General features: G+C 46.7%; 2 protein-coding genes across 3 annotated transcripts in view; both read right to left on the bottom strand.

Moving 5' to 3' along the window:
• Positions 1-4576: 4576 nt before the first annotated feature.
• On the bottom strand, positions 4577-30335 carry FBXO32 (F-box protein 32). 2 transcript variants are annotated; one of them, XM_059815371.1, is made up of 9 exons: positions 30220-30335; positions 26897-27009; positions 25153-25202; positions 24394-24486; positions 16713-16806; positions 15630-15814; positions 11818-12000; positions 10502-10645; positions 4577-9795 (listed from the first exon to the last, which is right to left on the bottom strand). In XM_059815371.1, exons 1-9 carry the CDS (start codon positions 30333-30335, stop codon positions 9706-9708), a joined length of 1068 nt encoding a protein of 355 aa, XP_059671354.1. In that variant the 3' UTR covers positions 4577-9705. The 2 variants fall into 2 exon arrangements, with proteins under 2 accessions (XP_059671354.1, XP_059671355.1); XM_059815372.1 differs by lacking the exons at positions 15630-15814; positions 16713-16806.
• Positions 30336-60265: 29930 nt separating this feature from the next.
• The window catches only part of KLHL38 (kelch like family member 38), a 6697-nt gene continuing 3096 nt past the window's right edge, over positions 60266-63866 (bottom strand). The window contains exons 3-4 of the mRNA XM_009817914.2: positions 63339-63444; positions 60266-61349 (exon numbers count right to left, since the gene is read on the bottom strand). Of these exons, the coding sequence (XP_009816216.2) occupies positions 61063-61349; positions 63339-63444 (393 nt within the window). The 3' untranslated portion in view covers positions 60266-61062. The remainder of the gene's footprint in view (positions 61350-63338; positions 63445-63866) is intronic.

The following is a 63866-nucleotide window of genomic DNA, read 5'->3' as shown; positions in this document are numbered from 1 at the left end:
ATCCCGCCATCCCGTACCCCCTTGGAAACATTAAAGATATTATTTTTTACTGATATAAGCTGTGCCAAAGCTTGGTTCCTTTAGGAAGACAAACTGGCAGTGGAAACATTGACAACTATACAGGCAAATACTGTATTGCTTAAAAAACTTTATTTAGATTGCTCTATTGTGGGGGAAGTTGGTTGTTTGTTGGTTTGTTGGTTTTTTGTTTTTTTTTTTCCTTCTTTTTGGATGGTGCTGAAGATGCCATAAAATTAGCTACAGCATTATTCCAGTGATTTGTACACTTCATATTCATGCGCCTTCAAAATTAAAAGCAACCATGATAAAATGAAGCAAATAAACAGTCCTGAGGAGGACCTAATCCCTTTCCTCCACGCTCCCAGCAGCCACCAAAGCCAGCGTGGGTCCCAGGAGGGCAGGAGCAGCAGAGCCCAGGCTAAGAGGCGCGGAGGATCCTTGGGAAGGCTTTGTTGCTTTGCCATGGGGATATTAATGTTTCTGGCCAGCAGACAGCTTGTGCAGTGAGTGTAAACATTTGGCTCCAGCAAAGGGTTGCAGACGAGGGAGGCAAGTTGTGCACAAGATAAACAGGGTCCTTGCGATAGCGCCCAGCTGGGCAAGGGCTGTCTCCAGCGGATGCGTGCGAGATCAGGGATCAGGCGCGAAGGCCTGCAGCACCTTCGGGGAGAAGGGGGCACGGGCAGAGGGAGATGCAGCCATCGGTGGGAGGATGGTGGCTTTGCAGCAGAGCAGGGCACTTGCCTGGTGCCTCTGCAGCCTGCTGGGGCTCCCGGCTGCTGGCTTGGCCCTGGGGCCATGGGGGGCAGTCGAGAAAGGCTTGAAAATACACCATTGGGGGCACATTAGGGGTCTGAGGAAAGAGCTCGGAAGCAGTATTGTAGGTGCTTGCAGTACCACTTTTGATTGTGGTGTGTTTTGCATCTAAAGAGCAGCCATTTTGCAGGGGGCTGGGGGGCATAAGTGGATAAAGAGAACCCAGGCCTCCGCTTTCCAGCTCTTTCTGAGCAGACCAGCTGTCCACACTAGTTCAGGCTTAATTTGTGCTCTGGGTTCATTGCAACAGTCTTTTAAAACTCGGGTCTTACCTGTGTATGTATGTTGGCGGACAGAGCGGCATGACTGTGCTGCTGCCTGGGGTCAGCGAGCCTTTGGGCTCTTACTTTCCTGAATGGCCAAGTGAGGGAATTCTGCTTTTTTGCAGTCTCTAATTCAAATGAAGACTAAATAACTTCGTAAATATTAAATAAAGACCTCGAGGCCTTAGGCAGCCTGAGGAGAAGGGGTGTAAGGTGCTGTTACACCCAGGGGTGTTACAAACCTGCTCTGCCTGCCTCCATGTGCCGGAGGACGGGAGGCGCGTGGTGGCTCCCCCCTTGCAGCTATCGCGCATGCGTGTGTGTGAAACCGGTTAACTTGGCCTTTTTTTTTTTCCTTCTGAATGTTCAGAAGAAGCAGGGAATAATAAAATGCAAATTTTCCACAGAGAGCAGAGGAAACGAATTACTGCCTGGGTGTAGCTGAGGGCAGAGTCTGGCTCATTATTTTCTGTGAAATAATTCCCACGAGACCTTGTGGAAACCCAGCTTCCCCCCCCCATTTTTCTACTTCCTTCAACTTTCCAAAATACTGTGCTTTAACATATTTTCCCCAGTCACATGTGTTAGTGAGGAGAGAAAAGGTTAAATTCTCCTTTCATACTATAATGTAATTCATTTCCTGTTTTTCACAACTGTCTAGACACAGACCTAACGAGCATTAACCCTGAATCCCACCATTGGGTTAAAAATAGAGGCTTTAAATATAAAAGTGTGAGGTAAGAGAAAGAGTGTAGGTTTCTACCTACCACCGGGAGCCAGCTCTTTTAAAGGAGAACCATTCAATTGTCTATAAGGAAGAAAAAAACAAATAAAATTACTTCAGTTTCTGAGGTTTAAAAAGGAGCCTGGTTGCTTTATATACACCAGCAGCAGCACAAGCGCTGCTGAGCCATGGCATGGATAGGTTGATCCCCCTTCAGGAGTTATATTTGTCTAGATTTACACCTCCAGCTATATCCAAAAAAGAAAGAATAAATTCCACTTTGTCAAGAGAGCTATAAAAAGACGAGGAGAAAGTCATTTAAGAGGTAACCCATGTTGAAAACCCTGGTCAGGTTCTGATGGGAGACCCGTGGACAAAATGTCCCCCAGGCCCAGCTGAGGAGGGTGCCCCAAACCCCAAGGAGAAAAGTGATCACTGTGGTACCAAGAGGTGGGTAGCTTGTGTTGGGAAGGCAAGGGTGAAAGCCACAGTGCATTGGGTCCCACCCTACCAAGGCATTTGAACGCTTGTTCAGTCATGAACAGACCTAACGGGACTCTCATCAGCTTAAGCTGGATCTTGGGCTGAACGTTGGCCCTAGGTTAAACCTGGCAATTGCCCCACGGACACGTAGCCTCCTCCGACACGCTTCCCGCAGGCTGGGCTGCCACATTAGAGTGGGAGGAGGGAGAGAAAGAGATTTCTGGCCTGTGACATGAGAGAAACCCCTCACAAAAGTGTGAGTTTTGCCTGTGGAGGAAAAGCAAGGAGATAACAAAACTGCTGCTGACCCCAGCCCGGCACTGGGTGCAGGCAGGGAGCAGGCTGCTTCTAGGCCGTCGCTGACAGTTTGTCACACACACCATTCCCATCAAAGATTACCCATAGAGACATCATTTTTTATGTACTTCACAAATAAGCTTATTCTTACAGGCATATATTTTTAACTCAATGTTCAAAAGTCCTGTTAAAATAAGTCAAAATTCATGGTGTGCCGTGGAGAGAAGGCCCTCACGTTTCCTGTGCTGACTGCATTTCTCTGTCTCTAAATGCAAACCCCGCAGGGTTGTATGTATGTTTATCCTGTGAAGTTGGGAGTGGGCGTCTTTCCTGTCCCACCACCCGTTTTCAGCAGTCACATGAAAGCAGCAGCACCCTCGGGAGGGTGGGTGGGGAGGGTGGGGGATGTGGGTGCTGCCTCCCATGTTCAAGGCCTGTTCTGACCAGGACTGAAACGATCCAAAGAAAACATATTAAAAAGACACTAGTTTTGTTTGGTTTGTATTAAAAAGCACAGTGTACTACGCATCAAGAATGGCGAGGGGTGAGCTGGCATCTTTCCAGCTTAGGGAAGGCCTTTGAACCCACACAAGTTATTTATAGAGCCTTTTAGAAAACAGCTCTCTCTCGTTTATGAAATTCTGATGATAGGAGCAGCTCAGGTTTTGTCACAAATAAAGCAACCCCCTGCGTGACTGACTGGGGTTCACCCCACATCCCTTGTAAAGCAGAGAAGCAGAACTGAGGATAGGGAAAGTTGGGGCAAAGCTGAGTCATAATCTTAGTACTTGTTGTGCAAGCAGTTTTCAAAATGCTTTTTGCCTAAATTCTACTTCTGTATTAGGCTCTAAGACAGCCAGTGAGGGCACTTCAAAGAATTATAGAGGGTGACTTGTTATCATTGATCAAGGCAGGACCTCATCCATGCTTCAGGCTGCCTCAACATCCATCCCTGAGCACTCTCAAAAGCATGGAGGTGTTAGTGGCAGTACCATGAAAATGGGAAGGATTATAGACAGACCTCGCTGACCCACCCAACACATTCCTAAAGAGATCAAGTACTTCCCTGAAACAATTTAGTCTATTAAAATAAGTAGAATTGAGTACTTTCAAGAAAGTTTGAGTAAGAAATATATCTTGACAACAGCTTTCTTATCCCCTTCTTGAAATGGCTCTGGTGATCTTGTAGACTGTCCCATGTTTCCAGAGACTTGTGTCTGGTGGTCCAACCATCTAACTATACTCCTGAGGCACAGCATAACTACAAAAAGACTTACGAAACAACTTGAACATACCTTACTTGACAGTGCAAATGAAATTAAAAACAAAGCGTCTACATTTTATGCTTATTTTCATAGCTGGCATAGCTTTCTTGAGGCAAGTCATCCTGTTTTAGCAAGATAGCTTCTCCTGTCCCAGCCTGAGACTCGTTTCATTTTCATTTGTGTCTTCAACTGCTTTTCCCCAATTTACTGGGAGTCCCTTCAGTAGGCTTCTACTCGCATTCCATCTGAGCAGAAGCCCAGGTCAGACTGTTGCAGTCCTGACTCTAACCAGATGCAATTGTAATGGAAAAAAGATAAAAATCAGAGTCAATTGGGTAACACATCCAGAAAAAAACATTTCTGTAAGCCACAAGTTGGAGTTGAAGCTATCGGACCAGCGTGAGCACTAGTGATCTCTTTTGGGGCAAAAATCACCACTGTACTTTGGGAAGAATACAGATCCATGAGCATGAGCTGCACATAAGCACTGTTTTTGCTGGAAGCAAGGGCTCCATTCACCTCATTTTCCTTTGAGGTACAATGAAGCAACAGCTCTATCCTGGGTATTCTCCATGTACCTACTACCACAACAACTCAAGTTCTGGATATTCCTGCAGAAGACTCTCTGCTTAGAGTCACCAGAAGCTCAAGGCTGATAAGGTCACCAACGTGGAAGCAATGAGACAACCAACTCCGTGGTTCACATTGTTTGAACATTTATTGCAATTCAGTGTCAAAAATGTTTTACAAAAATACATTACTGTCTGCACAGAACAGCTGTAAAAATCAGAGTTGAACATGCAAGGGAAGAAGAAAAAAGTGTGCAAATTTATAATGGAAGGATTTTAACCACACAATAATATTAAACAGAAGTCTTATTATACAAGGGATGCCTTTTGCTTCATATCATCTCTAGTTACAACTTTAAGGAAAAAAAAAAACAGAACACATGCTTTCTTCCCTATATAAGTAGGTATTTATAATTACTGCAGATTAGTTCCTGAAGATGAGTGTATTTGCTGTGTCAAATTAAAATGTTCTCTTCGTAGGAGACCTGTTAGCATTCTGTGCAGCACATGATGGCTGAAGAAATGCAAGTTCCACTTGCAGTTGCTCTCCCAGGAGGAGAGGCCACAATGCTTGGTCAATGGAGGGGGAATCTCTCTGGTGTTCAAGGTATTAATATACTAGAGACCACATGTATCAAGGACAAGATGGATTTGTTCTCCCTAGGGCCAGATCCTGCAAAGCTGATTTCTTACCAATGAAATCACTGGAGGAAGATGTAGGATAGAAATTGGGCACGGGTAAAGACACTCACGCAGCCCGGCAGCCACATGCTGAGAGCTGTGTGGATGGCTGGCCATGTCTTCAGAGCCTTTACCAAACATCATTATAAGCAATGAGTTGAGAAAAGCAACACAAGCAGAACACCAGAGTCCCAAGCCTTGTAACAGGGAGTCTTTATTAACCTGATCAGCCATCAGCTCCACAGGGTCTGTGTTTTTGCAAAACAGGCCAGCTATGAAGAGTGGCATTTTAAATTAAAGCTTTGTCTTTTTAGCAAGGTGCTTATCTATGGGGAAGCTGTGCAATGGGTTTGTAAGGACAAGCCCAGAGGACAACGCTGGTTTGCTTTACCAAGCAGGAGATAAGCATGAAACAGCACATCTGATTTATTAGCTACATAACAGAACTTGAAATGTTGCTGCTCTAAATCAGATTTTAGCTACTAAGGGCCAAGGAATTTTCTGGGCAGGAAAAGCTGGTTTAGTACCTGCATATATTCTAGAAGATGATAGCTTTGCAAGAGTAATTGAAGTCAAACAGAAATGGGAACACAAATAGTTCAAAACCTGGGGACAAAGAAAAATAATAAAGATATTCCCATATACAGAAAGTGGCAGGGTGCAACTAAATGTTTACATAGAAAGCAAGGTCTTCAGAGCAATACACAAGTTTTCATAATCACTTTACAAAATAAAAGGATCTAGAAACTCCCACGATTAAAAGAAGGAAACCCAAACAATGTAAGAGGAGGTGCACACATTTTTATGATCAAACTTTACCATACCATAGTTAGTACAAATGGCTTAAGGTATGTACAGCTGAAATTGTGCCTCTTGAAGTGGCTATCACATTAAAACAAACTCCAAATACCTGCCTTTTCTAGAAAGCTGAAACAAACATCTCCGGCATCTCTCCCTTCCTCAGCCTCCTCCCTTGCACAGATCTATTTTTCCTCTTCACAGCACCACGTTCTACACTGTTGCACTGTTTAACACATCCTCTGAAGATAATGAGATTTCTCTGGATACTTTGGCAGGAGAAAACCCCAAAGAGAGCAAAACCTCCTCCTTTCCTAGTGTAAGAACTGATGCATGTCTAATGGGAATGCATCAACTAACTGGAAGGTGAAATGCTGTTTGAAAAGAACGTTTTATTTCCAAAATACAAGTAAAAGCCTGTTTTCCCTTCACAACAGCTTTGCCACAATTGTACTAAAATAAAGAGGTCCTTTTTGCGTGAGAGGAGCCTTACACCATCCTGCCTGGAAGCCCCTGTTATCACTGTCAGTTTTGTTACTCTGCCATCCTCAGCCAAGAAGATGCCTCTGCACTGCTAAAATACTGATCTCTTTGTTTAGAAGTGGTTAGTCTAAGGTATTTGAATGCAACAGTATTTAATCTTAAATACAATACAGGAGTATTTAATTCACCATAATACCTCCCTGTACCAACCACTTGAGAAAGAATGAGTCTCCCAAAGAGATCAAGGTCTTATGACAGTTGCTGTAGCAGGAGGGTAATGACTGAGGCAAAAACTGAATGAGGCTTATTTTGTTTCTTTTTGTTTAGTCCATTTTGTTCTCCAGTACAGTAGCTGCTTGGTTTGCTGCTGCTTTGGACACTGACAGCAGTATCCCAGGACCCTGCCTGAGCAACACACAAGCATCTGTATGTATTAAATGATCTTAAGCACTTTGACCCTTTAAGATCCACACAGTGCTAAGAAATCAAAAAACACTAATTGAAGTAAGTTTTGTAAATAGGAGCCTCAGATGCACATGAAGTTTGTTATCAGCATGACCCATGCTCTCTGGGCAGACGACACAGGATACACTCTTTGCTCAAGACCAGTGAAGGGCTGATAGAGGCAATGGCTAGAGCTGAGACATTCCCAAATGTCAGCTGAACAGTGGGATTTTCTGTCTTGGTGTGCAGGGAATGCAGTAGGCCAGATTCAAACCTGAGCTTAAAATTCACCCACTGTCACAATCTCACAGTGGGTAAGTGTCATCTGCTAAGCACAGACTCAGACCAGGCAGAACCCCCCAGCATTTCATACCGAAATACCATTGCCTCCCCATCACAACAGGTTGGCTCACTATGGGTGGCAGAGGCAAGACTACGAAACAAACCAACTGCAAGTCAGAGCTGGAAACAGAAGATGCCAAGGGGCACGGGTCCTCTCGCTGCTAGAAAAAGGAACTACAATCTCTAAATACAGCAGCAATGCTTCACTCACTTCACTTGCAGGTTTCTGTCCTTAATTTTCCTCATTCACCAAGCTAGATTTCGGCCTCATCTACCCTCTGACGTTAATGTTGGAATGAAAACAGAAAACTGGCCTCCCTCACTCACAAACATCCCCCCAAACAAGCACAAGTTCATTTTTCCAAGGTAACAGCTTTTAAATCACTTTCAGTTGACATGAATACAACCCCAGCAGGCTTATGCTTTCCACCAGCAGTCAAACTGATAGATGGGGCATCAACACCAAGATAAAGCTCCCTATCCTGCACATGTTTTCTCCTCATCTCTGTAGAGTGCCAAGCTCTGGGCCATGGCTAAGGGTGGCACAGACTCAGAGCTCTCTGGAAGAGCAAAAGCTTGGGCTCCCTGTTGGAAGACAGAAGGGCAGTTCTTGTCAGCATTTTCCTGGTTTTCTCCTTCCCAGGCTTCCTCCCTTCTTCCTCACTGCTTCATCTACAGACAGCTTTTTTCCCTTCTTACATCTCTTACAAGAGTATGCAAAGTGATTTTGTTTGCAAAAATGCAAATACGGTCATTTTAAAAAAAATATAAACAGCTGCAGAGAAGTGTTGAAAGTCAGTTATAAAAATGTAAAAAAAGGAACAGAATATTTAAGAATAATTAACTCAAGTAGTTCTTCCTGAATTGTCCTGAGTACTCCTCTTCCTCACAATTCTTTGTACATAGTCACACACAACCCACTAAATATTTACCCTCCGAGGCATCCTACTTGTATCATGCACAGAGAAAGTGCTATAGGGAAATCTATTGGCAAATAGCAAAAACTTTCCACTGCAGGTTTTCAAATTGTTATATATGAGCTGGATTCTTCTAGCTCCACCATAGGGAAAAGTGAAGCATTGTATGCAGTAGAAGAGACTGTGAGCCAGATCATGGCCACAGTGAAGTTAGGGGTTTAGCTACATACTCCATAGGACTGAAAATTTAGCTCTAGGCTAGTGTTAGAAGGTCATTACTGGAAGCTGAAGGGACTAGGCTGGGTCTTTGCCATTTCCTTGGCACAGCAAAATAACCAAAGGTGTCAAGCACCATGTTGGAAATCCCTTGCTTATGCCAGTCCTGACTGCTGTTTTTAGGAAAATGCTGACTGATCTCTTCATGCTGTGTCGCTCATCACCCTAAACTCCAGTAGTCTGAAATTAAACATGCTGCTGCCGGTCTTCCAGTCAAAACCGCATCATTTCACTATGGTCAACAGCCCGGTTCTCCCTACATTTTACCAGCTCCAAGATGACTGAATTCACTTGACAGCAGTGGGAATACAGAGCAGTGTATATGTTGGAAAATTAGGAAAACAAGGGCTTGAAGAACCAGATTCTAACCTCACTAGTTATTTCAACCAGTGCAATTAACCTAGTGGCGTTGATACAAATTTACATTGCAAGATTAAATCCAGTCCTTTGTTTCTCTATAATAGAACTTCCTCCCTTTTAGATAATCTTCATCCTTGTGGCTTCTCTTTTCCCTTTTGCTTAGTCTTTCATAAAACCAACAAATTAAAAGAGGATGGAGTAAAGTCTTAGGTATTTATATTGTGCCTATCATCTAGGCATTCAAGCACTGAGTAGACCAAGGAAACTAATGTAAAGAGGTAAGCATTAATACAAGAAAAGATGCTTACTATCACAAACATTTCCCTTTAAATCATTGTACAAAATACAAAAGTTCACATTGTACACTGGATTTTTGTTTGAAAGGTACTCAATCTATTAGAGGTAGAAAGTGGTATGGTGCGATTCTCTTTTGCAAGTAGGCTAGAGTTCTATCCTAAGTATTTCAGAATGTGTCCTTTCTCAAAACATAAAAGTATTATTAAACTTGTCACAGGGATAGTTTTCATAAATATTTTTAAAACATCATATTTATAAATATGTATGCTAAATAAAACCAGATGGAGAAAGAGTTCAACAGTCCTAGCCTCATATTGCTTTCTCTCTATTAGAAACAAACCAGAAGAGTTCTCAAATGGTTGTGGGGCAAATTCATTTTAAACTTCTAAAAACAAAAGATGAAGTTTTTTGCCCTGTATCTTGTACTCTGATCATAAAAAAGGGACTCTGTACAACATGCTGTATTTATACACCAGTCCTACGGAAGTCTGTATGCCTTGAGTGCTGCATGTCAGTGAGCAATTTCACCTTTCATCTCTGAGATCCTCTTGTTCCTTGACTCAGGAGCTTCGAACAAACATGAATATTTACACTATTTACAAATGGAGTGTCCAAGCTCAGTGGCATAAAGTGTCCTGTAAGAATTGCGTAAGCTGCGGTGACCCAAATTCAGAACCTGAACAAGTTGATAAAGTCTTGCGGCGAAAGAGAAGTGGAGCAAGTCTCCGGATTGTTGGCTGTGCAAGGGTGATCCGTACCCTGGGAAAGGAGAAAACAACTCCATTTAGAGACACTGCAGAAAGGGCGCCAGAGCATCAGCCAGCTTAACACTGCCCCTCTGCCAGACATCCCACTTGCAAATAGATTGAGCGGAGCCCAGAATAATATTTCTACTATCGCCAAAGCAGACAGCTCAGAACTGGGCTTCAGATTTTAGGGGCTACTGGCAACTCAAGGGAAATAAAACCAGCAAAGACCCAATTCATTCTTTTTCCCTCTTCTGAGGGAAGAGAGGCTAGAGCTTACCATCAGCTAAGGGAGTTGAACTCTAGAGACATGCCTTGGATATCAACACAGTGGCCAGCGGATTTTTGTTCTGGGCTGTTTTGTAGCCATCAGCTCTCACTCCAGCTAATCCTGCTGCCAAGACCTCCACCTCCATGTACGAGGCAGCAGGAGTTGCTGGCAGCGCTAAGATGATCTACTGCAGGCAGCCCTACAGCATGCCCATCTCCCTCCACTCTGGCCTTGACAGCCACTACTCCTGTTCAATGTAGAGAAAATGGGACCTTTGAAGCACAGAGGAGAAAGGGTGTTAATAGTTGAGGGAGGAATAAGATATAGGAAAACACTAGGTTATGCAGGCAAAGGAACTGCAGCACCCTAAGCCAGCTGCAATCAGAGGAAGCACCAAGTGCCCTGTGGCTCACACCCCAATTGAGTTTGTCCCACCAACACCTCATACCTTCCAGGAGAGGATGTGGCAGTGCCTGCACAGCTGCAGCGTGTCACCATACTGCTCCTTCCGTGGGTAACACCTTATGAGCTTGAAGTACATCTTTTTCCAATCTAGCTGTCCCTTGTCAGATAAGATTAGCCTTTTGCGAATCTGAAAGAAAAAAAATCAAAATTGCAGCAGGTCAAATAATGGGATTTTTATCTCTTCAACTCATGTTGTTCTCTCCCTTGCATAAGAGTCATCCTTGCTGGTCCCGTAACAGTTCCCCTGTAACACCAAGAAAGCTCCTGCTCTGAATATCCAGCTATAACCAGTTTCCTGATGGCAACAGCCTCAACCAATACCATTATCAGCATCTATCCCCATTTCATAAACATTACTGTATGAAAGCCTGAAATCCTGGGAGCTATTTTGTACTACTCTAGCCACTGTTTCTGGCTGGCAGGACAATAAATATAGTTGCATTTAATAGTTTCAGAAATTAAAAGTATTTTGCTTTTTCATTGACTCTAAGAGTCAGTGACTTGTCACATTAGCTTGGGAGACACCCATCTTTCTTTTAGGGTTGATTAGCTGCAGAAACTGGATTTGAATTTACTTGTTAATAGAAATAACTTCCCAAAGTCACTTCCAGACTCAGATGCAGAGTGAGCAAATAAAGCCAAGTCAGCAGAGAAATCTGGCACGAGGTCCCTGAAGCGCAGAGGTCTAGTATAAACACCCCAGACATTCACCTATAAACAGAGAGAGGGATTTTTGTTTGTTTTTAAGCTTGAAGACCCCAAATGATGACCAGCCTGCAAAAGGCCAAAGATGTTTACGCAGGTACAATGTGGGTAGTAGCAGGGCTGTTTTCCTCATACCATCCTGTCACTTAGGAAACGGCTCAGAGGGGATTTCTTGCTCTAAAGGACAAGAGAGTACAACTCATCACTCATGGACCACATCCACAGAGATTCTCTCTGCAAAGGTGTTAGTCCCTGGGACATCGGGGTGATTGCTGGAGCTTGCCTGCACATTTTCCTTGCACATGTGGCATGAGGAACAACTGCATGACTTGCAGTTGTAACCACCTGGATTGAGGTTGAAGTTCACTGTATGACTAATTCCTCAGGCTCCTATTTCAGTAATCATTGCTGTGGCATGCAAAACCCTCTACATAAATCATCTTCACAGCCATTCTCATGTCAGCCTGTGTTATCAGCTTGCGGCACAGCCCTTAGATCCAAGGGATAGTCAAGTAAGAGTGTCCTACCCTTGTGTGTTCACTTTCCAGTGGGTTACAACAAACTACTGATAACAGTTTGCATGCCTCCTTGTACCTGTCTGTCCGTGAAGTGATACTGGCAGAGTTTCTTCCACAGCAGCCGGTCTTCGCTGAGCACTTGCAGGTCAGGAGCCACCTGACCGAGGCTAACCAGGTCTCTCCCATCACTCAGTCGCTGCATGATGTTCAATTGTAAACACAACGGCAGGTCTGTGAAAGTGGTTCCTTTAAAGGCAGGCTGGAAGAGACAGACAAAATTGAGCTCACAAGCAGCTGAAAACAGAGGCAATTCGAGCTTGCAGTAGAGTTACTGCTTTTTAAGCATTGCTCTTCACATAGAGAATAAGCAGCAGTTCCCTCTTCTGAATAAGGAGACATTTTACACAGAGACATTTGACCTTCTGCCCCAGAACAGTGTGAGATATCCTCAAGGAAGGGGACATGTATTTGTATTACAGTAGTTAGAAGCAGAATTGCAGTCCAAGGCTCCTTCTCCCCTTCTCATCCATCCCACGTCCATACTCATGAGACTATGCTCCCAGAAGCATCACCACCAGCTTCCACTACAGCAAGACATTGGCTACATCATGGCACAAGCTATTATCCATCCAGGTCTCTCCATCACGATGGACGCTGGCATTACTTCAAGTTCAGCCTCCTGTTACACACATTGCTGGGAATCTCATGCTTTTCTGACATGTGTTTTAGGTTATATCGTCACAGGATCCTGCTATAACCACAGCAGTAGCTAATGAGTAGCCACAGCAGGATTCTCCCTGCACGGCTTCCCAGGTCACTGCTGACAGGTCTAGTGTTTCCTCTGTGAACACTTGAAGGACCTGCCCCTTTCCCATCATCTGCAGCCATGGTTTTCCAGGTTGTTCAGCCACACCAAAGCACAGCCTAGCCAAAAGAGCCAAAAGCCACCTTCACCCCCCATACACCTTTATTTGGTCTACATGGGGTCCAAGACTGTTTTGCAAGTCCACATGGCAGCACAGCTCCAGGACAAGTTGACCACAATGGATCAGTGGGTCCTGCATTTGGGGGCAATCCAAAGCACATGCAGGAGCAAAGCTTCAGCAAGAACCACAACCCAGGCTCCAGCTGCTCCAAAACCAGCCCCATCCTTATTAAGGCAAACAGCAGCTTTTAGGATTGGGCCCCAATGAAGAAACAATGTTAGACAGATGTGCCAAGTTTATCATTTACCCTGCACAGAAATGCTGCTATTTTAAGTCGCAGAGTCACAGCACCCGTCTCACAATTGGCAGAGCTATTAACCATTTCAAACAAGAAGCACATGGACCATCATCAACAGGAGAACACTGTATGAGGCTGCTTTTAATCACACAGTCCCATCTTCAGCCATCCCATTACATGGGAAATTCCACAGGCACAAGTATGCCTGTACACAAACAGCTCCCACCTTCCCTTCAGTGCCCCAGCCTGTCCAGACCATGCAGCACTACCTGGCACCTGCAAGGACCACAGCTTTTCAACCAATGCATCATTTTTGGCCATCTCCACCAGCAAGACAGGCCTGAAACAACCCCTTCAGGAGTGAACTGTCTCTGCCATCTCCAGAGGGTATTTCTTCCCATGACAGCTTTAACACTGCATGCAAGTGTTAAGCCGCAAGCACACTGCCTGGTTACATGTAGATGCTTCCTAAGTACAATCCACAAGTCCAGACTCAGCATCCCTGCCCCATCAGTGCAAACTGAGGTCATATTTTTGGGGTAGGAAGAATGGAGCCTTGGATCACCTCCTGTTGATCTCCCTTGCCAACCTGTCTTTTGCACTCTCCCTATATATAAGCTTTGCTAGGGCACAACAGGCAGGACTAAGTTTAGAGGCTCTTGGGTCAAAAAACCCCAAAGCTTATGCTTCTGTCTTATTTCTGAAGAAACCAGTGTGACTCAAGCAAATCCTTACAGGTTTTCTATGTCAGGGCCAACAACTTATCTGCTACTTCTTTTCTCTCAGTACTCCTTTCCAGGACTTTTCAAACATTACTTTTTTTGGAGAAAGAACACAGATTAGATCAGAGCAGATCAGTACACCATCACTTTCTGGGCAGAAATTTTTAAAGCAGCTCTAGCACATACTCAATACTTAGCAATTCTTTTTTTAAAAAAGGTTTAGGTCTTAGCTATTGCAAGACATTCCCCCCCCTCCAGAAATATCAGAAGCACTCAGTGCACTGTAAGCAACTGGGTGCACACAGAGCTGCACTTGTTCTTCCTTCCTCTAAACTCAGCTGGTTTTGTTCTAGCTTGACCTGAAGTCATCTTCAGTGGTGTGAATTTTTTTTGCAAGCTTGACATTGATTTTATTTATTTTAGAAAAGTGTCTGTAATACTACATGTAAGTAAGCATACATAAAAGGCAGTTCTGTTTACAAGCAATATTTTGAGGCACTTCTGGCTGGATAGGCAGAGTTCTTTGAAATGCTTATCAGGGTTTTATGAGTGCCTGAAGTATAGGGGAAAAAGCCACATTGAAATACTCAGTTGAGTAGCAGGAGGTAGGTCCTGACTGTGGTGCACTCAGGGCAGGAGATGCATGGGTGGAGCAGCACTGGCATTGCCCAGGCACAGGGCAGCTCCCCAGCTTGCAGACCTGCTGTTCCCCAGCAGCCACCCTACAGTAAGGCTAGTGCTTCCCCTGCAGGGCAAATGGAGATGCAGCCCATCCCAAGAGCTGCACAGGAGGGACAGAAACCACCATGAGATAAGGCACTGCTGCTTTTGCAGCTCTTCAAGCTCCCTGGGACCTCCCAGAGTTCATCTTTTCCTGTGTCCTATTGCCTGCATTACTCTAGCTGAAGGACTGGAAATTGTTTCCTGGTGTTCCCAGAGAACACAGCCATGTACAATGATGGAAGCAGGCCCTTTGCTTAATCCTTTGCAAATGCCTCTCTGGTTGACCCATCAGGGGAAAAGTGCTTTTTATATTCCCTTAGGCCATGCCATGGTCTGCCCAAGTGGGAATTTCACAGTCCAGTTCACTGCAGGGAAGTCCTACAAGGGACTCACCAACACAGAAGTCAGCACTGGGGAAGAACTTCAGCCTTTCTGTGGAACAAGTATCCATTTGGGGTGGAGAAATGTTTAGACATGGTTCTGGGCAACTGGTCGTAGGTGTCCCTGCTTCAGAAGGGGCACTGGACCAGATGACCTCCAGAGGTCCCTTCCAACCTCAACCCTTCTGTGCTTCTGAAGTGGAGCAAGTTCAGATTTGATTCCCATGCAAAGCCAGGTTAGAAATTTATCAACTAATACATCTTTCCCATCCCCACAGACGCTGTTGAAAACAGATATTGTGAAACCAGGACTCGTCCATCTGGAACAGGCAGCTCCAGACTACTGGAAGAATCATTGATATTTTCAGCCAGGAAGCATGAAGTTATGCAGCTATTTGGAAATTTGCATTTAATTTAGATTAAACAAATCTAAAAACCTCAACTATCTGATAAACAAGTTTTGAAGGCAATTGCTCAGTTTGAGAAAGGCTGTGTTGACTTTTCATACTGAGGCCTAATCTCTGAAGACTCTCAAGAGGGGGAGATGGTTTCCTGCTCAGCTCTGTTCACTCAGCACTTCATAGCCATTAAGGAGTCAAGCCATGGTCTGTGAGCAGTAACAGTGAGCATGATCCTAGGTTGTGTACACTCAGTTTGAGTTAAGGGACACAAGTAATGGCAGGAATGCATCCACTTATTTTGGCAAGTCCAGGTCCTTTCCCAGCACTGTGCTTGCATTAGGAGTACAGTAGGATGCAGTCACCCAAATGGGAACTGCTACATGAGAAAGTTTCACAAAGGAGCCACATTATTTTTTAGCTTTCAGGATTTGTGCTTACCCTGGTGATCTGAATGTTGTTCAGTTGCTGCTGCCAGTGGAGAATACTCTCCATCCTGTGCACCCACATGTTGATGTTTCCAACCAGGACAGACTTGCCGACCCGTTGAACTAATGTGCAGAGGGATGTGTAGAGGGTCTGCAGCAACTCCCGTATGAGCCTGATGTTCTGCTGATCTTCGAGGACTTGGAACAAACAGGACAGGTTAAAAATGGGAACTGCCCAAATCCTTTTCTGAATTTATGTTTCTCAGGCAAGTCAAGTTATCTGCTATAACCTCACAGGCCAAGAGAGCCAGCCTGTCCTTTTCTTTTTAAAGGAAAGCACTTAAACATTAGCCAGACACAGCAGGATTGACAGCAGATGGAAAGAGATCCTCCCAGGATAAGCAGATGAGGTATCTGCCCTTTCCACAGCACTTCCCATTTCCAGCCACTGGCAACCAGCCAGCTTTCCCCTCTGATACATGCAAGAGGTTATCTATGTACACCTCTGCCCCATTACCCGAGCTGATGTGCAGGGGGACAGCTCAGGGTCTCCTTTCTCATTATGTATACACACACACTAACAGGGTGCTCTCAATTCCTAGGCTTCAGCCAGAGCTAAAGCACCAGGGAGGGGAGTGGCACATCTCAACCACAATTCAGCCCCCCCAGCAGGTGAAGACAGCCCTCGAGCTTTCCTTTCCTCCAGAGCAGTGGGAGCACTTGATGATACAGCAAACTGGTGACAAGGCAGCAGCAGAGACTGCAGTTGTGCCAGGCTGGGGGCAGGAGCAGCCATCGCTTTTGCAGTCAAAAATAGGACTCAGTAGGATGCAGAAGGGGTGGTAGCAAGGAAAGTTGGAGAAAGAAGAATTGCCTCAGATACCTACCAAAACACAGGCATTTCTTCCACATCCCCCCTCCCACCATAGTCCTTCACACTGAGGGAAAAGAAAGAGGAACTCCACTACAGAAATAAGCAGTGGTGCCGCTCCTCACCCGTCTAGCATTGCTTGACTATTCTTGAGGATGTGGTTCACACAGTACACCAGATTAAATCAGACTCCTCCTCCTCCCCCTCACTGTTTCCATTTCTTACCTTTCTGCACCACTTTTTCCAAAATGTTCATATAGTTTTTCTGGGCAATGCCACTCAGTGACGTCAGCTGAGACTTTGCTATCAGCTCCAACAGCTGTGGATAAAAATAGAAGTTGCAAGCCTTAGAGCACAGAGATACCTTTCTAATCTTGACTCCTGGTCACATGACACAGCAAAACAGTCCAGAGACTTGTTTGCTGCTTGAAAATAAAAGAGAGACAGGACAACAGAGCAAACTAATGCAAAGGCAGATGACAGCAGAGGCCAAATAATTAAACCCACATCTAAAGGGGTGGGGAAAAAAGGCATTCTGATGATCTTCAGGGGAAAAAACCAAAACTTGATTTCATGGTTCAGAGATGCAGAGAAACCACAGAGCAGTGCTCAGACTGACAGCCTCTATTCACACTGAGGGAACAACAAACAGCCAACGTCACCATCCTTCACTGGGGCACAAACAAGCAGTGTTATTAGGGAACACGAGCAAAAGCCTGTTTGGATGTGGATATTATTGATGGGGCATTAATGAGAATCAGACTCCACAATTTACGTCAAACTCCTGGGTTGCATGGGTTTTGTCAGAGTGCTGTCACCACAACAGAAAGGTTAAGCACTATATTAAAAACCCTCCCCCCAACAAACCTCTATTCCTCTAAGCTTTCCTCCCCTGTTCAGCTCTTACAGCTGCAACACCAAACCACCTTTCCCCATTTGTCCTGTTAACTTGTTAACCTCCCCTAGTGGAAATTGTGCTTTTACTTTCAATTAGTATTTGCTTCCCATCATTGATCTCCTGGCTTGCGTACAAGCTGAACACTGAACTTGGGCTGCAGCTGCTAAAGGAAGCATTTCCCACAGGGAAGATGCCCTCTCCTCCCTGGCTCTCTACCACCACAAGAACAGCTGTGGAAGTTTCCTATGGATCATGCTCTGCAGAACATGTGGCCCATGATCTTCCAAGCCTTCCTCCCTTCCCCCAGCATTATATAAATACACTGACTGTCCACGTGTCAGTCCATTTGTTTTGGATGTACACAGCCTTCTGTTTTAATTTAGAAAGGAAAGGAAAAACCTTTTATGCTACAAATCAATCAACATGTTACCACATGACTAGCTTATTAATCCTTTATCATCTGCAGCTACAGTATCCCATTGCTGGCACCACACAGAGTCCAGAGAAGGTGCAACTACTTGTGTCAAGTAACTAAGATGGCTTTTGACAAGACTTAATAAGTCATGAGTTGAACCGTCTGCTCCACTATAAGAATGACAGGAATCTATCCAAAAAGTCACCGGCAGCTTGCCATGAAGCAGGGAGTTCACGGAGAAGATTACTGCAGTCAGTCGCCCGCTCTGCTTGTCTTGGGCACTGGCATGTGACTGCCAGTTAGGAGTAGTGAACTCGCCTAGAGTGACCGATCTTTTCTTCCGTTTAATTTCCAGGCCAACACCACCATCAGATGGCTTCGAGTTTACATTCTATTAATATCTTGAACCTCGCATGACCGAAAGAAAACAAGATGAAAAAAGACCTGCACTAACTCCTGTGAAGGGCAGGCTGCCTGTTTTCTTGGCTCATCTCGGGGAAACAAGATACACAGGACAGTTGGGTAGTATTTGGTGCACAGGCATCAGTGGATCTTCTTGCTATATCAGGTAAACTGAGACAAGGACTAGATACTCTTGAAAAACAATGCAGTTTGCAAGATGTTTGGGAAGTTTTAAAACAGGTCTTTTCTCAATTTCATGAAATACTGAAGGCAGAAGAAAAAACAGTCTCCCAAAGTAGCATGTAATACTCTGCTTACACTAAACTATTTAGCCTTCAGACCTTGAGTATAGCAATCAACTTGCCAGACTCCATCTGTACATTAGCCACACATGCACCCAGATCAGCTCTTCTGTGCATAAACAACTGCTGTCTCCAGATTGCACTGTTCTGGAACTGGCACAGAGTCAGCTTCCTCCAGGCTGGGTGTTAGCAATGTTGTGCCTGTTACTGAAAATGCCAAAATGCACCCAGTGATAAGCATCACATAATGCAATACTGTAAGAGCTAGATGCCAAGGCCATTCTTTAAGAGGAACAAGGATAAAAATCTCAGTTCCTTGAAGAATGCTAAATTGGTACAAAACTAATTTAGCCAAAGGAATAGATTCAAACTTGCCTTGTCTGTGTTTATCAAGGTTCAATTTATGTTCAGTGAACAAGCTCAGGTATCATGTGTCACCTCTTCCCCTACAGTAATAAACAGAGGATGAAATTCTATATGAAAACTATGTTGTGAATACTTCTAGGGCTACTCTGTTCCCCAGGGACTGCTGGCTGAAGCAATTGGCTAGCCCTCCAAATCAAAAAACATTTTTTATTCTTCTGTGCTGATATAATACACAAAAACCAGGTAAGCAATACAATTCATCCATGCCCCACATGCTCCAGTGCACTAAGGGTCTTTTAGTGTTGGCACAGACCCAGCAGAGTAGGGTCTCAGTTAATAGACAGCCAAATTGGGGTCTACAGCATTATAAAAAAATAAATCAGTGTTGCCACTTGCATAATACAGAGTAAAAGCAGACTGATGAATTCAGATTAATGCTGAGTAGGGTAAAAAAGCTGGAGAGCTGTGTTATGATACAGTTGCATTAAGTCCAGCCCATGCTCAACTGAGAGGAACAGATGGTAGGAGAGAGTGCACAGGGAAAGGTTAAGAGCAATTTTAAAAGGCCTGCTTTTCAAAAACACTAAGTGATTGCATTCCAGACAATTTTAACTGGACCTGGGAAGTCTGCATCACCTCTAAAACAGGGCATTATATCCCAATTCACTCTTTCAACTCCTCAGAAGTTGGAGAAAGGTGACCTGGTAGCTTCCCCAAAAAATCCTTCCTACTGCCTTGCCCCTATTTTGTTTGCTCTCAGGGGTCTGCAAGAGCTATGGAGAAAAGGCAAGAGATGCAGTGGGCTATTTCAGAGCCTCTGCAAAGCTAGCAGGAGGCAGCATCTTCCACAGCAGGGCAATAACCTGCTCACTTCCCCACAAGTGTGATGGGCTCCTGCTCAAACCCCACTAGCAGTTGGTCTGAAGTAGTTGGTGCAATGAGCCACTTAGCTCTGGGAGCAGAGCAGGTCCTCTTCCCATAACCACAAGAGAAAAACAGCAGACAAAACAGTTCCATGTGGCAGGGAACAAGGGCCCTGTCTCAGGGCCATGAAAACATGCTTACTCTGCACCCATGACTACTGGTGTGCAGCATTACTTAGACCTGCTACAGCCAGAAGGCACTTCTGCCACTGTCTTGGTTTAACACCAATGTGTGGGGGCAATCCATACCCCAAATAACCCACAGCTAGGGACTTATAGCACACAGAGCCAAAACATCACCATCAGGCCTGCTGCACCGAGCAGGAGGGTGTAACCTTGCCCCCAAAAGGGAAATGCTTTGTAATGATTAAAATCACTAGTCTCAAACTACCAAAGTGTAAATCCCCCTTTAAATACCCCAAACCAGCTATAGGGAAGCTAGACAGCACCCTGTGGGGATCCATAAGCTCCTCCTGGTTGGGGATGTGGCTCCTCAGATCTGGACTGCTTAGAGAAACATATTGCAATGAAAAATTCCTCCTCGAGCCCCCCCTTGCTTTCACAGCCCTTCACTTTCTGTGGCTGAAATGTCACATTGGCTTTCGGCTGGGAGGTAGAGCAAGAGCAAGGCGAGTTATAATGATTTACAGCACAGGTGCTGACAGATCTCCGTAAGACAGCATCAAGCTGATATTCTTTCAGCACAACATAAATCCAGGACTCCCACAGCTAACTGCTATAAAACTTAAGAAACAAATTTAAGAGACTAATTTAACAGGATGTACACTATCTAGATCATGTTATTCCCAAAGAGCTGTGCTCTATGCAGCTTAACCTGACCTAAGCTTTTATGATCAGAAACAGCACCTTCCCTTTTGACATTACTACACAACCATCATATGACAAATCCTTCCGAAAGAAGCAGCCTGCAAAACCTCACTGTCATCTGACCAGAGTGTTCCCGAAAGAGAACCAACAACCTCTGGGCTGCAGGCACATTTGTCTCTGCTCGTATTACTTATGCTTACAGAATGCTTCCAGTCTTTTCATTAGATCTGTAACACCAGAGAAACCAGGACTGCTTCAAGACCAAAAACAGTTTAGGTCCTCTGGGTCAATCACACACTTCCTTACTAGCTCTAAAAAGGGAACATTGTCCTGTAACATGCAGGCAGATGCTATAGTTTAAAAGATCAGCAAGGACCAAATCACAGCACCACTACCTATACGTAGCACTTCCAGCACTACATCAGACTGTCAAGACAAGATTGACATAGGAGGAAAATTTCTTCCACTTCAGTTACATGAACTCACTGGCTACAGCTGATGGCATCTGCCCATGAGAAATACCTGCCAAGCTTCTTGCAGCTTCCACCTCACTTGGAGGCGCCCATTTTATCAGTGCACCATTAGGAACTCCAAGAACTTAGTCTGGATATATCTTAAGCAGACACTTCTGTATGACAGAAAATCAACACTGAAAACACTGTAGCACTTAAGTTCAGAGAAATTCAGAAAGGAATGCTTTGAGGAAGGCAAGTTGATGTTCAACCTGAAAGCCCATTTTGCTATCAGCAGTGATGTAGCTTATTTCTTTATAGGACAAGTGTGGGTGTAGCCAGCAGAATCCCAAGCCTGCAGCTGTTTCTCTCCTTTCTTCCCCTACAGACATCCTCATATTCTCCCCCAGCCTTCAACTCTAAACTTCCCTCTGTGGAAAGCACTTGTTTGATGAATTAAGTAGTGTGACATTAATCAGACACCCTGAGCAACGGGTGGAACTAGAGAGAACAAGGAGAGGGAGGGAAGGGAAAAGTGTTTTGCCTGCCAATGTTCAAGGCATTTTCCATGTGACAGATTGCTCATCTGTGTGCTCTAGGAGGCCTGCGATTTGCAAAGGACCGTAAACAAGATCCACATCTAGGCAGAGCTTTTCATGAGTAAGTCTGGCACATAAGACATTTTATGAGCTACTATCCACCGGAGACTTGGCTGATACAAGCCTTTCATTTTAAGAAGTCAGTTTTATATTTGATCCATGGTACAGGTTTAATATCTTCTTTAATCTGCCAAACCACAAGTCAGCCTCAATTAGAAAGCTTTATACTTCTCAGTAGAGCTGTATCCTTAGAATTACTGGGGGGAGAACTACTCTTAAAAGCTCAAAAGAGGTAATCTGTAGAAACAAGGACACATGCTGACTTCCATACAGAACACTGCTATTTTGGATACACAGCAGATTTGGGATGCTTTTATGAAGTCCTCATGGGGAAAAAAGGGGAAGAAGGTCAGCCTGAGCCTCCCCACCAGACCATACCAACTTCAGTGAAACTGGAGTTTGCTCTTTAAATTGTTTAATGGGACTTCTGCTCAATTATTGCAGTCCCATGCAAGACACCCATCGCACTGGGCTGTGCCACAGAAGTCCATGTGGCACAGCATGACCTGAGGCCATGCTTAGTAAAGGTCTTTGGGGTTCTTCGTTGTCGTAAGACAGAAAGTCTGCCAAAGGGATCTCTGGAGCACCAAATACAAGTTTTAATTTTTCTCCTTTATATTTGACTAAAGGGTTATAGCCTTGGCATAAACTGTTCCTTCCACAACAATCTCCCTAAAGATGACATGGCTGTGTGTATATATATGCTATCAGAAAACACTGAGTACCTCAGCACTGGTGATCACCTTCTCTGTACAAGTAGGAAAACAAGTTGTCCCAGGACCAGCAGAGATAGGACATCCTGAGTTTCCATGGACTTGTATCCTGCTTTGCCTCCCCCAGAATCCCCACTCCCTGCTACCACCCCTGCAATGGGACATCCAAGTGATTGCCAGTGCCCTTCCTGCACAGTAGGTGAGTAATTACCCCCAGTGCCTGCACCCTTCCCAGGGTGACAGAGGTTTTCAGAGGCTCCTTGTCACCTAGACAACAGGTGAACAAACCAAGGTGAACTTGCTCAGATCATTTCTTCCTTAGACACTTTTCATGACATTTGACTTGGCAAAGGGAAAGCAATACCAATGCTGCTTGCTCAAGAACCTAAAACCTGAACAGCTGGTGCCTCACCAGTGATCAACTGCTGATGAGATGTGAAAGGGAGCTGTTTATAAACAGCCTCAAGTTAATAACAGATTTTTAAGCTTATTGAATGCCAAACTTTGATAAGCATTCTGAAATTCAAGATCAATTTGCAGATCACATGTGCATAAACATACAGCCCTTGGGACAGTAGCTCCCCAACCAGCACCACCCCCCTTGGCCACCCAGATCCAAAACAGATCATTAAGCAAAGCCAGAACATGGGCAACCCAGGGCTGATTCCTCTTTCCAACCAACTGATGGTGTCAGAGCTAACCAAATAGTTCAAGTGCAAGGTCCTGCACATGGGTCAGGGCAATCCCAAGCACAAATGCAGGCTCGGGGGAAAACGGATTGAGAGCAGCCCTGAGAAGGACTTGGGGGTGTTGGCTGATGAGAATCTCAACATGAGCCGGCAACGTGCACTTGAAGCCCAGAAAACCAACCTTATCCTGGGCATGGACCTATTGGAGCAAGTCCAGAGGAGGGCCACAAAGATAATCAGAGGGCTGGAGCACCTCTCCTATGAGGACAGGCTGAAAGAGTTGGCGTTGTTCAGCCTGGAGAAGTGAAGGCTCCGGGGAGACCTTAGAGCAGCCTTCCAGTACCCGAAAGGGGCCTACAGGAAAGCTGGAGAGGGACTTTTTGCAAGGGCATGTAGTGACAGGACAAGGGGTAATGGCTTTAAAACTGAAGGAGGGTGGATTCAGATCAGATATAAGGAAGAAATTCTTCACCATGTGGGTGGTGAGGCACTGGAACAGGTTGCCCAGAGAAGCTGTGGACGCCCCAACCCTGGAAGCGTTCAAGGCCAGGCTGTATGGGGCTTTGAGCAACCTGGTCTAGTGGAAGGTGTCCCTGCCCATGGAAGATGGTTGGAACTGGATGATCTTTAAGGTCCCTTCCAACCCAAACCATTCTATGAAATACTTCACCCACTGAAACCACTGGCAGTCACAGAGGATTAAGAACAACCATGATCCTTAACAGACAAGTTAAGATCAGTGCCTCCAAGAGGTTCAACCCATCCTCTCATTACCAAAATGCTTATCTCCCCACAATTTCCTCTGTATCACTTCAAAGGAGGCAAAGCTCCACAGCCCTGCGGAGCTGGAGCCTCCTGTGCAAAGAGGTCACCATTGCTCTATAGCCTCTGCAGAGAGCCCATGCTCCTTTTAGGGCTACAGGAATCATGTTTAGAAGCTGAACTGAGAACTCAAGAATTAGAAGCTAAGTTTTCTGGGTTTCAGAAGTGAATTTCACAACTGAAAAGTAGTAGGAATGCTAGGCTAAGGACAGCCCTTCTACATTACCACCAAGTCCCTCTCCATTTTAAAAGATCAAAGAGGAGGTTTTGGGCATCTATCCACAAAACTTCCATCAATTACTTCATGCAGCAAAGCCCAACACCCCCACTTCCATGCTTGGACCTCTCTTTACCAGTACTTCCCATCACCCAGCTGGTGCTCAGTTCAAAGCCTCCACCACCATCACAGCAAAATAAACCCTGGCCTTTTAACTCACCCTCACAACATAGTTGAATCGCCTGGAGTCCAGGATAGCACTGGAGAAGTCAAGTCTGTTGAAGGCTTCTCCCAAGGTGCAGTAACCATGGCGCTGAGAAGAAAAAACAGTCTGCGTCATGTTTTGGCAGACATGAATCCAGACAGCACCAGGAAGACATGACCCAGGGCAACTCAATTTAGCAAGCTAACGGGTACAAACCATGGGACCAGCTCATGGCTAGAGGCAGGCCTGTCTCCCACAGAGCCACACTATTGACGTCAAGAGTGGGCATGGCCCAACATAGATTATGGTAGTTTCCCAAGAGTGACCTGAGCTCTGCTCATGACCCATGAATTTATGGGTAAGTATGAGCCACACATTCCTGGGGTTCAATATATAGTGCAAGTTCAGAGCAGTCTCATACAGCTGCTTCTCTCCATGAGCACAAGCAAGACATTGTGATGAATTCCAATGATTTTCCATGTTAGGACTGTACTGGGTGAAAGCCAAGAACAGTATTATGGCTTGGTCTGCAAATGGCTGGGTTTTTTTAACTGAGGGAAGCAAACAAGTCATATTTTAAACACATGTACAGAGCCTTGTACAGCAAGCCCTGGCTCCCTGATTGGGACTTAAAATCATTACTGAAATTCCAACTGCAAGCCAGATCTTCCACTTATCTCTTAAGAGCTTCTGCTGATTTATATCAGCACAGGATCTTCCACCACTTGGAAAAAACAGTAGAAAAGGGAAGAAAGAACCTATGGAGGCACTCACCTCTTTTGTGCTCCCCTTGTGAACATAGATCCACTTCTCCTGGTGGAAATCTGTTTGGACAAAGACATTTTGCTCAGTTAATCTTCCACTGCAGAGGGTTGGATCTATTCTCTCACAACACTTACTGCCCTTTTAGTGCAAATGAAGTTATTTTGTGTTTACACCACCACACTTGAAATCAAAACTAGCAACTTGCTGAACTGCTTTGTTTCCATATTGCTTCATTTGAGACCACAGCCCTGAGACTTAGGAAAGGCTTCTGTTTCAGCTCAAGACTGTAAATGTTTAATCTGCCAGCCACAGATATACCATAGCACCTCCTCTTCTTTGGTCCCAGACAGTAAGTGTGGCTGACAGCCAGATTTTGTTGTTATTGATTTTATTAACTATTCATTACCTTGGTTACAGGCTTGGGATTGAATGTCAAATTTGAAGTTGAGCAAAAATGTCATGAGACACCAGGCATGTGGGAGAGCTTTTAGCAGTGAGGTCAGGCTCAGAGGAACATGCTTGTGCTTGCAGCTAACATGCTAAAAAAGAAAAACCTATTTGGGACCAAAATTTTCCTATTTCTAATTGCCCCTCCCTTTCCTCAGAAATGGGAGTTGTCCCATCCACTCCCCAAAATAGGTTCCCTGTACTCACCACATGCTGCTAACTCAGTTTGCAGAAGAGTCCTTACTGGAACAGCAGTTACGCTGCTCAGTCCTCCCACCCCATTCTCACATTTTGACCCTTCTTCCACCACACACTGACAATTCAGCAGCTAGTGTGAGTAAGAAAAATTCTCCTCCCTATCCTGCTAGATCCGTTCCTTAAAGGAACTACTGTGTTCCTGGAGTCTGTTTACACCTGAGGATGCAGTGATGTACTCCTGCCTGGTACTGTGAGCCCAATGACAAACCCAGTCTTAGTTACAGGCATGCAGACCCAGCATCAGGCCCTTTTAAATAGCAGGTCACAGCAGAACCCAGCCAAAAACTGTCATGGTAACATTTGTTTGTTCAGAGAACCAAATGCACAGAGGGGCCAGTTTTTGGCATGAGTTTCAAAATCCTGGGGGATGCACAATGAGCTAATAGTAGTGTGGGAATTGTAACTCATTTCCTCTGTGCATGTTTACATTTGTAGCCTTCACATCTAACTCCAGTACCTATCTTGCAATCAGACCAACACAGACCTTGCTGTCCCTGCAGGCTCCCCTGAGTCCTCCCACAGTGCACCATCTGAGACCCTGGCTGCTCACTGCATGTACAGAAAGATTTCAAACCTCCCATTGTTTTAAACAAGCTGAAATCTTATTTCTTTTTTTCATGCACTCCACACAGAGATAGGATCAAAGCTCACATTCAGGCTTGTAGCCTCCAGTAATGTAGATTAGTACTCAACATGCATATGGAAGGAAGAATAAATTTAGCCTGTTGTGCACAAGGAAGTCTACAGGGGGAAAAAACTGGAACTGGTTCATTTGAATGTACCATAGGAAAAAATTACCCTCCTTCTGACAAACACAAGTGACAAAATCTAACACAACAAGCACAACTCCTCAGAGCAGGGATTACTAACAGGGGCATAAATCTTCACATTAAGCTGTATCTAAGTTCTTACTTAAGTCAAATATGGGCACAAAGCCCTTTGAGACACTCTGGAAGACTCCTCATGCACTGTGCAAAAACTAGATATGAAGCATTTTCCATTCTCCTGCAGCAACTTTTATTTAAAAACGCCCAAATAGACATCTTACATTGAATCTTGGCTTTGTTATTCAGCAGGTCTTTTTTTCTCTTCTTGGCAGCAACATCATAGTTCAGGCTGTTGAAGAGATTCTCTTTGTTGTGATCATCCTTTTTACAAAAGCTGTGAATGACACAAAGCAAGGATTCTGTTTATTTCTGCAGTCTGCTGAACACTATGTTTCCTGCAAGGAGAGAAAATACATGGTTTTCATTGTGAGCTCCAAAGCTGCCTCCTTACAGGCTGCTCAAAGAAGTCTGCATGCAGTTTTTGCATCCAGTAATGGTATTTTTAAATGAGCCTCTGGTGCCTCATTTCTGTGCTAGCTAAGACAAGACAGGAGCAGGTAATACAGATTGCACAGTTAGTAATGGGACACTGCTGGGCAGTATTCTTTTCCTCCCTTTAACCTGTTTCTATTTTTAGTAACACCATATCCTCCTACTGTAGGTGGTAGACTCCTCTGAGCCAGTCAAACTTCTACAGAAGGACATATTTAGGCATCTGAGGACATATATATGCACTCAAAATATTTATTAACAAAAGAGTCCCTACAAAACATTCTTTCAAGCTTACAGGAAAAGCTCAGCTGAGGTTCAGACTTTGCTGGTGGTTTTCCAAATCCCACATAGTAGTGACTGTACAAATTTAACAGCTAGGATCTCTTGTCCAAGACTGCCCATCTTCTGCATTTGCTGGAGCTCTGCTGTAACTACATTAGTGAAGGGAGCTATAACCCCTTATTTTCTTCGAGAGCAATGAAAGACTATCTATAAAGAGGCTGTGCATCAACATCTCCACATTCTGCAGATCTGCAAATCAGCAGATCCAAGCAGCAGTGAGAAGCCCCTGGGCAGCCACAGCACTGCAGATCCCTGGGGTGGCAGGGGAAGGCACCCACCAGGAGCTCTCAGCAGAGGCCCACCTGCACACAGCATGCTGCCCAGAGCTGCAGGGATGCCTCACAGGTGCTGAGGAGAAGACAGGCAATGCATCCAGGAGAATGAAAGAAAGCCACCCCCGCTGCTCTTGCAGCTCACAAGGGATGGAGATGGCTATCTGTAGGTTGAAATTCAAAGAAGGGTCCAGGCACCTCACTGCACCTCTCAGCTGCTGTGGCAGCGCTGATCTGGGACACACCCGCAACTCTGGCAGGCACTGAAACATGCTGCTGCTCGCAGCACTGGGCAAGCTTCCTCTGTGACAGCCACGAGGACCCTTACACAGCCAGGCTGCTTCCTCTACAGACCTCGTGTTTACACTGTTTAGCCTCAAAAAAATAATACAAGCACCATACCCACTCACACCTCCAACAGCTATTCAGCTCAGGCTCCTGCAAAGGAATGAAACCTGCAGGACAAGTCTCCTTGTTTCACCCTCCTGGTAAACAGGATCACCAGCCCAGGCCCACAGCCCGAAGAGGGAGGTTTGCTGTCTGTCAGCACAGCCACACCACCAGCGTGCGCCGAAGTCAAGTGACCAAGTCAGAGCTTCAGCACCATGAGGGTCCCAGACCTCTTCCAGCAGGGTCCAAATGGGTGTTCTGGTTTGGCATCTGCACATAACCCCAGAGGTGGAAGAAACCTCTCCCAGCTTTAGAACACCATGAGCCTCCACTCCCCCTTCCTGCTCCACATTACCCCTCACAGGGCATCGCAGCTGCAGGGAAGGCACCACTCCTGCAAGCTCCATCAGAACACTGCAGAGGGGGAACAGCAGCAGCAATGCAGGTGGACAGTATTCACAGCAAAAACAGCTCAGGGAACCAGACACTTCTAGCAGCTGGAGCTGGCTCAGAACCTAAACCTGAGAGCAGAACATCTCAGCTGCACATTTTCCCTGTCCACATGGCTTTCTGCTGGGGGGGCCCAAAACCCAAGAACAGAGTATGGCAGTAAGGAAGAAGAGGTTTTGAGATGTTCAAGCTCATATTTTATCAGGGTTGCACAAAATCAATAATGGGCCAGGTTAACATGCCCCATGCAGTGACAATCCAAGCACAAGACAGATCTGCTTTAAATCTTACATGTCAACAGCAGACCCTGACTGTTGACTTCCTACTGAATGACTCTGTAATCTGAAACCTTCATAACAACAGCAATGGACAAATTCCAGTATGGGAGGCAGATTATTCCCCTGTTTATGTACTGCCAGGTTTCCACACACTTCTCCAAGGCATTTTGACAGGCTGAACAGTTGGGCACCAGGACCTGGCACTGCAAGGACCTCAGTCCAGGGCCAGTATGTCACCTCCTCGCTTTTTAATGGGAAAAGTGATGTATAAACCTGTGCCAAACTCAGTATTCCCAACACAATCATACTACCACCAGCCAGACATTTTTCTACCTATTTAACAAATCAGATGCTTTGGATTCTAAACTTGATTTTTATTTACAGCTTGCATAAAAGAGGGCAAAAGATAGAGACCTACTACATAAACTTCCTTGCACAGTAACACCTCAGCAGTGGTTCAGAGCAAATCCCCGTTTGCTCCAAGTCCCTTTGTCATGGACATTCCTGAACCATCTCGCAGCCCCGGTCGGTCACAGCAAACCCAAACCTGACTGCACACAGCTGAAAACAAGATGCAGCTCTGCAAGAAAAGTTTGGTTTTGACAGGAGCGATCTGGCCAGAGACCATTACACCCACACTGCTGCACAGGCTTCCTGCCCGCAGCAACGCAGCTCCACGGTGCTTCACCATCTTGGGGGTTTTGTTGTTGTTTTGGAGACAGATTAGTCAAGCAGCACGCAAGGTACATTACTCATGGTCTGAAGACTGATGGCTTCAGAGACGCCATCCTTCTCCAGCCCGAGAGCCGGGAAGCCCGAGGAAGGGTTGTTTGGGGGGGACACCTCCAGGGCCCCCCAGGAGACGCTCAGCGATGCTCCCCGAGGGCACATCGCCCAGGCCGTGGGGCAGCAACTGTTTTTCGCCTCTTCCACCCCATCCCGCAGCCGTAGGGAGGGAGAGCCGCCTCGGTGCCCCGCCGGGGCTGAGGAAGACCCCTTTTGGTGTACAGCAGGCCTGGGGGAAAGCCGCCGAGCCCCTCCACCGACAGGCCCTGCCGCCTCAGCGACGCCAAGGCCCGGGGTTGCCCGCAGGCCCGCGTAGCGGCCTCCCCCGCCAGCGACACCGGCCCACGGAGCTCGGCGGCCCCTCCGCCTGCGGCTCAGGCCGCCCCCGGCCAAGGGACGGGGCGCGGCGCCGCCGTCCATCTTACCACCCCTCACCCCCCCGGCCCACCCCGCAGCGCGCAACCGCGCCGCGGCTCCCCCTGGCGGCGCCGCCAGGGGAGGGGGCCGGGAGCGGGACCGAGCCGCCACCAGTACCTGCTGATGTCGCCGACGTAGCCGCCGCTCTTCTCGTCGAGGAAGCGCGTCCAGCCGTCGGCCGTCTTCACCCAGCTCTGCCCAGGGGAGCGCCAGTCCTGCCCCAGGAACGGCATGGCGGCGGGACGGAGCGGGACCAAAATCAGGGCCGAGAGCAGGAGCGGCGGCACCCAGGCCGGGCGCGGGGCAGGGCACAGCGATGCGGCGGGTACCGGGGCGGCGGGGCTGCAGGCACCGCGCCGCTCCGCGCTATTTATGCGGCGGCGGGGCGGCGTGTTGCCGGAAGCACGGACTGGCCCCGCCCCCGCCCCGCCGCACGTGGCGGTGTTTATCGACACCGTCCCCGCCCTCCGCGGCAGGCGCGGGGCGGGGGCGGGGCCGGGGGCGGGGCCGGGGGCGGGGCCGGGGCGGTGGGGCGGGGCCAGCGAGCTGTTTGTGCGAGCAGCCGGAGAACCTGTGCCCGCGCTGTCTGCGTGTGGCCTTCTGCGTGTGCGCAAACACAAATAGCATAGATATACATGTAGTGAATTTATATACTGTGCATAGAAACGTTTTCATATGTTTATGTTGTGTGTATAAAACATTAAACATAGAATACAAATATATAGAAAAATTAATATTTTATGCATATTTCAACTCCATATATAACTCCTATATTCAATTTATTGATACAAATAATATAAATATGTACACAGGCATGTTTTTTGTGCTTATAAATGTGGTTTAGATATCTATGTATCAAAATTACGTCCTATTTATAGAAACATACAGAATCTAAACATACATTTAGAAGATTGTGAAAACCTACAGAATATATATATAATGCTATATATGATTCTATATATGGAACATTATATATAGACTATGTTTCATATGTATCTATTTTATATATGTAATGTTTTATGTATGTATATCATGTTTTATATATGCCTGTGATTTTATATGCATAATGTTCTTATATATAATGCTATTTTTTAATATTTTATAGATAAATATGCATGGCAGATATTTAAATATATAGAAAACAGTATTATGTATGAAAATAAACATAATCCATAAATGTAGCTTATTAGGTGCATGCACTGGTAGGTGTTAGAGGAGGTCTTATGTACTGAACATTAAAAACATGGGGTTTTTGCATTCAAGCCCGGGCTGAGGGGGTACATTCACAGCCAGGAATGCACTATAGCTCATTCATAAATATAGGACATTTTGTATTAGGATTACAACATATTTGCCCTCTGCTGTGGTGCATGTATCTCAATACACTGATTTTCGTATTGCCGAGTTGTCGTTACTTGGAGGCACAGCATGTGGGGTGTCCTTGGGTGGCTGGGAGCCGCTCCAGTCCAGCGGGAAGGGGCGGGTGGCTGTCAGGCTGTCGGGACAGGGTGGGTGCTCAGGGCCGAGGGCCGAAGAGAAGCGACATGGTGAGCGGCTGGCTGTGGGGCCTGGGGGATAAGCTGCCCTAATCCGGGTCACGTTGCCAGCCGTTCCCGGGCTGTGCTACCTGCCACCGTGGGGCATTCGGCAACATCTGGCACTTGCGAGCGACGGTGTTATGTAGTCACCCTCAAAAAACAAAAAAATCCTAACAAAAACAAGCACTTGAGGCGTGGGGAATGTGGTGCGTGCAGACAGTGGCGACATGATGCAGTGCTGCCGGGGCTGGAGGCAGCAGGAGCTCTGCAGGCGGGAGGGCTGTGGGGTGGGTGTCTGCTGATGCTGGAAGCCCCGCACAGGGAGTGTTGGCCACCCCAGCCACCCCATCTCCGTCTCCTGCTGTGGCTTGCCTGGGTGGGTGTTACACGGGGTCGGTGGGAGGAAGAGTGAAAATCCACCAGCTAAAAGCTGCCATGTCTGAGGGGTACCCCCAGCCCCTGGGGACAGAAAGCACTTGAGAGTGGTGGTCAGCCGCAGCACATGCAAAAATTAAAATCCAAATATAAGGACACCGGGGCCGAGGTCTCCTCCCTCTGCCTGCCTGATCCATCCCTTCAGGGCAGCGGTCCCACCTTCCCTTACAGGTAGTGCCAGCTATTTTTTGAGTGGCAGGGAATATTGTTTAAGCTGCAAGAGCACTTCGAGCTGCAAAATCATCTTTGGTGGGTTTCTTCTGCAGTTTAAGTGCCCTGTGCCTTTGACAAGCGAGCATCTTCCAACAGCATCACTGCAGGTGATAGCACCTTCCACGCATCAGGAGACCCTGGAGGGGATCAGGTCTGCAGCGATGGAGCTGCTTGGGGTGAGGCCACCTCCTAACAGCGTCATTGAGCTCGCTGTGTCCCCAAAAGGCTGCGGCTGCCTGTCACCCCCATCCTGCCCTGCTGAGTGGGTTAAGCTGGGCAGATCTATGGCACTGAAAATATCTTCATCCTTTTAATGAGGATCACTCAGCAACTCTGAAGTGCATGTCGGGTTCTGTCTGCAAGAAGGGATGGAGAGAGAAATGAGTGCTACAGAAGGCAGACACAGGGATTGATTTGTTCCGTCTCTTTTAAAAGCCATCGTGATCTGGGGCAATAACCCACAAGCACTGTCAAACGTTCGTGAGCAGCCAGGGAGCCGCAGGCAGTCTGCAGCAGGCTGATTGAAAGCACTGTGTCAGTCCATGAGCTGGCAAAAGCCGTGGATACCACCGAGCAGGGGGGGTGTTGAAACCTTTGGAGATTTTAACATGGTGTGTCAGGAGAGCTGCTGCCATCAGCACTGTAGGATAACTTGAACCCAGCGTAAAAAATTTTACGATTGAAAAAACAAAAAAGTGAGAGTGAAGCTCGCTGCATGGACACGCAGGTGCAGAGCAGGGTTAGCTGGGCTGGACCTGCCGCAGGCACTGACATTTTAGAAACAGTGGCGCAGACAGAAATCAGAGCTGCTGCTCTGGAGCACGGACTCTTTCTGTGGAGACCAAACTAGATCTGCTCATGGCTGAGCTACTCCGCTTCCACTGGCTGGGTGTAGTGGCAACGGTCTGCATGGAGAGGGTTGCGGAGTGGCGGCGTTCTTGAGAGCTGCTCTTCCAAGCGCATTTCCACGCTGGAATGTTGCAGGTCAGCAGCCTCCATGCACAGCCTTTCTTTACTTAAGCCTTTACTTAACAGGTACCACAGGCACTCAAACTCTGCCTTCAGTCCTCTGCAGGCCGTTGGTGTGCAGGGGTTAAAGAAGCAGGGACAAACCCATGCACATGCCTGGGAAGGTGCAGAGATTTGCAAACGAGCCCAGAGGAGGCATCAGTTTTGTCCAAAGCTGGTACATTTGTAATCAATTGTGGCTCCATGTTTATGGATCTGGGAATTGGCAGCAGAGGGATTAAAAGTGGCATGTTTGGCTGTGAAAGGAGGATATCCTCTCCCTACATCAGTGCAGTGGCTTTTGCAGGGGCCTCGCTGCAGCGCGTCCATTACAGCTGGTGTTACCAGCTCTGTAGACACTTGATTGCACACAGCTGGCCCGGTGTGCATATGCACGTGCACATTGCACAGATATCAAAGCAGCCTCTTATGCCTGCTCCTGGAGCTCCTGCACACAACCCCACTCCCCAAACCTTGAACCCCTCCACGGCTGTGCTCCCTACGCCAAGCAATGCGTTTTATCTCAGGGCACGCACAAACCAGGCAGGGTGGCTCTGCTATTGCCCACAGCAGGCTGAAGCCACGAGGAATCAGATGTGGCATAGTTTCAAAGGGAAAAAACTGAATTTTGGGGATGAGTGACCTTGCCGAGCAGCCATGGGGTGCAGCTGGGGGTGGGCACAGTCCTTGGGCAGCGGTGCAGCCGCTCTGCATGAGGGGCAATGAGGGCTTTATTCCAATGGTATCTCAACTTTGACCTATGTAGTTTTATGCCGTATAGATACCACAGGGCAAAGCAAATGCTGGAAATCACCTCTGGCAGTGAAAATGGGTGCCAAAGCTGCGCGTGAAGGGTGCTGCCCTGGGCAGTGCATAACAAAACCCATCAGCATTGGTTTACAGAAAGGCAAGAGGCGCTTGACCGTTGGTTGTGACCCACTTGGGTTTCCACAGGTAAATGGACTTTGGGAGAATTATCGATGTAGTCATTGTATCTGCATTAAAGGATGCATTTCCCGCATGAGGATAAAGCCAGGAATTCTCTTTCAAAGCAAACTCTGGGCAACAAACCCTCATTTGGCACGTCCTACAGGATCCTGCCCATGCCACAGGCTCAGGCCATCCCAGACGTGCTCCCACCATCTGATGGGGAGAGGCGAGGAGCCCATGTTTGGCTTCGGCAGCCTGTGCTCTCAAACCTCAGAAGCAAACATGCCCCTCTTACCTGAAAAATGATCCAGCTGATGGATATTTCCTTAGGGGGACAGGCCTGGTAGCCTCTGTGCCACCACCACACCCAGCTGGGCATGCCAGCAGCTGAGTCGGTGTGCCGTGGCTCATGCCGCTGCAGGAGGGTTTGCCATCTGGCAAAGCCATGCGGTGACGATGAAGGATACCTAACTTCGGGAATGGTGAGTCATGGTGTGGCCCAAGCTTTATTTTCCTACACCTCTGTTCCCCGAAAGCAACGACTCACCGAGCGAGAGCAAATGCCGGGAATGAGCTTGGCTTGCTGGCGTGCACGTTACAGGGATGATTTAGGGGAGCTGGTTTTCTCCTGGACTCTCTATTTCTCCTGTCTGGATGCTCACAGGTGTCCTGTGGAGCCTTATCTTCCCAAAAATTCAATAGCTCTACCCTGGATCAGGTCTCCCTTTGGCCCCGGGCATGGGAGGGGACTCTCCTACTCCTGCCCGGTGGTCTCCCGGTGGCTACTTGGTGGAGATGAGTCCCTCAATGTACCCGAGAGCAAATCCCTTTGGGATCCTCCTGGGAGAGGGATGTCACACAAACGCCGGTGACATAAATGCCTCTCACCACAGACCCCTGCCTATGCATTGCCAGATCCTGGTCACAGGCAGGCAGAGCACAGGTCTAACAACAATAACAGTGGCACCCAGCAATGTACGCTGTTCTTCTCATCTTCAAAGCATTAGCTGGTAGGAATTAATCCTCATACCAGGCAGGCGAGTCTCATGACCCTTGCTCCACAGAGAGACAGAGTAAATGATGTGATGAAGGGTGAATCAGGTCACGGCTGCGATGAAATCATGGCAGTTCCTGCCTGCCCGTCCCATGACCATTAGACCTTACGTACTCATCTCAAGGAGGTAGCTGGCATCCAAGGAGGTGCAGGAACCAGCCTCTCCTCTGGCGGCAGGTCACACAGCCCGTGGGGAGGTGCTGGGCCATGACTCACCTTTGGAAGCAGGTTCCAGTGCTGGATGTGGCCGGGGAGTGGCAGGGTGCATCCTCCAACGACTCGCTCCCGGGGTCTGGCAGTACGAGACTACCCAGTAAGGATGCTGAAAGGCCGAGGGAAACAGCTCCTGGCAGGATCGGGGTGCCAAACTTTTTTTTTGCTGCCTTTGAAAGTCTGACCCCTCTGGACGGGGTCTTGGCTGCTGATGTTGGGGTGAGAGGGCCGTTTGTGTAAATTTCTAGTGGGGACTCAAGCCAGGAGACTGTCCCCAAGGGCGGATTTGGTCTTGCCAGCTGCTGCTTGACCTTGGGTGAGTTACTTGATCTCCCCGGGGAGAAGCCCGCTCCGCACTGAAACAGGAGCAGTGAAGAGCAGCAGCTCCTTGGGAACCAGAGGGAGAGAAGCAACATAGTTTCCTGGGCAAATACCTGCAAGCGGGTTTGGTGTGAAAATAGAAAATATTTAGGAAAAGTAAAATGATGCCCTGGCTTTACCTCGGTTAACAGAAACGTACCCATAAACATAGGGTGATGTTGTTAGGACAGATAATAGAGAGGAGAAAGCCGCAATAGTACTGGCAGTTCCCCATGCATAAAAGGCAAACAGCGGGGTGTTGTCTATGGGCCAACTTCCACGTACATTGCACGCGATGGGCCAGCCCATCCTCCTTCCCCATAGGTAGCTCTAAAGGAGGAAAGGGGCTGGCAGCAAATTAATATCAGCAAGCTGGTTGAAAAGAGGAGCAGTGTCTTGTCAAATTGGAAATATATCCAGGAAATAGTTCTTGCTTATAGTAAATGGTGCACAATGTAGCTGACAGCAGGCTTAGGGATTTGTTTTCATAGAGAATATATATTTTGCATGTCAAAGGGTGTCTCCGCCTCCCGCCTGCTGGGTTAAGCCCAGGGTTTTGCAGCCAGGAGTTGTTAATACTTGACATTCAGTTCCACAACGGAGAAGAGTGGGAATTCAGAGCTACGGTGAGCAAGTGGCCAGCGGTGCCTGAGCCAGCCGCAGTGACAGTCCTGCAGGACGCAGGTTTCTCTGTGGGACAGCAACACATCAAGCCAAGAGCTGGATCAGCTTCAGGGTGGTCCACGGCAGTGTATGCGCTGCACCGCCAGTGCTGGGGAAAGCAAAAGGCATCGAAAGGCACTAAGCTCTGAGGGTATCGCACCTGTGAAGATCAAGTCAGCAGTGGGGTTGGCTTGGCATGGCTTTGTAGTGCAGGTCATGGCTGATCTCGTAGAAAAATCAGTGAGCTCCTGTAATTACCCCAGGGACATAACATAGTGGCCATGCCTTTTATCTCTTCCATCCTTCTTGTGGCAGATCATGGCTGTGGCTCTTACTATGGGTCTGAAGTTTGTTACTGGCGCTGCAGTGTTTTCTGTGGCTTTTGTGGCCCCCTGTGCAACAAGTATCGCTGGCTGGTTGCCCGCATTCTCAGGGGACCCAGTTTGGTGACACAGATTCTCCCTTTTTTTGCCCACTGCTCTTGTTCTCTGGATGCCTGTTACAAGGAGGTACTTAGCGCTAGGTATTCCCTTTTTGCAGCCTCCTTGCATCTTAATTTTCCTGTCCTCTAAAGGGATTTGGAGCCTTCAGAAGTGGAAGGATGGTGCAGTCCAAGGGCAGAGCCTGCTGCAGAGGACGGATGTCCCTGGAAGGGAAGGTAGGAACACAGATGGAGGGAACAGAGTGTGAAATTTCCGCCCTTCTGTCCCTCCAGCAGCCTGCAGAAAGCAGCTGTTTCCATCGCGTGAAAAGCCGTCCCTGGGCAGGGCAGTTTCCGAAGGTGAGAGGTGGCCCCAGGCGAGGTCTGGGAAGGTGCCAGGGGGTTACCGCCCTGCCCGTCCGGCATGCTGCCCGCTCCAGGCCTCCGTTCAACACCATGGGGGAGAAAATCTGAAGGTAACCCCTTGCTGTTGGACCACACAGCCTATCTACCCTCTCTCAAAGGCCCTGAAAGGAGTTGCTTTTCTCACTGGCCGTTAAGCAAATGCAGATACCATGGTTATGCTATAGAAACCAGGGCAGGGGAGGCAGCCCAGGAGGTTGTTCATGGCTGGATTTGAAGGTGCCCCTTAGCTGACCCTCTTGTCCCTTACATGTTTCTAACCAAGAACTACCTGTTTTACAGGACAGCTCAGTTTTCCATATGCGAGGAAGCCCTCTCCTGCACCAGCAGCTGCTTTCCACGAAAGCCAGAGCTTTGACCACTTGGTCTCAGTGAAGCGCCCACAGGAGTTTCTTGGGATGCTCGCCTCCGTGTCTGCGGCAGGCTCCAACCCGGGTTCTCTACATTTTGCTTACCTCAGCACCACTGCGGCAGTGTCTGTGGGATGCAGCGAGCACTCCTGCCTGACGGGGTGGGCTGTACAAAGCTGCTCCCGGGTGGCTGGGTCTCATGGGTGGCCAGCACCCAGCACAGCCATGGGAGCAGGCTGCAAAGGGCACTGGGGCAATTTGCCTGTAAAAAACCCCTGCAGAGGGAGGAGCGTGGTTATTAGAGAGTTCCGATCCTCCTTGCTGTTGGTAGGATACACAACTTTTCCTAAACACAGCCCGTCCAGCTGCATTCCTGAAGCACGCATTCCTTGCCAGCGTAGCTCACCCAGAGTGTGGTCAGGAATAGTGCTGCGGCTTCGTGTGGGACCTCTCCCAAATATATCTTTAATTGACCAGGGCCACTTGGCCCGCATGCTTGAACTCAGTCCAAGAGAGAAGTATTGTAATTACCCGTCTTTTTGCCATTTTCTACCCATCACCATCTATTCTTTATCCCTCACATCTATGACTTAAAAGCACCACCACTCTTTCAGCTTTGTTTTTTGTTTCCTGAGCATCTGATGGATGCTGTGCATGTACCATTGCCCTTCATTGGGCTGTGCATTGGGCCAACATGGGTGCTGCTGAGCAGGGACACCAGTGGAGCCGCCTTCTTGAGTTAATATAGTTAAGGCTTGTTGCCATGCAGCTGGAGGTGCTGATTTCTGTCTCTAAAACCACATAGCTGAGATTCAGCTGGCTACTCGTAGCCACAAAGAAAGCTTTGCTGGAAGCGCAGTTGCCGGCTTTCTGATTTATAAGTCTTGTGATAGCTGGCTTTCTTTTGACAGCACCAATATCTGGAGCATAGTTTTGGGCTGAGCAGCTCAGCTTTCAGTTTAAAGCCAGGATGCACATTTGCAGCCCTGACAGTTGCAGAGCGAAGCTGCAAAGTGACTTCCGAGCATGCTCCTGTGGCTCAAAAAATGCAAAATACCCCTTTGTGTTTTGGTTAAGAAGACAATCAAAAAGGAATATTATGCTTTTTAAGGCTAAGTTGTGGTCCTTGAGTACTTGGCACTGGCAATCTCAGGGAAAGATGCCAGTATACCAGGCCTTTTTGTTATACAAAAGCTACCCATAATTTTGAGATCCAGGACTGCAGGGATTTAGGTGTCCTGGAATAGGTGAAAAATTCTTCCCTTCACTCCTAGGAAATGCTGAGAAGGGCACAGCTGCAGTGGTGAGCTCAGTGGGCCGCCTTTCATGCCCAGGACCTTTTAGAGGAGCAGGTAGGAGGCATGAGACCAGGTTGGCTCCTTTCCCTTGCCTTGCCTATCACTGCCCACAGGCAACCTTAATGCCAGCACTCTTAATCTAAATACATACAAGTAAGATATTTTTATAACCCTTTTCTTTTTTTAGGAACAGTTGTGTGAAAGAGGAACATTTTCTGATCAGGTCTTCTGCTGAAGACCACTGAACATATGAGCTTTTCCTTTCCGGTAGGCAATACGAAGCCATATGTTAGGGGCTTTGGCTCCATCTCTCTCAGGCTTGGAACTGCTCCAGTAGAAGCAAAGACTTTGTGGCTCGGCAACCACAGTTTTTAATCCGCTTTTTTGTGCTTCCCTGTGCTGTGTGCAGACATAATCACAGTGGTCAGTCCTTGCTTTCAACTTCCCCCTTGCTGCCTTGTGATGTTTACACGGTATGCAGTGTTCGGCAAGCTTCAGATAAACAGAAATAAAAATCAGTGTTGGTTTGCTTTATAAGAGTAACCCCTGGAGTCAACAGCCATTCACTGGTTGTAACCTTTAACTCTCACACCAAGAAGTGACTTTACAGAAGAAAGAAATAGACTTAGGGTTCCCATGTGTCACACTGTTTTCACATGAAAGCATTAACAAACTAAACACAGCATGGGGATGAAGCAATAAAGCATCTGGACTTTCTTGGCCAGGCATGGCGTAAAGCGTGCCTGATTTTTCCAGGAAGCAAGTGGATTTGCAGAGAAAGTGCCAAGGAGACATAGCAGAATCACTGTTATTAGAAGGAGGGGATTTTCAGCACACACTGTGCTGGAATGATGATGGGCAGCTACTACATCTTTAGGATCTTTTAGCCTTTCTGCAGGCAATGGGAGCCCAACTCCTAGAAGATGCTGGAAAAGGGGAGGCAGCCCAGAGATAGCCCAAGAACGATACTCCCCAAGGTGTTTTCCATCACTCCAGAGACAGTAGCTGCAAGGAAAGGGCACAACACTGGCACCTGCAATAGGAGGAATGAAATCAGAGTTTAAGTCCATTTTTCTTTGGCTGTAGTTACCTCTTTTCCAAGTTTTAGCTGGGAAGAGGCAGTCGTCTTCTTGTAAAACAGAAGGGAGATTTAAGTAATACCAGATCTATCTTTATATATATATTTTGAGTGGCTTGATTTTTAAATTTTAAAACATATTTAAATATTTATTTAACTACTATTTAATTTGTTTTAAAGAGGGCTTACACTGCAATTACATAGCCTTGTGCTGAGTTGCTCGTCTCAACACCCGGCTGATGGGCAGAAGAATTCTTTTGAGAGTATCACAGGTTCCTTTCCCAAAGGTTGAGGTATGAGCTGTGACAATCCCTCAAAGTCACAAAATGGCTCCTTTATACATTGGCAGGGGTTCAAGTCTTTGGGGCTGATGGAAAAAATAATTCATCCCTGACATAGTAAAATTGGGATACGGGGCTGCAGGACTCTGAGTAACTCAGCAAGCCCAGCGGGCTCGTAATTCAGAAGAAGCTCAAGCAGGCCACCTGCATGGCTGGAACATCGATTTTGTGGGTTTTATTGGCAAGAGCTGGTGCGCATTAAGAGCCTCTGAGCTCTGCAGAAGCAGTTAGGTGCTCTACCCAGCCACTGCAAATCAATCCTAAAGGGAAAAAAAGTTACCTGTCCTTCCTTGGCTCATGGTAACATATGTGAGCTGCCACATTACAGTTATAGGCCAGTTCAGGAGAAAATTTCGTCCCTCGGATCCAAAATGCATCACCTGGCCCAGGACAGTACCTTTCTTCTGTTTTTTGGCAGCCGAGATACACCGTCGCCTGGGTTAACAAGTCCTGGTGCAGGAGGAGAGCTGCAGGGATGCCATGGCTCCGTGCTCTTCGCCTGCACCAGCTGCAGGGTGATGCAATCTGCCCCCCCATTCGTTAAACAAGGTCAGGTTACCTTGCGTTTTGCTGGGGTCAGAAGTGTGCGCGAGAACTGTTACCGTGGCTCAGCTCACAGGCAGGAAACTGTTAAACTTCAGTAATTAAGTGCAAGAACGAGTCTGTCAGCTGAGTCTGTCCCAGCCTGTTCTTTAGGTGGCAGGTCCCCGGGAGCAGGAGTTGCTTTTTTTCAGAGCTATCTTCTCTAATGTGATTTCCCACTCATCTTGCATCAAAAAAAGATGAGTCCTCCTAAGTTTGCATTTAATTTTAAGGTTCTTCTACTCTAACTCACCAAGGGTTGGCCCAGGCTAGGTGGGACACAGTAGCTGTATCAATCTGAGAGTGCAAAATAGTCCCCTTTGCTGCTGCCAGAATAGCTAATTTGGCCTCTGCAGCTGCTGTTGGTGACTTTCCCACTGATATTAGTGAAGCAGGTTTTGTTCTTAAATTTGCAGTCCTTGTCCCTAAGGAATACTCTAGCTTGAAACTCTGTGGTGGGGCTTTTTGCCGACGGCTGCAGCGGACCAGTAGTCCTCTTCATCCAGCCCTGTTGTCTGGAAGCAGAGATGGTGGCCAAGAAAAAACATTTGACAGCAGATACCGTGCTATTTATTGGAAGGTGTTGAGATGACTTTTAAAGTGTGACCACTGTAAGTACACCAGCTGGAGCACAAGGAAGGAAAGCGCTTCTATACCCAAGTTTAGTGATCAGCTATTCCATTGAGCATGAAATGTGTAAGAGCTTACAGCATTCATCTTTCTGTTGAACATGCAACAACTACTGCAGCAAGATTAACTCCAGATAATACAATTGAGGTTAACTTAATGGAGAAAAAACTTGGAAAGCTTTCTTGGAAGGGGATGTGTTGTGTATATCTATATATCTACATCCATTATGGGAAGAACGTTAGCTCTGGTGTGGAGGGTAATGACACATGGGGCTTAATGGAGGTCTTGTCATGTGTCTGTGGAAAATACATATCGTCTAAGGCAGTGTGCATAGCACAGGAGAAACCTTGAACAGGTGACAGCTGATTAAACAGCTGAATTTTTAGGTCTCTCAGCTATTTGAAATGCAGAGATACATCATAAGACAGCTACCTACCTTAAACTGCCTGAACCCAGTCTTTTCCTCCTGTTCCCAGGCACTGCAGCTTACCTTGTACAAAGCAGTTATTGTTTAGCCTGTGCAGAAACAGCCTCTGTCATCATGTTGGAGTCTAACTCCTCCAGCTAAATTAGATCATTGCAGCAGTGTAGACAATATACAACCCTGCAAGCCAGCATGTAAATTTATTACTTTTCCCATAAAACTAATTTGACAATGTTTTTGGAACAAGCCTTCCTGCTGTCTTTTGAATAGAGTGTTTAAGTTGAAGGAAGAAAGAGAAGGTAAATTCAACTTAAAATCTTCAGTCCCAAGATCAGTCCCAAAGCGTTCGTGTCATTACAGTCAGAAGCCACTTTACCTTCTGGTGTGTTTCGCTGTAGCTGAGAGCCTACAAGAATGGCTGATACCATGAGAACAGTTGATCCCTTTTTCACCTTTCCCCAGTGCTGGGATTTGTGCAAGATTATATTCAAATGTATTTCTCAAGAAAAGTCAACTGGGGATACCACTCGACTCTCTTATCTTGACGGATCTTCAAAGCCATTCCCCATCCCAGATACCCAGCCTTATCGGGATATAAACAGAGGTTCTCAGTGCATCTCTGGGCCATCTTCCCTGCATCGTCAGCCTGTACGATCATCAGCTGTTTCAGCAGCAGAAGTTGGTGTAAAAACAAAACAGCTGAAAGATTTGTAGGCTGTAAAGAAGGGACAAAATGCAAAGCACAGATGGATGCTATTCCCAGAGAGGAGGGGAACGTGGGGGAGGTCAGTTGTAGTCCCTGTTGATCCTCCTTTACTGGGGTGCATGGGGTCTGGATGGATCTTCCTAGGTGGGTCTTGGGTAAAGACTTTAGGATTTAGATGATGGCTGCTACACCATGAAGTCGTGCGCCATCGGACACTGTCAGAAATACCACAGTTTCCTCTAGAAAGAGGAACCCATTTTCTCTCCCCCCAGGGCTGAAGTACAGAGAGCAGAGCATTACTGCACTGATCTGCCTAAGCTGACATAATAGGCTTCAAATAAATAAGTCCGGGGCAGACAGTAATTGCAGTAACATGGGCTTAGTGGTGAACACGCAGATTGCCACAGGTATGCCCCAGCTGTAAAGGGAGGGCATTGTCTCTTCCTTCGCTCCTTGCCACAGAGGGCTCCGTTTTATAATTTACAATTATAGCTTGATTGGCACTGCAAACCAGAACCAACGAACGAAACGAAACCTGATAGCCCCTCCCTGCTATTTAAAATAATATTCCAAAAATACCCCCCTGTTCCCCAGGCATGGATAGCACAAAGGGCAGAAGAGGACATTGCCTCCCAAATTCTGACTCTTTTTCCCCCTAGCTATAGGCCGGTCATGTCCTGACTGTCCATACAATGTGCAAATATTTCTATCATTAACAAAAGAAAGGAAAAAGGAAAAGGGGCATCCTCCATCAGCAGGCAAAAGGTCTGGCTGCAGTGTTTCCAGCAGGAAAAGGTTAAATTCAACTTTGTGACATTTTTCATGAAGTGCCTGCTTTCCAGGGAAACTCTGGGTTTAGAAAGATTAACAGTTCGCTCAGCATGCCCCAAGAGGCAGGATTTTTGTTTCTCTGCTTTTCTGTCCTTTTCCGTGGGCTGTCCTTCTCAGCCACAGAAGGTCTTCTGTGGTGCACCAGCATCAATGACTCTCATAACATACCATTTTCCTTCTCCAGGGGGACAGACTCCAGTGCTTCCTGGGGGTTTTGGTCTTTACCAGTGAAATGGCCCATACAGTTGGCAGCATAAAGTGCATTAACTACAGGTTCCATAATGTTTAACAGGGATACAAAAAAGTCAGCACAGGAATTATGCCCCTTCACATGTAAGCCTAATTTTCTGACCAACCACATGCATGGTTTTAATTTACTTATCCTGTAGAGGCTATCAGCAGCAGTCAGTCTGGTAGCAAGCTGTTGGTTTTTTCCCCTAGAAAAAGCAACACAGAGATGATATACAGGGTCAGGGCTGGGGCAAACTAACCTGATGTAAAGGACATCAAAACAACATAAAAATGAGCCTGCCCATAACAACTTTAATTGGTGCAACATGATTTCTGCACTTAAACTGACACAGTACCAGTCAGACCATTGATCTGGTTTGCTAGACTAACAGAGGAGGATAAAAACTCAAGTTGGCACATACCAGAGTTTCGGCCCAGAATTTAGTTCTTGGACTGAATTCCAAGACTATAGTACTGCTCTGAATGCAGGAGCTTATCCAGTAACAGGTTGATTCCTTCTGCTGGGAAGCAATAAAAGACATTGCTTTTACCAGTGAACCAGATGGACGTCTTTTCTCAGAAAACACTGTTGAGAATTTCAGAGGCATCGTGTTATGTGCAGTGTTCATCTCCCTGGCATGTTGGATGAAAATACTTTATCCATAATAATAAGGTAATTGGCTGTAATTTAGCATATTAAGCAATCTGGCCTCAAAAGTCATCAGACAGTGCATAGGAGGATTTAGCCCCTAGTACAGGCAATCACGGTGTGTGTTTCAGTGGTGCGGGTAGTACTAGAACTGCCCACTCTTCAACAAAATACAACATTATCCTGAGCACACAAGCAGCATGAGACCAGTATTTGGAGCGCAGAAGAATCCTGCTGGTCCTCCATCACCTGATCCAGCCAACTTTCTTCTTCCTCACCCAGATAAAATGCCCTGCAGATCTAATGGTAGAATTTGGCTCTGAAAGCTAGAAAGCTCCAACTGTAGCCAGAGCAATATCCTAAAATAGAAAGAAAAATGAGAAACCAGAAATGTTGTTTTCCTCTTTCAAATGTTTCAGTAGGAAGCTAGCAGTGAGAAACCACTAAAATGGCTCTCTCCCAGTTACCTTTCCTGATCTGGTGATCACCTGAAATGCTCAAAAGATTCCTCATCCTAAGGTCCAAAGGGACCTTGATTTCATGCCTGTGGCTCTGGTATCACTGGAAACCACCTTAAGGTAACTGAGCTCAGGATTTGTTTTTTCTGTATGAATCAGTTTTAGGGAAGCTGAGAGCTACAAATCCCCATGTTTTTGTTCTGATGAAAACAGCCTGAAGATCTAAATTTAACAGTTGATTTCACAATGCTCATTTTTGACTGTAAGTAAAACCACCTTTGAAAAATAGCTTATAATAGGAAGAGATATATTCTCTGGATGCTGGAAAAGCAAACCAAAAAAGCAAACAGGACAAAATTATCCTCATTCACAATTTAGATCCCTTCTGATGGAAGCTTTCTACTCTCTGCTTGGGATCTTTGGATGAATAGTGTGAATAAAAATAATGATGTTAGTTACAGAAGAGATTCATAATTCCTGATCCCATTTCACAGGAAGATACAGCACATATCAGCAGTGTTCAGGTCAAGGGAAATGATGGCTGCAGATCAAATCTGTGATGTGAATGCTTTTTTCTCATGAGGAAACCAGACAGAATATTCTTCCAAGATAAAAAAGACTCTTCTTCATGCACACAGTTATTCTGATGAATTTCTCCTTGTAGACAAGTTATCACTATCACTTACCCCACAGTCACATTACTACACTTTAACAATGTAAAGAGACCATAGAGTGGATGTAAATATAATTTATAGTTGAAGAATGGCATAAATCACCTGCACATTATGAGGCAATTTATTGTAAATGAGAGTGGGGCCTCTACAGTGAAAATGTGCTCCCAAGAGTGACAAATGGCATCTTCTACTCAGCACTTTGTATTTGAAACAAGGTCTGCTTTCAAATAAGCCAGGATGGATACCAGAGAATGACCTGCGTCCTGCTCCTCCTCGTGCCTTGTCAGCAGTTCATCGGGCCCCAGCCATGCAAATTCATGGAAGAGAGGAAGATGTGCATGTGTCCTTGGAAACATGATTTTTATTTGGGAACATCCCGAACCTAGGATGCCAGTGGCATTCATCAGTCCAGCACTTAGGAAAAAAGTCATTGCACTTATAAACTGAACGCAGCAGAGACCAGCTACTGCAAGAAATTACACAGAGGCTTTTATAATATAGTGTGCCATGTCACAGCCCCCCAAAAAATAGGAGATGTGCACCCAGTATGGCTCAGGGCCTGCCTTTGGCCATGTCCTACTGATCCAGGGGTTGACAGAGGTGTCAACTCTGCCTGTACAGGTGCACATCTGCATGGACATCTCTGAGGAACCGGTTAGGAAATGGGTGCCAAGGGCGCAGATATGGCCCAGACTGCCCTCCTGAGCCAAGTCCTGGGCTCCTCAGGGTGTTACCCAGGCTGGTAGGATGCTCAAGCATGCAGGGTGACCTGAGGCACCCTCCTCTTGCGCTTCCCTCGAGGTGATTGTCCCCAAAGCCATCTGCCCACTCTGGTGGGGGCGTGACACCTGTGGTCCACCACCTCTGTGAGCATCTTCTCTCCTGGAAAAGCTCCTCCTGCATCCCTCAGGAGAGCTGCTGGTGGGAGGGTTGGTGCTGCAACACCCGCTGCCAATGTGGCAGGCAGCTGGGTGCGGCTGGACAAGCCACACTCATGGCAGAAGAATGTGATGTGCCTCCCTGGGCTGTGAGGCAGCCTGCGAGCAGGCTCAGCGCTGTGTTGGCTGCATGGCTGGTGCATTGCTCCGTCTGCCGTGTGACAGATGAGCAGGCGGTGTGGCATGCTGCTGCTCTTCAGCTATCGGTGGGGCCCGTGCGGAGAAGCAGAGGGCTGGTGTCAAGCATGATGAGTGCTCAGATGTCTAGCTGGATGGACCATGAGGCTCTACCTGGGCTATCAGCTCTGCTCCCTGACTGCAGTTAGCTCCTTGGGAGAGGCAGGGCTTGATAAGCTTCACCAAGAGGAGCTGAAGTGGGGCTGATGTTCGCCCCATGATCAGGTCTATGTAGCTGTCCCACCAGCAGTCCCACTCCCTGTAGCTGTGCTTTACATCCCATTTCTGCTTCAGGTAAGAGTCTGGTACATAAAGACCAGACATAAACAGCAATAAAACCAACTCTTTTTATATTGCTCCTTGACCTCAACCATGCCAGTCCCCTGGACCTTTGATTCAGAGCAGACTGCAGCTTCTTTAGTCTGCCTCATGGCTGCCTTGACTTCACTGCTCACCTCCTGATCCTGCCTGGGCTCAAACCTGGCCCTACTCTTTGGGCTGGACTCTGCCTTGCCCTATTCATGCTTACCTGAGAGGAGAAGGTCTTTCTCTGTTGGGTCCTTGCTCTTTACTTGGGGCACAAATTCCTCCCACTCTGATGGACTTGGTGTCTGCCTTGGAGAACCCACAAGCTCAGGTCTGAGCTCCAGCCACCGGCAGCCCCACACTGCCATGGTCTGCCTCTTTAGGGCCTGGGAGTCTGGAGACACTTGACAGTGAAGCTCTTGTTTCGGGTATTTCTCAGCCTGTGTTGCCTACTCTTTGCGCTAAAGCTACAGTTTAATTCCTCTGAACAGTCTGAGGTGAGGCTGTTAATGAAAATTTAAAAACATAGTACCCCGTGAGAGTCCCCTCATGGTAAAAGGACTGGTTTTGTTGACAAAGGACAGCTCATCGGCTGGAGTTAATCAGTTCAGCATCAGTTTAGAATCAACGAGGCTTTGTTGATTTGCACAAGCAGAAGATTTGGCCTCAGCATCCAGTCCATATTATTTTACAGCAGATAATGAATGCAGCATGTCATGCTTGCTTTTCCTATCCTTCTCTGAAGCTGCAATGTTGCTGACCTGAAAACATTTTCCCACTATTAAACTTTCAATCAGGACATAAGTCCTTTTTAAGATGCTGAACGCCTTTCTGATGCTTTCTCCTTGCGTGGGAACAGCTCTGCTGTACCAAGAGGAGGTGTGATCTTGACTTTATGGGATAGAGATTCCTTGTGGCACTGACTCATACGCTGTACGTTTGCACTCATTTTCACATCTTCCTCCTGATCCTGTTTTAGGCTGCGTTTCCATTACTCCTCCACCCTGGGGGAGGAATCCTCAGCCAACACAGCTCTAACCCGGAAACCACAGAGGATGAAAAGACCTTTCATAGCAGTAATGATGCCATGTTCCTCTCCTCTGCAGCTGCATTTTGAAAACAAAAGACCAGGAGGCAAAGTCGCCACCCACATGCAGAACTTGCAGCTCTGCAGCCATCGGGGACTGGTGCAAATGGGCCTAATGCAGATGCCAGACAACGTACTTCCTATTGACACCAGGGAACAACAAGAACTGAAACTATAACCTAATCTAGGGTGAGAACAAGGTCTATTTTTGCATATTTAGCGAGGATAGGCTCAGGCCATGAGCTGAGAATTAGCTTTGCCCACACCCTAAAATCTTCACATGTTTGTCATCAGCTGTTTGGGTGAATCCATTGTAAAGACTAGGGAATGTCTGCAAAATAAGGTGGTGGATGCACTTCCACTTCGTTGCACCACGGTAGATACCCAGGTCTATGCACATATTCCAGCTCCAGTGGCCATGAAAGATTCCTCATCAAAATGATAGGAAGACACATGGAAGCACATCCAGTAGTCAGGTAAGTCTGTTGTTTAACACAAAGTGTAGAAGAACAGGTTGAAGGCCATGCACTGATGACCTCATTTTACTACAGCGTATTGCTAGGCCAGGTTTAGCTGTGCGCTTCCGGGCTAAAGTGCTCTTTGGGTCTTGATTTTCCAGCATGGATAGCACTTTTGAACTGGCAAAGGGTAGGTGATTGACATCAGACAGAAGGCCTGATTTCATCAAGGCTTTGGCATGCCACTTGCTGGAAAATCTATTCCGATAAATACCACCCAGTGTTATTAAATGTAGCACTGAAAGGTAAACTAAGTCCCTGCCAAGGAACTGCCACTCTGGACTTGTTTGCTCGTACAGGCAGGCCTGATGTTAGTCATCGATGGGAAAAGGTCAGTGGGACTAGGAAGGGTCTGGCTGCATCTGGCTTTAACTTCTGAAAACCCCAGCCACATAGCAGGAGTGCAATCCTGTAAGCTTAGTCTGTAAAAATCCAGCTCTTCCTTCGCTTGGACAGGCTCAAGAGCATGAATTGGAGGTAAACTATGACTTAAAGCTCTATGGTATTTCACATGCACTTTATGTGCCAGTGCCCACATGAGGGGTAGGATGGTGGAGAACCAAGCTCAGTGTCCACATGAGACACTGAAAAGTCTACGGGAAGTCTTTCTGAACTTCCCCGGAGACTGTGTTTCAAACCTTGTGCTAATTGTTTTCTTCGTGACCTGCTCTGACTTCACTCCCATAGCTGCCTGGGGCTTGATAATCTTCTCCGGATCGCAGTGCTCTGCTTGGATTTCTGTCACCGCCTCTGTGTGACCTGTCCTCTGCCAGGCAGGAGCCTGCAGGGTCACACGAGGTGCCCGTGCTGAGCTGGAAACACGGGAATGGGTTATTTCTTCTGAGTCGAGTGGGCCCCTAAAATAAGGACCTAATTTGAAATAGCATTTGGCACGGCAGAACGCGTTTGTCTTCTCCGATGTGTGAGGTAGGGAAGAGCTATTTTCTCCTCAGCATGGAGAGGAAACGGGAGAACTGAGACATCAATGCCCACATCTATGAAGGTATTTAAGCACTCGCTGGGATCTGCACGTCATGGCCAAGCGGTTTGTTGATAGTCACACGCAGTCTGGGACAGCAGGTGCCTAAGCCCGTCTTTCCAAAGTCCTAAGGTACAGCCCTTATTGCAGGGTCAGGTTTCTCCAAAGCTCCTTGCAGGACCAATCCTAGGAAAGGGCTGATGCTGCGGGTGCCAGTTCTTCTGTTTATTTCCACGGTGCCCCATCCCTGCAGACACTTTTCCACCCTGTGCCGTGCAGGCGCCTCGGCAGAGGTTGCTCTCAGCACCCAGCTCCACTTGTCCCTCATGGGTGCCATGGAGGAACCACCTGTTGCTCTAAATCTGGTGGCGTTTCCTTGTCTCCCCTGCATCCCCATTTCAACTTCTGTAACTACATCTGTGTGACCTGTTCTCTTCTGCTATGTAGAAACTTGGACGGTCACATGGGGACACGTGGTGTCACTTGTACTCCCCTGACCCTATAAATGTAGAAGGGTCAGTTTATTTCCAGAAAGTATAGTTTACATATGGTTTTCCTGTCATTATTTTAGATGTCAGCTAGAAGGGCTCTGCTTGCTCCCTTCAGCAACAGCAAGTAAATACTCGACCTGTTTAGAAAACTGTAACACTAGAGACCTGGAGAAATCTTCGGACCCTCTGAAGAGAAACATTAGCTTAAAATAGTAGTAAATGGTTTTTAGTGAAGATAAAAGAATATTAGAGAAAATAGACAAGGCTTGAGGTGAAAGGTCCCTATGCAGTCCGTTTCCCATTGAAATCAAATGGCCAAAATGAAGAGGTCAGCAGAAGTTTGCTTGAATTCATATTGAGGAAAACAAGGAAAGCTTTTTGCTCACTCCCGGCAGTGCTGTTATCAAGAGGATCTCATCATAACAGACTGAAGCCAGGATTTTCAAAAGCAGCTAATTGGTTTGCTTGCCTCGCTTGAAGCATGCTGAGCGGAGCTGCTTTTGGGAAGGTGTGAGAAACAGTGCAGCACCGAGAGGCCCCATGCTAGTCCTGGGAGACTTAACCAATGCCCTGAGGCTGCTTTGAAGCTTTTGACCTATCTACTTTCAGATCAAACTCCAGGGAATAAATTAGGGAATTTTGACTTGGACAAGCGCAGATGAAGCGTATGCTGTTGAGTTTCCTGGGTTGCCAGCTTGGGCATCTCCGCGCTGTGTCCCCTGCTGTGTGACAGGCACACAGAGGCCAAAGAATGGACACGCCTCATGTTAGCTTTAAGATTTCAGGATGAGTTGAGCTTACCAAGGCAGGTGGTGAGTGCAGGGACCTAAGGATCTGTGCTTGGAAGACAAGGTTGAAGGACTCCTGCAGTTCACAAATGCTACTTGGGAACTGGATAGTCAAGTACTGCCAGTTCCTAGGATCAGCTTAAAGTTAATAGAGCGATGGCGGGTGCTCAAACATCTTTGCAATCTTACATTAGCAGGCAGTTTTCATCACAGAACAGACAAAATAAAATGGTTTTTAAAAACAACACACCCTGCAGGTCTCTGTCCTTGCCACCGGCTATAGGAAATTTAAACTAACAAAAAAAAAACCCTAACAAAAAAAGGGAATGGATTCATATAAATAACATAATTGGAGAACCTTGAAAGCAGCAAGAATGTGTGAGACTTTGATGCATTTTTATCCTTTTAAAATAAAACAGATGCTGAGCGGAGGTTATAAGAAGGCGTCTCAGAAAGGCTGGTGCGAAAACATTGAAAGAACTGAAAAACTTGCTTTTTTCCAAGAGAACAAGCAAGGACCTTGGATGTAGAAACTCATATTATGGAAATGGCATGATCTGAAATTGCAGACTTGGGAATGAAATGTGTGCATGGAGTCCTCCATACATCATTGCTCTGAAAAAAAAAAAAAAGATTCAGATGACTTCAAAGGGATGATTTTCATATCCACGTACCCAGTAGGAGACTTTGAGCTTACTTGAGAGATTGCCTCCAAGCAGAAGCGCCCTTGCTTAAGTAAAAGCATTACTAGTCCATGGGCATGACCCACCTGCAAACCCTGCATGTGTTTGTGTCCTTTTCATTAGGCCCGTTCTTCTCCTAGAGGGTCTATAACTCCATATTCAATCCATTCTTGATTTCTATGGAAAGCAGTGTACAAAAACATATTGCAGGAAAACGAGGTGGGGACTAACTTCAGCACTGTTATTTATAGAAGGCTTTTCTTAAGACTGGCAGTCTTTAAAGGAGCATTTAGGTTTTTTTTCTTTGGGCAGTAGCCTCAGTCAAAATCAGACCTATATTCATTTTATGATTCTTTGTGCTTATCCAGCTGATCATCAGTCCGTTTAAGATCACCATTTTATTCATTTAAGAGCACAGGACTGTTTCTATAGGTGTGGTTACTTCCTAAATAGCAAATAGCTGCAGTGGGATTGTACAGCAGCAGTCTTTGGCAATTCATGAAAGACAGCATTTTTCAGGCTTTAGTGGACTTATTCGCAATGGCCTTCTGCTCTCATCCTTATTTTAATGATGCGGCAATGGATACACAAAAGAACATGTTTTGTCCACAGTCACTCAGCAAGTCCCATCCTTTCTCACTCGACTGATGATGCCACGTAACTCCACTGCTGATATACACTGGCAAACTAACTCTAACGTCCACCATTAGTGATAACTAAGAGTAAAGTATGAAGTAAGGCAAGAAATGAGTCGATGATCCTTATGGATCCCTTCCAACTTGAGATATTCTGTGATTCTATGGAAAGATAGTCTTACTGTCAGCCATCCAAATGGATGAACAGAAAGTCCCCTGTAAGGAAGGGACTTCTTTCCCCACAGGTGTGCATCAGATTTGTCCCTCCCAGTTCCCCCCATCAAATGCACTCGTGCGGGTGTCAGAGGAGTCCCACCCGTGCACCCTGCAGGGAGATCGAGGTCTGGCTCCACAGAGATGCTTTGTACTGCTCTGAAAGCATAACTGAATCCTGCGAGTGGATAAAAAGCAAAGCAGTGAGGATAATGCACTCTTGAGTTTCTGGCTCCTTTGACTCCATCCCTGTCTTGGACAAACTTCCTCTCGTCTCCGAGGAGTTAACTGAGTACAGATCTCAGTATTCTCCTCCCTAGAGTTTATTATGAATTTATTTTAAAAAAAATCCAATCCTTTCAGCTATGAAAATTACCCTCATTTGTCTATAAATAGGCTTAACCTCTTAAACTGTGTCAGATGCTGCTGATTCACCAATCTGATCTAGATCTTCAGATGTTCTCTGCTCCTACAGCTCTGGGGCAAATGACTCATGCTGTTTGCAAGTGCCATATCCCACTGAGCCTAGCAGTACCACGATTCTGCTAGCATTGTGTCTGCAGATTTCTACTGAAACTGGGCAAGGGATTTTCTCCTGATCAAGCTGAGCTCACCAACATCCTGCAACCACAAAGCGGTATGTTGCATTTACATGAAAATCCATGCGTTTACATTAGTCCACCCACAGATCAGCAGATCAAAAATGTATTCTAGAATCAAAGAAACATGATAAAGGCAAAACCCAAATGATCCATGTAATCATTTCTCCAGCTGTGTTTCCCTTCCCTGGTGAAAGTCCTAGGCAGGTCGGTCTGCACTACCTATCACCTTATCTTTGAAATTGCTTTGGAAATACAAAAGGGAAATGCCAAAGTATTTTCAGTCAATCTAAATGGCTTTTATAGTTTGTTCCTGGAAATCAGAGAGCCCTGAGCTGTCTGAATGTTCTCTCCTCACTCTCCAAAGCATTTGTTTTTAAAAGCAGAAGGGATCCACTTTCCCAGTCATGTGCCCATTCCTAGAGTTGTCCCAAACCTTCTGCTACCTTTCCTGGGGGAGGGGAAAATCTAGATGTTGAAAGCCAGGGAAAAAACTCTTCTCCTAGGTATGTTTTAGGGTAATGATGCCCTTCTAGCTATGGAGCACCTGGGAAGAGAAGAGGTTGATCTTAGACAGCTAAGGCCCATCCACCATGTGTTGCCTGAATTTCCAAGAAGCCCTGGGCCTTGGCACTTGTTTGATAGCATTTTTGTGCTGATCTGTGGGACGGGCTGTGGACCAGGGAGCCACAGGGAAGAGCTAATTTTTTTTTTTTTTTGAGGTGTATCATCTCAGTTATCCAGGTTATGGCATAAGGTGTTGCTCTTGCCTAATGAATGAGCTGCATGCTTTGAAACTCCAGTTGATGATGCTCTGAGGGTCATCTGTGTCCTCTGCTCTGAATCCCTCGTAAGCTCTTTGGAGTAAGGACCCGTGTATTTTATGCTGCCATCACAAATAATGGACTCTTGGCTTGAAATCCATGACTGAATGTGCATGTCACATTTCATGCCATTAAAAACATAAGCTCAAGCTTGGAAGGGTGAACGTGCTTTTGGCTTCTCTGCCATTTGTATTTCAGTCTGCAGGCACCACTTATTTCACTGAGTCTTGCTGTTTTTCTCTTGAGAAAATTTCCAGAGCCCCCTATGCCTGCAGACGAAACAGACTCTATTTCCTGACATTTGTCCCAAGTTATAATGAGCAGAAAGACAACTCTTGTAGGCTCTAAGCAGGATCTCTCAGCTAGAAGCCTTCAGAGCTTCAGCCAGCACCTCCCAAGCCCAAAGACTGCCTTCTTTTAAAAAGGACTGAATTATCCATTAAATACCACAGTATCTTGAAGAACATCCATAGGACCTCTCTGTTTTCCTCCTTGGTCAAGGCTTGAGCTGGTGCCCAGTTAAGTTGCTGGGAGTCTTCTCCTTAGGATGCCATGGCTATGTATGCATTGCTTGCACAAGCATGGGTTACTTCACGCCGTGGGTAGGGGGAATTTGGGATCACATTAATGGCTAATTAAGGTGCAAGCTCCACTGCAAGGGAGACCCAGGGCTGAAGTGTGGCCTGAAGCATATGGAGGCACCATCGACACAACCGGGGTGATGAGGAGCCTTTCCATGCTTTTGCACAGGATAAACCCTGGGTCAACACCTTGGGGAGGAATCGTCCTCTGCCATCGGCTTCCTGTCTGTGAACCTCAGTGCATGGCAGGGGAGTCTCCTCTGGTGGCTCATCCCTTTGTGTGTCTCAAAGGGATGCCGTCCTGCCAGGTGGCAGTGGGCAATAGCTGTGCATGCCCCGACCCCCTGGGCTGGCTTCCCATGTCACGCTTGCTAACGGTCCTCATGCCAGAGGCAAAGCTTTCCTGACAGGGGCCATATTCTGCAGTGCTTAGGCTGTCTCTAAGAGTAAAAGCCCTACCCAGAGAACAGATAAACAGAACAATGTTTGAGCCTCTGGTACTCTTTAATGTCATTTTCAGGGAAATATATGTGTCATAACAACATAAAGCAGGCATAGTTCCCTTGCTTTCGATCTGCCTGGTGCCAGGGTCCACGTCATTGCAGCATCAAAACAGATCCAGCAAGCTCGTGGTAACTTTGCTCTCCCAAGAGCTGCCTCTTTTGCCCCCTTGGTTTGTACTTGTCTCTTGTCTTCCAGCAGCCTTCCTCAGCCCTGTCAGGGGATGTCACGTACTGTTATGGTTAACATCTAATTTTCACTGGAAGCCCTTGGGAATTGGGCCCTTATCTCCACATACCATGCACATCAAAAGGGTTTAATCAACCCTATTAATTCCAGGGCTTGCTGCTGATCTGGATAAAACACTGCACTTTCCCAGCACTGAAGCTTTGTAGCCAAGTTTCACGTTGCAGCACCCTCCATGAAGCTTGCTGTCTGCTCCTGGGGGCTGGACATGTTCCCCTGCAGTCCTCTGGCTCTCACAGAGAGGTGTCAGGGCTCTGCTCTAAGGCTCAGATTGGTTTCGGCTGATTTGCCAGACCAGAAGTATCCCATCAGCTTGAAAATTTGGACTTGAGAGTTCTTGGTGTCACTTCCTGGTGCTCTGGGCAGTCATTGCAACCTCCAAACGTGGGTGCAGGGCACCTGCAGAGCACATCTGCCCAGTTGTTTGTCCTGAGAAGGTGTCCGAGAGCAGGGAGAAACCTCAGCGATGTGCCAAGACCAGGGCAAAACTCCAGAGATGTCATTACAGCTGTGGCACTGGGGGACCTGAGGAAGGGGACATGCCTTTGCCCTTGTCCCGGCATGCCTGCTTTAGGGAGGGGTGGTGGGACATGGCTTATTCATCAGAAGACACAGCTTGATCGAGAAACAAACTTCACAGGACTAGACATGGGAGGATTAGATATAGGAGGATGGTTTATAGACATCTTCCTGACCAGATGAAGAAGTGGACCAGATTCTGCCACTTTTTTCCACCTCCAACAGTATTTTCCCCCATGGCTCACCCCCAGCCTAAAGCCAAATGCCTCCAACAGCTGTGAGGATGCCTTGTGTTGAAAGCAGCCAGGAGGCATCCACCTAATGGCCCAGGGCTGCTTGAGACGTGCTGCTCCTTGCTTTTCTCGGAAAGGGTTCTTGCAACATGAAAGAAGTGCAGGCAAACAAAGAGCCCCAGGGAGAGAAGTGACAAGCGGCAGCTGGAGCCAGCGGGTGACTTGCCGAGTGACAGAGCAGTTGGGCTCATCGCTACTCTGCTACTATTTTGGAAACTTCAATAAACAGAAGAGGCCAGATCAATCTTTCAGTGCTCCAGCACAAACCCTGAGAAGCCCTGTTGACTTCAGTGGCAACGGCAGCCTGAGACACCAGTTTCTCGATATGCACTGTGCTTTGGTTGGACCCCGGGCAAACTCATCAGAAATAGCCACTGAAAACATTAGCAGTCCACTAATGAGCAGGTCTCAGCTCCTTTGCTGGTCCAAGCTTGCACCAAGGAATTCATGGTCATTTGTGCCAGGGAGAATATGACTGTTTAACTTCTGTGTGAGACCTTTCAAGCAGTTGGAAAAAAAGTATGGATGTTTATATTTTTAAAAAGGGATTGTTTTTGCTGCTGTCAATTATTAATGGTTCTCAGGTCAGGCTAAGGAACAATGCCAGGGATAAATTACCCTGAACGCTATTCATATATGCTCTCCCCAGTTGTTTCCTTCTCAACCAGAGGATTCACCTCACAGTGAACTCCTTGGCGTTTGGAAAAAAAGGCCTGAAGAAGCGATGAACTCGGAGTGCCCGTTTATTTATGCATCGACATCTTTCCTACTTTGTCAGGTGTGTTTAATCAAAAAGAAGCAGGAAATGCATTATAATTATAAACATATTACTGCTCAAGAAAAAGGCTGCCCTTGGAAAGGATTGTATTGTTTGATAAACAGTTACAGTGAAAAAACACAGGCTTAACCTATGAAGCTCTTTGCTAAGATCAAAGCAACGCTGCCTGCCACCACAGGCTGCCTGTGCAGTGGGATTCAGCTCTGAGTTTGCAGCAAGGGAAGTGGAAGAAAGTTAAAAAGAAAATGCAATCTCCTCCCTTCCTTTTTTTTTTTTTTTTGCCTGAAACTTTTCCCCTAGTATAAAAAATGACTCAAACATTAAATATTTGCTGTTAAAATTAATAGAATTAGTGATGAACCCAGCTGAGAACACAATAATTAGGGCCCGGTCCAAAGCCCCTTGCTGAAGCCCACGGAGAGACTTATTGTTTTCAACGGGATCTGGCTCAGGATCCTGGTGAGCCAAAGCAAAGATGGAGTTACAGCATAACCCTGGGAGATCCTGGATCTCCTACAGTCTTTCCATGTGACCTTGCCCAAACTTGCAAGCATTCCTTAGTCCTGAGCACAGCCGAACCCAAGTCAGTAATCTGCTGCTGCTGTGAAAAGCAAAAGTCCTTCTGGGCTGGGAGTGCTGTAGGTAAGATGCAGAAGGGGTTTATTGCCCTTCTCAGCACTGCGAGGCTGAGCCACAGCCCTGCACTTAAATAAAAAAAAAAAAAAACCCACAGAAACTGGAAATTGTCCAGAGGATAGCAACAAAAATGATCAGAGGTCTAGAAAACATGACTTATGAGGAAAGATTGAAAGGGCTGGGTTTGTTTAGTCTACAGAATTTGAAACATCCTAATAAACTTTAAAGATGTAAAAAAATACATGGTATCAACAAAGGTAATCGATTGCCCTTTATCTCTGTGGGGATGGCAGAAGGTACAGCAAAGAAGATTTAGGATAGATAGTATTAAAAGCTGTGAGGTTAATAACGCACTCAAGTACCTTACTTAGGGAGGGAGCGGAGTGTCTCTGATGGAAGATTTTCAATGTGTTGCACAAGTACCTGCCCTGAGGGACTGGGTAACTCACTGTCCCATGGAGCAGGCTGCTTTCAGCTGTGTGGTCCTATGGTTTCTATGATCTAGTGACTGTCTCGGAACACCCAAGAATGAGACCTTGGAGGTGATGAGCCTTCCCAGCACTCCCTGATTTGAAAAAAAGCGGCAGGTTCTCAGCCCTTCTAAAAGTTGACCCCAAAATCAATGACCCTTTCTTAAAAGCCTCTTTTCCTTGGCTTCTGTGGTTATTAAATAAAGAGCAACAAACTCCCACCTCTTCATGGGGCCATCATAGTATTTGTCAAGTACCTTGCTGCTTTCCCATGGGGGATTCCCATCTAAGCGAGTGCTCAAATGCTCGGATATTAGGATGATGACACCTCTGGAAAAGGATGTGGTGACTCAGAAAGTGTTCCATGTAGTGGTGGCATTGCAGATCCTGCTTGGGAAAGTCCTCTCCTGACACTGGAGGAAGGGGTACCTCGGTCAACCTTTGCTAGAAGTGCTTTCGCCCATAGCACCACTGGGTATGACAATTGCAAAGCACTCGGGACAGTACTAGGTGTTGCTCTAGGTGGGCCAGGCGGTGGCCAGCACCTGATCAGAAAGGCGGCATCCCTTCTCCCCATAGCATCGGCCCCGGGGCTGCGTATCCTCTGCCCTGAAGCTGAGTGTGCTTCTGCCTCCCTGTGACAGAGCGACTCTGCCGGCCCTCGTCTGCCTTGGTAAGGCTCAACGCTGTTCTCAGGTTTCAACCCTTTTTGCAAAGGGCCCCAAAAGCTTTGGTCAGAGTTTGCATCAAAGCCAACTGACCACAAGACAGAAGTCTATCAGAAACCAGGCTTTGTATTTACTGCCCAGCAAATCCAAATTCCTTGAATTATGGGCACGAGGTGAGGAGTTTGTGAAGGGAAGCAGCAGAGGATTACAGCCAGAGCAGAGCTGGCCATAGCCCTTGGCATCTCCAAGGACTTGGGGGTGACGTGAGAGCTTCCCGAAGGCCGGGGGAAGGATGCTGTGCTCAACGCTGCTGTGACTGTGCCTCTTCTTTGCACTGCCCGTTTCCTGCCCAGCTACAGCTGTGCAAGGTACTATTTGGTCCCCGCATGAATGCTGAGAAAATCACTAGTTATATGATATGGGTATTAAAAAAATCTGTTTGCTTCCAAGCATAAACCAACGACTGTGGCAATGGTTTGCAAACACGGGGTTATGGCCCCAAGTCAGCTTTTTTCCTTCGTTCTGGGCACAGTCACGAGCCTGGCAGGAGTCCGTGTAAGCTAAAATGCATGGCAGCAACTGGCGTCTCCTGGAGTTTTGGAGCTGAGTGGGGTCACAACAGGAAGGAGTTTGGGAAGGCGGCACTGCAGGGTTAGGAATAAACATCTCCCTGGGGCAGACTTTCCATAATTGGCCATGACAAGGCTTCTTTCTCCAGAGAGCTGGAGCTGGCCTGTGAGGAAGCAGAATGAATCACTGCTCCGGTCCAACTTGGCAAGTGCCTTGATTTAGCCCTGCTTTGCACGGGGAGGAGATGATGATATAGACTGAATGACAGAGGAGAAACGTAGCCAAAGGCTTCCGAGCTGGGAGATGAGTTTGGGTTCCCACTCATTTTTTGCAGGTTTACTCAGATCCTTAGAAGGAAACCCTGGCAAAAACTGCTGGTACAAAACCAATTCCCTTTATCAACAATCCAGAGGGAACAATGGGGACTCCTGAACACAAAGCTCATACAAACAATAATAACCATTTTATTTTGCATTGTTAAAACAGCAGTTGATACGCATTTCTTCCTTCCAGCCCCCCACTTCGTTAACTATTTCTGTCGCCCTTCTGCTCCTAGATACAGATTTATGGGAGGGGATCTTAGGAGCTGGAGTTGGTGTCCTCCAGCATGGTGGTGACCACATGGCTGTGCAGCCTTCTGTGAAGAGGAGGGTTGAGCGTGGTTTCCTCATGCCACCCTGTACCCTTGAAAAAGTCCCACTGTCTTTCAAATATGAGGAAAAAGGGGTGTTGTTTCTGCTGTCCTTTCTCTGGATGGTGGTCATCAGTGCTGTCTTTAAAGCTCCTTGCTATCTCAGCATTCTTACCAAGCCTGGTGACCTGACAACGGTTCACAGCCTGTTCAGTATCTGATGATTAATCCCCTCCCTTTAAAAATATGCACTTAGTGGCAGAACCCCACAAAAATATTGGTGGAGCCAGAGCTGCTTTGCCAAGTGGCAGACTTAGACTTGCTCTTCTTGGAAAGCTGGTTTCCTGTCACTGGCTTTCTCTCATCGCTGTTTCCAGTGGTTTGGAGAGAGGAGAAAGGGAAAAAAAAATTGCTCCTCCCAAATACCTCTTCTCTTTTACATCTCCTTTCCTCCATGTGTCCTCTCTGCTATTCCAGATTTCAGGAATTCCATCAGCTAGAGGGCTTCCTAATTAACCCCACTGCAAAAGGAGAAGCAAGCTGCCTTCAAAACAAGATCCCTCAAAAAAGACGATGCAGACAATCTTCATTTCCATCCCACCTTCTCCCGCTCCTTTGGAGAGCAGGCAGATGGAACAAAAATCTTCCCTGCACTGTGAAAGAATGCAGAAAAGTCAAATCTGCATCTTGTCGCAATGTGAGAGTTCAGATCAAAGCATCAGCCTTTTGCTAATTTCTAATTTGATATTAGGAACATCATTAAAATTTTGTTTCTTATGAGATGACTACCATAGCTAACCCAGGCAGCTGGTGCTGGGCTGGCTACAAGACTGGAGCTTGGGGCTTCCTATTCGAAACACTCCTACACTCGAATTGGAAAGCTTGGTCAGCACCGAGCAGCAAAGGGCTGCAGCATGCAGATGAGTTTGCATGCTAGCAAATGCAGGTTACCCAGATCTTACTTTGCCTGGACATACCAGAATTCTTATTCACCTTTCATTTTAAAGTCTGTACAAGGCCAAATCCTGCACTAGGTTCTTACCCCGTGTCTTTTTCCTGTTTTCTGCTGAGACTCTGGGTAAGGCCTCTGGGCTGGACTTAGTAGCACCACATGCAGTACTGGTCAGGTGAAAACAGCATAAGCACAAAGCTCATGACCTTTCTAGCAGAGCGTTTGGGGAATGACTAACGCTGCTGGTGCCTTCAAGGTCAGGAGTTTGTGGGACCCTGTAAGGCTTCCCCATGTGCTCTCTGCAGAGCAAGGTGGGTCCTTTCTGGGAAAGAAAGCACAAAATGTCCTGGGAAGTACCAAAGGTTGTTTAGAGAAGGTTAGAACAGGGGACACACTGGAGTGTAAGGCACCCATGGTCAAAGAGTTTGTGTGGCAGTTTTCCCTTTGGTGTCCATGTGTCAGTCTCTGGATCATAACAGTCCAAGGAATCCAAGTCCTCGATGGCATTGTCTGCGGTGAGACATCGTCCTCCTGTGACATACAGCTTGTTCTTGATGACAGTGGCCCCGTGATGCATTCGTCTGTCCTTCATGTCTGCACATTTAACAAACTTGTTGCCTTTTGTATCATAAGCAATTATTCTCCGGGTGTACCCTAAATGCAAAGCCAGAGGTGGAAGAGACAGATGGGAATTAGAGCTTATAGCCAGCAGAAGGAATGATAATGTATTTCCTGCTAGTCTTCAATAAAACCTATTATACTGGTACATAATTTGGCAGAATTAAGATCTCTAAGCTGGGAAGTGATGATGTGGCACAAGAATGCCTGTCTATCTTCCCTTCCTGTTTGTCCTCACCCTGTCTCATTGCACCTTGGCAGTCAAGGATCAACGAGCACCATAAAACCCATCACATCAGGCAAGGAATCTGTCAAACACAGTTAAACTTGCAGTTTTCTGCATGTGCCTTCAAACATCCCAAAATATTTCTTTTCACCCAACAGACTCCTAGAGCTTCACTTGGAAATACAGAAACCTGGCACATGGGAAGGGAGCAACAATGCCTTGTTGGGTTGGAGTCGTAGCTGTCTACTGAATGGAGCTAGGTACTCAACAGCACAGTGCCACTGGTGCTCTCTCCACTCCCAAAGCCCTCGGCGCGGCGTCTGTGCTGGCCACCACAACAGTGACCCAACGGACAGCTCTTCCACTGAGGGGTGATGTAACCCCGCATCTGCTGAGAGGTAAGGGCTGGTACCAGGGCCATAGCCCTGGAGCAATGGAGGTGTGGAAGCTTGGCACCCAGCAGTACCTTGCCCATGTATCCCTGTAGATAATCAGGGTGAGCAATAATCGATAATCGAGTACCCATGGCAAACAAACTGCTTTGGGCCATGTTTTGCAGGCCTTGAAGCCACTTCCCCTAAGAAAAATCAAGGCTTGTCTTGCTTAGGCCAACCCATTCCCCTTTGTTATGATGCGACCAGTCATGCAAAGAGGACCTGAAATGTGATGAAAGCTATTTCTAAGAGAAAATGTTATTTTTGTGGGTTTTACTGTTGTTGATAAACTAAGAATGTTTGGCCAATATTTTGGCATGGAAGCTGATAAATAAAACCTGACCAGGGTGAATCTCTCTACTTTCAAGCAAAATGAAAGATGTTTGAAGTTAACATGAATTTCTGTGGCTTTTGTTAGATAAATAAAAAATAAACTGAGAACTTAAGCTCATCAACAGCAGACTTGGGTCAATACAGGCCCTTCAGATTAATGCATTTGAAGATGAGAGAGTTGAAAATACTGTATTCTGGGCACTGTGGTCTGAGGTCAGGGTAATCTGCCAAACAGAAGCCTGGTAGCCTTGAACATTTTGACTCAGCTCTTCCCGAGTCTAGTGGCCTCCCGCTGAGAGGTGACACTGCCTTTGAGTTCTGTGTGATCTGGGTTCAGTCCTCTGCTCTGCTAAAGCTTCCCTATGTCTCTTTTTCCCTTAAGTAATCTAACACATGCTTCCTCATGCCAGCCTGTGGTCAGGGGAGCCGCATCAAGGACTGTAGAGTGCCAAACTACCGATGACATGTGATCCATCAAAGTGCCGCAGGCAGAGGATGATCCTCGGGTTGAAAAAGACACTGAGAAGTTTCCCCCTTCTGAGTGTTTCACGTTCCCCTCAGGACATTTCACAATTACCCCCAGAAGGCAGCTACAGGGCCGATAGATCCCTCATAGCCCTGTAGCCCACCCATCCCAACAAGCCGTCCATGGCCTTGTGGTAACTGTGCTCTCCACCCTTCCAAGAAGAGCAGTCAGGGAGGGCTGGGCTGTGAGTCAGCAGGGGAGGAGCAGGACCCCATGCCCTTGGTTCCTCCCTTCTTCTGCAGAGCGGTAACTTGCATTGGCTTTTCCCCAGTTTCCCCCCATCCAGGTCCTGTTACTTGGAGTAAGAAGGTGCCTCGTGGAGAACTTGTCCCCACTTCCATGGCCATGAGACCCCATGAGAGATGTCTATGGAGGGTGGAGTCACTCCTCCTTTCCTTCCCAAGCTCCATGTGCCTTTTGAGGGAGCACCCCATGCAGGAAGGCTGTGAAATCCCACAGGAGCTGGGCAGGGGAAGGTGGGAGGGAGGGTGAAACAGAGCCCTTACCACCTACGATGATAATCTGGTCTCCAATCATGACAGCTGGTGCACAGACATTCTTCACCACTCTGGTCTCCATCCGAAACCATGTATTCCTGGAGACATGGTAAACCTGACAAATAAATAAAGATACACATGCAGCTGTTCATGTTGCATTTTAACTGGCAACTGTAATTACAGAGGAACTTATGGGTTTTATTTTGTCCTAATGAATACAATCCTCTGGCTTGAACTGCTGGAAATCTGATAATTTACCCACTTTTTTTCCTAATATGTCCCCTTGGAAAGCATTCTAGCTCTCCAGGCTTGTCTGCTCAGGAGATGCTAGCACACACACTAAGTCAGAGTGTATCTGCCATATGCAAGCTTCTTGGCTGTAAATCTTTGCACGGCCATTAAATCACTGTGACTCCTGGATAATGCTCTCCAGAAGTGCAAGCCGTTTCATTTCATTTTCCAGTTATTCTGTGTATTCCTGTCTTAGCCTTAGCAATTTCCTGGGCAAACAAACCTCAACTTCACCTAGCTCTGCTG

This window comes from Gavia stellata, chromosome 3, assembly GCF_030936135.1.
Source record: "Gavia stellata isolate bGavSte3 chromosome 3, bGavSte3.hap2, whole genome shotgun sequence".
Taxonomy (NCBI): domain Eukaryota; kingdom Metazoa; phylum Chordata; class Aves; order Gaviiformes; family Gaviidae; genus Gavia; species Gavia stellata.
This window is presented reverse-complemented; position numbering and strand designations above follow the sequence as displayed.

What these genes read in the sequence shown, in the direction of transcription:
- FBXO32 (XM_059815371.1), bottom strand. Translation starts at nt 30,335, where the DNA reads ATGCCGTTCCTGGGGCAGGACTGGCGCTCCCCTGGGCAGAGCTGGGTG. An exon ending in ACAAGGGGAGCACAAAAGAG is followed by an intron (nt 24,487 to 25,152) that starts GTGAGTGCCTCC and finishes TTTTCTTCTCAG; the next exon opens with CGCCATGGTTACTGCACCTT. An exon ending in GATTCAACTATGTTGTGAGG is followed by an intron (nt 16,807 to 24,393) that starts GTGAGTTAAAAG and finishes TTTTATCCACAG; the next exon opens with CTGTTGGAGCTGATAGCAAA.